The sequence below is a fragment of the Carya illinoinensis genome, chromosome 5, assembly GCF_018687715.1.
Source record: "Carya illinoinensis cultivar Pawnee chromosome 5, C.illinoinensisPawnee_v1, whole genome shotgun sequence".
Taxonomy (NCBI): Eukaryota; Viridiplantae; Streptophyta; class Magnoliopsida; order Fagales; family Juglandaceae; genus Carya; species Carya illinoinensis.
In genome coordinates this window covers 30,403,646-30,475,734 of record NC_056756.1, presented here as the reverse complement: position 1 = coordinate 30,475,734, position 72,089 = coordinate 30,403,646, and the positions used below count along the sequence as shown (strand labels likewise).

At 36.6% G+C, this 72,089-nt stretch overlaps 3 protein-coding genes and 1 pseudogene across 3 annotated transcripts; 2 read left to right on the top strand and 2 right to left on the bottom strand.

Moving 5' to 3' along the window:
• Nucleotides 1–27,967: 27,967 nt before the first annotated feature.
• On the bottom strand, nt 27,968–30,855 carry LOC122310258. The gene is made up of 8 exons (XM_043124140.1): nt 30,651–30,855; nt 30,298–30,536; nt 30,026–30,181; nt 29,805–29,897; nt 29,609–29,707; nt 29,122–29,517; nt 28,626–29,042; nt 27,968–28,244 (listed from the first exon to the last, which is right to left on the bottom strand). The coding sequence occupies exons 1-6, from the start codon at nt 30,853–30,855 to the stop codon at nt 29,173–29,175; spliced, it is 1,137 nt and encodes a 378-aa protein (XP_042980074.1). The 3' UTR covers nt 27,968–28,244; nt 28,626–29,042; nt 29,122–29,172.
• Nucleotides 30,856–34,583: 3,728 nt separating this feature from the next.
• LOC122310257 lies at nt 34,584–38,850 on the bottom strand. The gene is made up of 2 exons (XM_043124139.1): nt 38,745–38,850; nt 34,584–36,589 (listed from the first exon to the last, which is right to left on the bottom strand). Exons 1-2 carry the CDS (start codon nt 38,848–38,850, stop codon nt 34,584–34,586), a joined length of 2,112 nt encoding a protein of 703 aa, XP_042980073.1.
• Nucleotides 38,851–46,833: 7,983 nt separating this feature from the next.
• LOC122311938 lies at nt 46,834–48,100 on the top strand (annotated as a pseudogene).
• A 12,269-nt stretch (nt 48,101–60,369) lies between these two features.
• Nucleotides 60,370–61,665, top strand: LOC122310256 (vinorine synthase-like). The gene has a single exon (XM_043124138.1). The coding sequence runs from the start codon at nt 60,370–60,372 to the stop codon at nt 61,663–61,665; it is 1,296 nt and encodes a 431-aa protein (XP_042980072.1).
• The last annotated feature ends 10,424 nt before the right edge of the window (nt 61,666–72,089 follow it).

Here is a 72,089-nt window from a genome sequence, read left to right as displayed (position 1 = left end):
AGATATGTTGAGTTCCACCTAGTTGGAACATCAAGACAAAGAAGCCCACCACCCAAAATATTTTGTTTCTCTGCACATGACTTGAACTTATTGAGTCTTGCAGGGGAAGACTTCACATATTTAACTATATTTCGAATCTTTACAATTGATCTATCAATTTCTTTTAATCCATCCTAGACAATGAGATTTAAAATATGTACACAACATCTTATAAGCATAAGGTCATTGTCTAATACTATACAGTCCCTAAGTTTAGCAATTTTCCTCAAATAATCGATAGTCATGGTATTAGAAGATGCGTTATCGACTGTAATTATAAATATCTTCTTTATGCCTCATCCAAGTACAGATGACTCAATCTCTTTTCCTATTCTTATCCCTTTGTGATCAGGAACTTTGTTAAAATGTATAATTCTCTTATGCAAGATCTAATCATCATCAATAAAATGGGCTATTTTGCACATATCATTTAGATTTTGAATTGATGTCCACATGTCAGTAGTGATGCAAATCTTATAATCGGATGGTATGAACATGTTCTTCAACTTTTCTTTTTCTAACAGGTACATCTTCATACAATCTCGCATAATAGTAATGCGAGAGGGAATTGGAAATCTAGGCTCAACTACGGCCATAAAGTCTTTAAAACATTGTTTCTCTACAAATCTAAAGGTAGCACATCCACAATTATCATTTTAGCTACCGCTGACCTTATTTTCTGCTCGTTGTACTTGGCAAGTCCAACACTAGGACCGCTAGTTGTACCATCCACCCCCATCTTCCTAGTGTTAATCATTTTTTATTGGGGGTTATCCCTTCCAACCCCACTAGTATTAAAGGCTTTACATCTCTCATGATGGTACTTCAATGATAAAGTACCTTGTCTTTTAGGAAGACATATCAAAACCTTACCACAATAATCGCATCTGGCTCTGGGCTCATCGGGATTCTCGACATCCTCAACCCTTGTAAAGTGTTGCCATACTTCAGATCTACCCCATCTTCTAGAGATAGGAGGACGAACTTGAAGACTAGTTGCAAGGAGAGAGCTATCCAAAGTTGGAGGTAGAGTGCTATCCAAATAAATCACATTGGGCATTGATTCAGACTCAGATGAAGGCATAGGAGCACTAGGTTCCATAGGGCTCAACTGCAATTTGAGATAACACCACAAATTTGTTAACAAAAATCCCAATACATATGATAGAAATATTGATAAAAATAAGAACTGCGCACATATAAAAAGAAAATCCTTATCTTTTTTTTCTTTCTTTTTGGTGGCTAATGTCAATTATAATTTCTAAATCTCAGATTTTGGAGGGTCAAGTTTGAATCTTCTAAATCATTACCTCCCAAAGAGCAAACTGAGTAGTTTAGAAAATTACATGATACAACTTTGTCCCTATTTACTGAAAAACAGATGGTTTCAATGTAGGACAAACAAACACGACAAGTTAGGCACATGGAACTCAATATTATATATTCTTGTTGATCCAGTGGCAGGTTTACTTGTTCTGTAGATGGAACTCAATATTATATATTCTATGCTGATGTGGGATGCTACAATCTTGAAGAAAGCAATAATGGATTGCCCTTTGATTATGTTAAGTGATGGGTACATGTGTGATCATATATATATATAGACACACACACACCGACACACGTATGTGTCAAACTCTTTTCAAAAGATGAAAATATCTTCATCATAATTGAAAGTTAGGATTTATTCAATATTTAGGATAAATAAGAGTACTTTGTTGGAAAGCACATGCATTGAATAGGTTGATGTCCCCCCCAAAAAACAAACCCAGCATTTGTTTACTAAATATACCATTTAGGTTTAATTCAAACCCAAAAAACAAACCCATCCAACTTTAATTCAAACCCAGCTCCAAAAACAAACAAGCCATTCAGGTTTAGATAATCCCATGTGTTTACTAAATATACCAATCATTTGGTGGAATTCTAATGGGGTTGGGTTGAAGCTAAAAAATTCAATTGTGGCATGTATAGATAGGCTGGGTGTAGAATACTTAAATCAGCAAAGTGATAAAGAAGCAAACAATTATATATGCACAGGAAATACTCAAAAGTTAAGTTATAAGAAATAAATGGCAGCAAATCTTTTCAAGCTGAAACCCCAATATTGCTCATGCTCAGCTCATTAAAAAAACACCACTAAAATTTTGCTAAACTACAATTATAAAAGTTGGAAGCAGGTTTATGCAATACAATATATGTACCCAAAATATCCAAATGCGGCCTTATCTACATCTTTGTTTATATTGGCAGATGGGTCTCCACACTACAAACAAGTTAATAAAGTTGTTTAATTAATTAATTCGTTAGCTCAACCAACTCTCACATTTCCGTAGCATTGAATTTAATTCGTGTCCCGGCAGGCACATTTAATCGAACAGCCTGCGAGCAAGCGATAGTTGGGGAGCATAGATATAAGCCATGGTGGAGTCCAACAGCAAGCAGCTCAAGTCTGATGCCTTGATGGACCAGATGAAGCTTCACCTAACCATTGATGCCGACAAAGAGCTCACTAAGAAGATAAACCTAATTTATCAGATCAATATCGCTCCTAAGCTACCCTTCCACACATGCACGGCCTCGTTTATCAGATCAAGCTACTTCCAAACACCAACCTTTGCCAACCCAAAAGCCCAAATCTCCCAAACCTGAGAGAGAGAGAGAGAGAGAGAGAGAGAGAGAGAGAGAGAGAGAGAGAGAGAGAGAGAGAGAGAGAGAGATACCTATAGATAATTTTGAAAATCTGGTGGAGACTTGAGAATGATGAGGGAGGGCTTTGAGCAATAGAGCAACGTCGGCGGGGAGAGAATCACTGCGAGTCTGCAAGCTGCACTACACATTTTTGTGTAGGAAACGGGTTTCGGGTATTACCCGATTAAAATGGAAATGGTTACGGTATAACCCGTTTTCGATTATACATGTAAATAGGTCGGTATTTTGGGTCGGGTCGGAAAACCGGCCGGGTGGGGTACACGGGTTATTTGAACAGCCCTATTGGTTACTTTAATAGATTTTTGTTATTTAGTATTAAATTTTTAAAGTTAGTGGATGGATTTTTACATTAAGCCTAAGTCTTTTTGGTAGAAAACTATTAGATTTATATCAAGGGCTTATTTCTACTTGGTTTCTTTTTATATTTTTTTTAGTATGTTATGTTAAGTTATTTTAAAGTGAAATGTTTTTGGGTTGAGTTCGGGTTCTAAAATTATTTTGGGTCAAGTAATATTTTTATTTCAACGACTTTTCATTTTTAAATGGGTTGGGTTTTAGTTTTTTAAATAAACCTTGTGAATAAGGGAGAATTGGGTTAAGTGAATATTAAGTGGATAATTGAAGGTTTTGAAAAATGTTGGTATTTTAGGAGTTATGAGGATTTTAGGTTTTGAGGATTTAGAATAGGTTAATTTAGCATTTCAAGTTTAAGTATTGAAATATGCGTTTGAACAACAATTTGTGAGAATTACGTGACTATTTTATAGGTGATAATTGATATTTGTTCGATACTATTGTGGAGAAAGTCTAAAAAGCCAAAAAGTTCAAGTAAGCAGGGTTCCTATACTAGACTTTGCATAAATATAAAATGAACTGAGGTTGATTTATGAAAATATGCATTTTATGCCATGAAAAGAATTATGAAAACAACCTCAGTTATTTATTTGACATTATTCATGAATTTTGTTGAGAAAGAAAGCATTTTTGACATGAGCTTATTTTCAACCATGTTGTTTCTAAACTGTGCAAATAAGAGCGAATATGAAATTTTGTGCATAAATTATATTTTTGTGATCTGATTATGTTCTATTCTGAAGATGTTCTGAACTCTGATATGATATAATGTGATTTCTAAAAACTTTTGGCATAACATTCTGAATTTGGGATGTGGTTTGTAGATGATGATCTGTTTGACCTACCACGGGTGCTAATCGTTGCTTCTGTTTGGGTTATTACCAACTATTCTGCTTCTGGTGCACCCACTTTGAAAACAAAGTGGTTTTCTGGTGGTCTTTCCTATGTGCACACTCGGGGCTTCGAGAATAATAAGGGGAAGATTGACATTTTGTTTTTGCTCGGCTAGTTACTGGAATTTGCACAACCCTACCACGAGGGTTAAACATGGTCTCTGATGTTATATGTGTTCGGGTGTGATGTTGGTTAGTATGCTATGCCAAAGAAATTTTGAATTAGAATATTTCTTGAACTTTCGCTCTAATATTTTTGGATAACATGTTCTAACTCTACATTTTGAAAATAAAAAGTATTTTTTTCTACATTCTGAACTCTGTAAATGCTCATGTTTGCACACTAGTACGTAAATGTTCTCTACTTACTAAGTTGTTGATAACTCACCCCTTACTAGTTCACTCATTTTTTTCTAGCTAACCCAATATATCTTGTTCTCTTTTCCTTTTTGCCCCCACCAAAATTTAGCAACCATTTTTTCCAACTACTCACATGAGGTTCCGGGGAGACTAAAACAGCTCATGGTATATGTAGGAATGGATATAGCTACAACCTTCATAAGTATTCCCCTACCCCCTTGAGACAACAATTTCTCCTTCCAAACTCGGAGCTTCTATCACACTTTATGTCTTAGATCAGAGAAAGCTTTATATTTATCAAGACCAATCATAGGAGGAAAACCAATGTACTTGTCATACTAATGGAAGCTATTCGCCCCTCATAGAGACATAAGCTCATCTCAAAACTTAGGTTTAACATTCTTGCTAAAAACCATAGAGATTTTACCTTAGTTTACTTGTTAACCAAATGCTTCCTTGTATTTCTCTAGTATTTTTTGTAGTTGCATATTGACATCCTTATTAGCTCTACAAAAAACAACATTGTCATATGCAAACAATAGATGATTTACTTGAGGAGCTTCCCTACACACTTGAATGCCTTTGAGAACTGTTGCTTCTCCTGAATAATGCAGTAGGGAAGTCAAGCCTTCTATACACAGTGAGAAAAGGTAGGGTAACAAAGGATCAGCCTACCTTAGCCCTCTTGAAGGAAGAATTGGACCATGGGGATCTCCATTAATTAAAACAGAAAAATAATCAGATTTTACACATAGCATAACCAGATCCACTCATTTTGAATGAAAGCCTAATCTCAACATGATATTTTATAGAAATCTCCACTCAACTCTATCGTAAGCTTTACTCATGTCTAATTTGATGGACTTATACCTGACTTTTCCATTTTTTTTCTAACTTAGAATAGTAATCACCTTCTCTTCATTGGAAATCTTTGTAAGCTCTTCATTCATCTCAGATGTAACTTTGCCATCAAGAAAATCCATATTCCTTCTACCTCTGGAAGGAGTAAAGAGTTCTTTAAAATAGTCCAGAATGACTTTGTTCCTTCTTTCTTCAGTCTGCCATATCCCTTCACCATCTTTCACTCCATTTATGGTATTCTTTCTTTTTCTCTAAAAAGCTTTGTTATGAAAAAACATCAAATTCTGGTCCCCTGGCTTTGGATCTTTGTCTCTACACGATCTCTCCCTTTCCAACCAAGTTTGTACTTCAGCTCTAGCTTCATTATGCTCTTTGATCTTAAAGCATCTTCAATCAAGTTATAATTGTTGGAGTTTAGTTTTTGCAAGCTTTAGCTTCCAATGTACCAGCCCAAAAGTCTTCTTGTTCCAACCCTGCAACTGCTCACTATATTTAGCAATTTTTCTCATCACAGAATTCATGCCATTATTACTGACTTCACTCCATCAATAACTTGTTCACAATTAGCAGACTCAAACCTAAAAGGTTTGTCTCCCCGCCCTTGACATCTCTCAACATCAACAAGTAACATAATGAGAGAATGACCTGAATAGACCACAAAGCCATGCAAGACCTTTACTAAATTAAAGATTTACTAAGAACCTGTCTAATCTCTCACAGATGCTGTGATTACTGCCTCTTCAATTGCACCAAGTAAAATTAGACCTTGAATATCCAAAGTCCATTAACTCACACTCATCAAGAATTGAGCTAAAGGCTCTCATCTACTGCTCAGGCCTTGCCTTTCCCCCCATTTTTTCCTGATTACTCAGGATTTCATTAAAATCCTCAAAGACTAACCAAGCTTTCCCATTAGTGCCTTTCAAAGATCCAAGTAAACTCCAAGTTTCATGCCTTCTATTAGTGTTAGGATTGCCATAAATACCAATGAGAAGCCTTTCTTTATTCTCAATAGCACCCTCTTTAAGGTATGCATGAATATGGTATCTGAAAAAGTTAAAAATAGAAAGTAAAATATCATTTTTCCACAATAGTGCAATACCACTACTTCTACCCTCACAATCTACTGCTAAACAACATTCAAAACCCAAACTATATTTTAATCTTTCCATCCTTTTTGCAAGTAGCTTTGTTTCTAATAATAGCATCCCAGTGGGATCTTCTCCCTTGACAAGGTCATGAAGGACACAATTTCCCATTGGGTTCCCAAGCCCATGAGAATTCTGGCTTTAGAGTTTCATTGTGCCCGGCGAGGCTAGACACTAGCCTCTACCGATAGAATTTGTTCAATTGCCTCCTCATAGATTCCCACAGTCTGAATATGAGAAACTAAAGATAGGTTTTCACCCTCCTTTCTGCTCATCTTTTTAACCCAACTATTGCACCCAAACTCATCCTCATTAATAAGAAATCTATTCTTTCCGACATGAGATGAAGGTAAAGATAAGTTAGCAATTGTACTTGATGCATCTGCTCGGTTCTTCCATCTCACCTTGGATCTTGTTTGCATTTGTTTCTGGCTAATACTTGACCCTTGGGGATTCTAAATAGCCTCACTTTGTAAAATCTTGCAACCACATCCTCACACTGTTGACTTGGGTCTATAGCCTAATTAAGCACAAGCCTACTTTTAGGATTAGGCCCAGGTTCCACCCCCAACTCAGAATCTTGGGAAATTTTCTATGACCCATCAATTTGAAAATCCGTTAAGTCCATTATTTTCTTCATTGACTCCCTAACTTCCCCCTGATTTTCCTCCATCTGCCCAGCACTTTCCTTTTCTATCCTTTCATCTTCTCGCCCCTCCATCATCAATGCACCTTCTTTATCAAGAGGAGCAGTTACCCAATATGCGCCACATTCAAGAGTTTCCAAATCTGGCTCATCCATCGGAGGGTGAACGATAGGGCTACCCCCACTCATGCCAGTGGATTTCTGATGGTTCTCTTCCAACAAGGCTCTTCTGTCACCTTATATCCACGAGAACCTCCACCGTTGAACCACTTACTATGATGCTTGCCATTAGTCTCTGCTTGTAACCATACACCAAATTGTGCTAGGGTTATGACTGGTTTGTCCTTCTGTTGACACCCTATAGAGCCATGCAACATACATCCACAATTGAAACCAATGTTTTAAAAATCGTTCCGTTCCGGCTGGAATGGCCGGAATTTTTTGTGCCGGAACAGTGATCGGAATGGGATAGGTATCTATTCCGTTCCAGGTCAAATTTCGGCCGTTCCAGTCAAATTCCGGCCGTTCAGGGCAATTTCGGCCGGAATTCCAGAATTTCGGCCGGAATAGTAATTCCGGTCTTAAAAAAAAAAAAAAAAAAAACTCTCTTGTAAATAAGTTGAAAAATAATGAATAAAATTGTACTTTTAGAATTCAAATACCCCTTTCCGTGCACTAGAAGTATTGTTACTTTTAATAATCTGTCTATTCTTTAATTTTTTTCCTTTATTTTTATGTCTTAACTCAAGTTTGTGATTTTTTTCAATATATATTCATTTTATAAATCTTTAATTCTTCTATATATATACACATATACATATCACACACTTACATATATATATGTATTTATTTTATTAATTGTTAGTTTATATATACATATAAATATTTATATATAATATATAATTAATCCCGAAACGGTACACCGAAACGTACCGGTACCGAAATATTCTGTTCCAGTGTCTCAACCGGAATGGTCTCCGGAACGGATTTCAAAACTTTGATTGAAACAGACCTAAGGAAGGTTTTCATGTTGGATAGGGACCTATATCTTCAAGCCATTGATTGTGATTGTTCTACCATGAGCAATCGGTTTAGTGAGCTTTAAACATACTATAACCCATAAGTAGCTACCCAAACCACATCATTATCCACAAAGACTCCTGATCAAACTCCATGTATCGTGTTTGAGTAAACCCATCAAAATGTTTGATGACAAAGAAACTATTATAAAAAATCCGTAGTCTCCCTTCCTGCACCCTTTGCTTATCAGCATGGTTAGCAAAGGTTAACATAAAATCTTTTGTCCTACCTCCTGAAACTTTGCCGATTTGCTCAATCTCCAAACTTTTGACATCATGGATTCTAGAGCTGGTCTCGCAATTATTCTATCAACGCACACTCTTCCTATCATACACAGTTCTCCTTTCCTCTAATTAATTTCCACCTCCTCACTTTCCATATCAAATGCAGCATCGTCCTCTTCTATAAGATGTAGTGGTCCCTACATCTCTTTCTAATTTTTCCATGATGATCCACCCTTAGTAATACTCATTTCCCCTTCAGACAACACCATAGAAAGTGACTCAACCCCACCACCTTTACCTTTCCTAGAGAGAAACTAGAGAGGAGACTTCATAAAAATTACTCATGAAAAGTTCTAAATATGTCATGCATGCTCTATATAGTGTATAATTAATGCATTAATCTAATTGGTGCCGTCCTTTCTCAAGAGGGTTCACCTATTGCCATTTTCTGTGAAAAATTGAATGAAGCCAGGTGAAAGTGGCCTACATATGAGTTGGAATTTTATGCAATCATAAGATCTCTAAAGCAATGGGATCACTACTTGATTCAACATGAGTTTGTCTTTGGTAGTGACCATCATGCCTTGATGTTCGTAAACACTAAGAATCATTTCAATAAGATGGATGCCCGATAGATTAGATTTATGCAAAAATTCACTATTATATTCAAGCATAAATCAGGACAAAAAAACAAGGTAGTCGACGCCCTTAGTTGGTGTGCATAAATGCTTATGACATTAAAAGCATAAATCACTAGGCTTGAACGACTTAAGGACTTATATGCTGACGAAGGGACTTTCTAGAAATTTGGAACAAGTGTTCAATGGGGGAACCAATTTCCAACTTCCATATCCAAGAGGGATACCTCTTCCACTGGAACCAAGTCTCTATTCCTCAATCCTTCTTGCGAGAACAAGACCTACGTGAGCTACATGGGGACGGGTTGGGAGGCTATGTTGGACGAGATAAAACCATATCTCTAGCTATTGAACTTTATTTTTGCCCTAAATTGAAGCATGATGTTGGTAAGTTTGTTCAAAGGTGCCTTGTGTGCTTGAGAATTTTGGGAAGATTCGAGTATAGATTTTGTGCTTGGGCTATGCAAACTCAATGGGGTGCAGATTCTATTTTCATAGTTGTAGATCGATTTTCTAAAATAGTGCATTTCATTCCTCGTCGGAAGATGTTGGATGCCTAAGGTGTCACTCATCTCCTTTTTAAAGAAGTTGTCCATCTACATGGGGTCCCTAGCTAGGTCCGTTACCTCTGATCTTCATACTAAGTTGCTTAGTCACTTCTAGATCCCCCTATGGAAGAAGTTTGGGACCTCTCTCAACTATAGTAGCACTTGCCACCCATAAACTAATGTCCAAACTGCGGTGATGAACCGAGCGTTAGGCAATATACTTTGGTGCATTTTAGGTGATAAACTAAAGCAATGGGACTTAAGCCTTTTACAGGTGGACTTTGCCTTCAATAGCATGTATATCAGTTCAATAGGGAAGACCACTTGCAAAATAGTCTACACTCAACCTCCTACGCATGCTCACGACTTAGTTCTTGTTCCAAAACCTCCTGGACTGAGCACAACCAGTCAAAATATTCTAAGAAGGTGACTTAGTGATGGTCCATTTATGTAAGAGTTGTTTTCCAACTAGCAGTTACAGTAAACTACAGAAAAAGGAATATGGCCCTTTCTGAATATTGAAGAACATTAATGATAATGCTTATGTGGTTGAACTCTTAGAAGACATGTCCATCTCTTCCACTTTCAACATAGCAGATTTGTTCGAATTTCATCCGCCTGATGAAACATTATATGTTGGCAATAACTCAGAGACAAGTTTCCTTTTAAGGGGGAGGGGGGGAATTGATGCAAGATACAAACACCAACTAATACGGTAGCTACATGTGATTGTTTTCTAGAAGATCTTGTTAAGTGGTGGAAAGTTATGATCTCCAGCCAAGCACCTACAGGATTAGCTCAATCATTCCATTATGAGCTCCATTTTCAAGGGGATGAATTATCGTGTTAACAATAATTTTATAATTATCGTGTCAAAAATTAGTTTTTTCAATTTTTCTAATGAGTTTCCTTTTTTTTTATTGTTTCCTTTTTATGATCAATAATTTTCCTATTACAATTCTTTCCTTTACAACACTTAATTTTGTCTTTTATTCGGCATAAGAGAACAAATTTTGTCATCTTCAAGTAAACTCAAGCATAATAGAATTCCAAAAACAGAAATCCATATCAACATATATATTTAGAAACATAATAAAAATGGATACTCAAGCCATAAAAAAAAAAAAAAAAAAAAAAAAAAAAAAAAAAAAGAACTCATGGTAATCAATACGTTTTTGGTAATTAGGGAGCATTCCTGACAATTTTATAAATCAATTACTTAATATGAAAAGAAAAGGGGTTTATGTGAGCCAAAGATTCTAAACAAACGAAAAAAAAAACCATAAAACCAGAAAAGTTCAATAAAAAGTCGAGTTTTGAAAAAAGAGCAAAATTAGAAACATGCAAAGGTCCTATTTAGTGATTTTTAGTCCCTTCTTCAATCAGGCAACTACCTTGGTTTTCATAACAAACAAAACCCAAACAACAATTTGTATTTTACTTTTTTTTTTTTGTATATTTCCAATTTTTTATCTAAACACATTCATAATGGGTCAAACTATCTAAACAAATAAAAATTGCTATCTAATTAAGAATTTCATTAAAATTTTGTCAGTTTTAAATAAAATCTCACATCCAAACGTATAATAGACCTTTAGGTTCTTATTATAATGGTGTAATGCCTCGGTCCTACATTTGGAGTATGAATAGTCCAAATAGATTTTATAGGTTATAAAGGTATTATTGGTGTGAAGTTCCACATTGCCTACTTGTTTGGTGAATGATCTAAGTCTAATAAGATTTTAAAAAAATCTCAAATTGACTAGTGTTTTGGATTATAGTTCAAATATCACTTGAAGTTTCTTTAAGATAATTTGTATATTGCAATTAATTGATAGAGTTGGCCCCTTACTGAAAAGTTCTAAATATACCATACTGATCTAAAAGATGGAGTGGAATGCATTGAGATGGGTCGAACAACAATTTAGTCTGCAATGTACATAGAATCATACGATTCAATCCATAGCATGTTGTCTATGCTATTATCTTCGTGTGCCCCTCGATTTCTCCCTACTACTTTGTTAGAAAAAACACAGCGGAAAAAACACCTCAAGCTTAGCTTATAAAGTTACTCCACAAGTTTCTCCAAATTGACAAATTCCAAGCATTTCCACTTAGTGGCAAAGTGCACTACATCGTATGAAACTAGAGTGACACTCGACAAATCCACAGTCTAAATACTTATTTCTTGAGAGAACAAAAAAAGAGAGAGCTTTTTTGCATTTCAGATAAATCCAAAAACCAATTGAGGGGGGCTATATATAGCCCACCCCACACAGCTGACCTTGAAGACCTTTAAGCCATGTGTTATAAGCAAGTAACGCATGGTTTAAAGCCATGCGTTATACTCAAGAGAGGAGGGGTCTACCCCACGTGGGTGCCCCTCCATTTAACATCTCCCACTCACACACAGTGGGCATGACCCCAGGTCTACATCTCTCTAATGTTCTCAATCTTGTTCATACAAGTAAATAGGTCGTGCGACCACCAAGCATATCTGTAGAAAGGTGGGAGTACATACACCAAATCTCTCCTAGAGAAGACCAACATAGTAACATCCCTAAAGTGTCTGGTCATGTCTTAGACCCATTCAAGCACATCATATCAAGCATTTTCGAACCCTCTTGAGTTTGGAAAACTCAGAACAATGCTTGACTACCTCCAAACCATTTCAATGTGTTCACAACCTTAGTCGCTACCAATATGTGGCATCATAGTTTGACGTCAGTAAACACTATCAAAGATACGATATCAAAGAATCTTCCCTTTGCACTCATATCATTCAACCTTGGTCGAACCGCTTTTCCAACAATGCCTCTTCAGACTGTATCAATCATGACCATAGACAACATGCCAAAGTAGCAGACATCACAACCTCCATCTCGTTACATAGTCAAAAGTAAATGACACTTTAAAAAAATGAGACTCGCACAGTGAGAAAGAGGGGAACCATTTACTCACTTACTCACTTAGTCTAATAAGCACATGTTGTATGGAACACACGTTAAGGTGGATTTCTCTTTCTCAAAGAGCATATGTCTATATCAACACCGTATAGATCTTAGTCTAGCTGCTTCTTAAATATCTAACCTGAGTTCCTCCATTTACTCGACTCCAAGGCGTCAAAGAGGATCTTGCATCTGGCTAACCATAGGCTACATAGGTTGTAGGGTAACCCATGCATAGTCCTCTCAATGGATCTCATCTTAGCTCCCACTAAGATGAAATATCTTTGTGTCAACCAACTTATCCCTTTGGACAAGTACCCAAGGACACAATGTCTCATCTCTACTTACTTCTCAAGCGCTAGAGGCAATCGCTCGTGTGAGTGAGCCAATCTAAGTCTGATGACATATCTTATGTGTGTATTAGAAATAAAATACGTTAAAGACAAGAACTGAATCATATTGTATTAATATCCCAAAGGAAAAAATGTTACATCTCAATGTCATTTGAAACATAAATTACATTTACCCCTACACAGTCCTAGATTCCTAACATGAGCCTCAAAGACATCTCTTGCTATAGGCTTTATTAAAGGATCAGCAACCATGTGACTCATAGAAAGGTGTTTCAAAACCACTTCCTTTTACGCTACCATGTCTCTGATGTAGTGATATATGATATCTATGTGTTTGGTTCTACCATGATATTTGAGTCCTTAGCATATGCAAGAGCTACCATGCCATCACAAAATATTGTCACCAGATCTGAAGTATCCGTGCCAATGTGTAAATACTTGAGGAACCTCCATAACCAAACAACTTCTTCAATTGCTGCAAAACAAGCTATGTATTCTGCCTCCATGGTGAATAAAGCTATACAGGGTGGTTTCTTGCTGCTCCAAGTAATGGCACCATTGTTGAGCAAAAAGACATACCCAGTGGTTGATTTGCACTCATCTAGGTCACTACTCCAATCAGCATCACTGTAACCTCTTAGCTGCAAATTTGAACCCTGATAGTACAGCACATAGTCTGTAGTTCCCTTGAGAGTTCACATAATCCTCTTGACTGCTTTCCAGTGAGCCAATCTAGGGTTCGATTGGAATCTACTCACTAAGTCAACTATATAGCGTATGTTAGGCCAAGTACACATTATTATGTACATCAGACTACCTACATCATTAGCATAAGGGACATGGGCCATCTTTTCCTTTTCTCTTTAAGTCTTAGGACAACTCTTTGGACAAGTTCTCGCTTCTTACAATAAGGGTGTCAATGGGTTTACAATCACTCATTAGGACGCACTCGAGAACTTTATTTAGGTAAGTTTGTTGGGACAAACACAAAATTCTCTTTGAGCAATCTCTGAAGATCTTAGCTTCCAGAATGTATTCTGCCTCACCCATATCCTTCATCTCAAAATCGAAGGATAACCACTCTTTTGTGGTGACTATCAACCCTTTATCATTTCCAACTAGTAGTATGTCGTCAACATACAATGATAGTAGAATGAAACTCTTCTTGGATCTTTTGACATAGACACAATGGTCCTCCGTGATTATCCTAAACCCATTCAAGAGAATGGCTCGATGGAATCTGAGGTACCATTGTCTAGATGATTGTTTTAGACCATATATAGATTGTTTGAGCTTACACACTTTGCGCTTATGACCTTTGACCACAAAACCCATTGGTTGATCCATATAGATCTCCTCATCTAGTTCTCCATTGAGAAATATTGTCTTAACATCCATCTAATAGATTTCCAAATCCATATTTGCTAGTATAGCTAGAATCACTACAGGTGAAAATGTTTCCTCATAGTCTATACGCTCCTGTTGGGTATATCTTTTCGCCACTAACCTATCTATACTACCTATTGATCCATTCAACTTGCATTTGACCTTAAGAACCCATTTGTTCCCAATAGCCTTACTCTCTATCGGTAGATCAACCAGATCCCAGACTTTGTCAGTCCTCATAGACTCAATCTCTTCATTAAGTGCTTTCATCCACTCATCTTTTGTAGAAGATGAGAGAGCCTCATGAATTTTCCTAGGCTCGTTATCATCATGCAGAGCTACTATAAAAGATTTCTCTTCAATCTCAAAATGACAATGGGGAATACTTGCACTTGTGCTTCTACAAGGCTGAGGTTGTGATTGACTGACGAGTGGTGTGCTCCCACTCAGATTCAAGTTCTTTTTATAATTTGTAGGAGCTTGAAGAATTTCTTCCTCATTCTCAACTAAATTCCTTGGATCACTTTCCTCTTGTTCCACAGTCTCATGAATTCTAAACTCCTATCAACCTTACCTCTACTTGGAAATTTATCTTCCATGAAATCCACATCTCATGATGTAATCTCAATTCATCTTCCACATTTTGTTCACCTATTAACACATACCCTTTAGAGTGTTCTGAGTACCTTATAAGGATACACTTCTTCCCTCTAGGGCCTAACTTCCCATACTTATGAGAAAGATCATGAACAAAACCCGTTGAACCCCATGGCTGCAAGTTACTCAAATTGGATTTCTCGCTGGTCCATAATTCATATGGGGTGGAAGTTACTAATTTTGAGGGCACTTGGTTAAGAATGTAGGCAGCAGTCAAAAGTGCATCCCCTCAAAATGAAATTGGTAGGTTTGCTTGCGCCATCATTGACCTAACTATCTCAAGCAATGTTCAATTTCTCCTTTCCGCCATGCCATTTTGGAGCGACGTACTCGGCATTGTTAACTGTCTATTGATTCCTTTTTCATCACAGAGCCTTTTAAATTGCTCAGAGATATCTCATCCTCAGTCAGTTCTTAGAGTTTTTAAACTCTTGTCTAACTAATTCTCAACTATTCTTAGATATCGCCTAAAGTACTTCAATGCTTCAGACTTATAGGACATTACATAGACATGACTGTAACATGAAACATTATCTATAAATGTGATGAAGTAGACACCGCTGTGTCTTGCCCTCACACTCATTGGAACACAGATGTCTGAGTGGACTAATTGCAGTGGAAAAGATGCCTTAGTGGCTTTTCCCAACGGTTTTCTCTTAGATTTTCCCATTCGACAACGTTCAGATGTGGGCAAGATGACCTTAGTGAGATTGCCTATCATGCCTTCTCTAACTAACCGAGCCATTCTATCTTGCCTATATGGCCAAACGTAGCATGCCATTTATATGAATCCAAATTATCAGATGCAAAAAGAAAAGCAATAGACTCATTCATGTTTGAATAATCTAAATCCATTGTCATAAAACCGTCTTGAAGAAAATTATTGCCATAAAACACATGGCCCAAATAAAAAGAAAACATAATTGTTTTCAAATATAATACGAAAACCAAGTCTTAAAAGAGTAACTACAAAAAGTAAGTTTCATCAAATTTCTGGAGCGTATAACACATTGTGTAGGAAAAAAGTGCTGCCACCCTACAAGTCGAACTTGTAGGTACCAAGTCCTAGCACCTCCACGCTAGCTCCATTCCCCACCTTGATATCATAGCTCCCAGCTGGAATTTGACGATACTCCACAAATCTGACTATGTCTCGTGCTATGTGTTCAGTCGCTCTTGAATTAACAGTCCACATAGGATAGGAGTGAGCAACCATCACATGGCTAGTTACAAAAACAATGCAAGAAAAGTCAGAGTATACCTTCTTTGGCTCAGTGCAATCATGAGCGAAGTGGCCTTTTTTTCCGCAGCTGAAACACTCTAAATTTGACTTGTACTTCTTCCGTTTGCCTCTCTTGCTGCGTTAAGAAGTTCCTGACACCTTCTTGATTTGTCCAGTAGCTACCCCATTCTTTGACTTCTTGTGCTTCGGCCTTGATGCCTTGCGCGAACCAGAATCAGCCACATAGGCTGTATAATTGGGTTTAGCATTCTCTAGGCACTTAGCCTCCAATTCTAAGTGACACGAGACATCATCAAAATGTTTGATATTCTCGCTATGTGTTACATTCTGGCTCATATTTTCCCAAGAATTCGGTAGTGATCTTATCACTGCCTGGACTTGTTGTTAATCTGTTAGGTTATTTCCTGCCTTCTTAAGTTCGCAGATCATGGTTAACATAGCCTTAAGATGCTGCTTCATCGTATGGTCAGAGTGCATCTTATAGGAGTCAAATCTCATGGTCAATCCACGTAACCTAGTGGCTAAAGTTCCCCCAAACTTCATCTTCAAGGCTTGCCACATGCTTTGGGCAGTGTCATAGGTTTTGAACTTACACATTAGATCATTGTGCATGCTGCTCAACATGATTATGTGTGCACACCAGTTTCTCTTAGCCCACTCAATATAGGCTAGTTGATCTATCCTGTGTTGGTCCAAGTCCCTTTTCTCAGGCTTAGTTAAGGAGTGAGATGAGGCCTCCAAGACCTCTTGCTCATCTAGGATATATTGGATCTTATGATGCCATATGTCATAGTTCTCCCCATCTAATTTCTCCCCCTTGTTTAAGTCAGCAACAATACTCTCGGATGCCATTTCACAACAATACATAAAGAAGGGATATTACACACACACCTAATAAATCTTGTGATGCCCCAAGATTCTACTTGGGATCAAACAGTCATTTGAAGTGTCGGGACATGCAACACAAGGTTACCTACCCCGTTCATGATATATAAGATGCAATGTTTTCCTAACATGCATCTAGCATTATGCAATAATTGTAGCAGATAATTTTTTTTTCTTTAGCAATACTATGCACCAAGCTAAAAATATTTCAAATATTTGAAACATACTTTATACATAAAGGCATACTAAACAGCCATGATCACAACACTAGTCCAAAATGGTTGTGATCAAAAGAGTACTGGAGATACAACTCCATAAGTACAAGTAGAAACCCAAGTTAATTACTATGCCATCATCGACGTCACACCGTAGCTTAGTCGATCGTGTTCAATTGGTCGAATTCCGATTCTCCTTTGGGTCCTGTAAAAAGATCTACCATTCGAGGGGAAATGGAAGTTGGGACTACCATAGTGAGATTTGATTATAAATCTTAGTAAGTTAACAAGAAACTTCTACATAGGTTAATGATGTATGCATGGCAGTAAAAGCATGAATGTATAATTAAAGTCATAAGTAAGCATAGCATAACTTAACATATAGCATGGCATAACTGACATAACCTGAACTGAAGTGTGAACTGATCTTGACTTGACATGATATGAACTTGAACTTAAAACAAACATGGACTAGCAACATAACATGAACGTGAACTTGAAACATAACATGGACTTGAATCATAGCATGAACGTGAACATACATAACATAAACATGAACTTGAACTTAACATAAACCTGAGCATAATATGACATAAACATGAACTTGAGACATAATGTAAACATGAACGTGAACTTGAATATAACATGTACGTGAACATAACAGGACATGAACGTGAACTTGAAACATAACGTGAACATGAACATAACATAATATGAACGTGAGCTTGAAAATAACATAAATGTGAACATAACATGATACAATATGAACTTGAAACTTAACGTGAACATGAACATAACATAACATAATATGAACTTGATTTGAAACTTAACTTAACGTGGACTTGATTAGAAACTTATTCTTATCTCATGGGATCACCATGATTGCTTATTCTTATCTCATGGGGTCACCATGATTGTTTATTCTTATTTCATGGTGTTACCATGAAGGTGTATTCTTATCTCATAGGGTTTCCATGATTGCTTGTTCTTAACTTCTTGACACGAACTTAGATTTGAATTTTGACAATCAAAATGATTCTGCCAGTCGTTTTGTTAGGAATAGTGAACAATCAGAATGATTCCGCCCAACATATTCTATTAGAGATACTCAGACAATCAAAATGATTCCATCATGAGTATTTTAAATCACGTACCCTAGTAATCAGAATGATTACACTAGGAGTATATAATAATACTCTAACAATCAGAATGATTACATCACAAATATTTTAAAACACGTACCCTAGCAATCAAAATAATTACACTAGGAGTACCTAGTAATGATTTGACAATCAGAATGATTTCATCATGAGTATTTGAAATAAGATACCCTAACAATCAGAATGATTACACTAGGAGTATCTACATAACTGAACTTGAATGGCATTTTGACAATCAAAATGATTTTGCCAAAGTACCTCGTGTGAATTACAAATGGAGATGTTCGGACAATCATAATGATTACATCACGAGTATCCTACATTTAACTTACTTAAACGTAACTCGAAAGACATGACTTACTTGAAATAAAAATATTTCGTAACATGGCATAACATGTAATAGACAACATATTTAACATGACATTTTGCAACAGTGAATATTGCGTGACTTGACATATATCAAATAGATATCGTACTTAACTTGGAATACTTATAATATATAGCAATACATGATAGAATAGATTGTGTAATAGATAAATATTCATGACAGAATAAATCATACATAATAGATAAATATGTAATGACATGGCATGGCATGACATATATGGTAACATACATATATAAACTGTAGTTCCCTTACCCATCACACATACATAGTAAACTGATAGTAAGTTAAGAGCCAACTTACCTCGTTTGTCGCGTTATATGAAAATAAAGTGCAAAATACGAGAAATTGTAAGAAGATATTTTAAAAGTTAGAAATTTACATACTAATAATTAGAAATGTGTAAAAGAGACAACTTAGAGTAAAATGACCATTTTACCCTCTACATGTGGGAAAATAACCATTTTACCCATAACTCAAGAATTTCACATCCTAACTCGAAAAATTTTCAAAAAATGTAAATTTTATCCTAAACCTAAATATCAACTCAAAAAAATTTAAAACAAAGTACAATTATGGAAAACATACTATGGCTGAAACATCCATAAGCAATTTCTCTTGATTTTTATTGCAATTCATTCCAACTTCAAAACTCATGCTTAAACCAAAATTTTGCAACAAATATCTTCCTATTCTAAGTTTAAAAACATACTTAAAACATCAATTTAGAAAAATCTAACAATCAACACCAAACTTTTTGTAAAAAGAACAAAACATTGAATCACAAGCTTTGACCCTAAATCAAAACATCTCCACGAATTCCAAAAAATCAAATCTTACTTCTAATATATTCATAACATCATACTAAGATCAACCTTGCTCTAAATCATCAAACTAAAGTCACCAAAATCCCAAAATAACACTTCGAGTTTTTGGTTTTACACTTAGTCCAAAAACAAAAACTTTTTCCTCAACTAGCTTTGATAAATCTCTTGATCAATGGCTTAAGAAGGTGAGATCTTCGAAATAAAGCGTCACATGGTTTAAAAATGTGTCCTAAAGAATATGCAACCATAAAAATTAAAATCACATGACTAAAAATCAAAAAAATATGGATCTAATCCAAAAACATCAAACCTTAGGCCTAACCGAAATCCCCTTGCATAGAAAAATCATATCTTCGAAAATAATACTAAATATCTTCAAAATAACATACTAAAATGAAAATAAGAGACTTAGGATCATCATATGAAAATATTAAAGTCTTTAGAGTAAGATCAAATCTCGAAATATTCAAACTTTCTTCAAACAAAAACTATTTTTCCACTTCCAGTTTTCAAGTTTCTAGATCTAAGAAAATCTATCATCAAAAACTTTATTCATGCAACAAAAGCTCAATGAACACTCTTAAAAACATGCTAAAAAAAATCTATAAAATTTTTGGACCAAGATATGTTTATTAGTTTGGTCAGAAATTCTAAAACATAACATACTCTCCAGTTTCAAGCTTAGAATGAACTTTCCATGGTTAAAAATACTTTTGACCATGAAATGATACGAATAATATATATAAGGAAAATATACTCCAACAAGAACAACTTTTATGAAGGAGTCATCATGTGAAAATACTTAGAAAGGGTCTAAAATCGCCACATAAAAAGACCCAAAAATCTGCACTAGAGAGCTCTTTTGGGTTTCCCTCTAAGAACGGGGTGGAGAAGTGATTAAAGGGAAAGAAGTATGTCTTGCACAATTCAATACTTATATAGGAGGAAGATATGGACTTTAATGACCCTTGATTGGAGGTGACTATGTGACATGAAGTGGAGAATAGTGAGGGAAAGGACTGCTACAGATGCTGTGAGGTATAGAGGTTGATGGAGTGCGGTTCTCCATCTCATCAAGGCACTATTGGGTGCAGCCAAGGGCAGTAGATGGTCTGCCATGTGGTGAGGAAACTTCTTCAAGAAGCTTTGCCAATGTGGCCAAATTCGTGGGCCTTGGTGGGTCTCAACCAAGTTGGCTTCAATTTGGGGTTTAAAGGGGGTTTGGTTAGGGTTTGAGATGCTATCAAGCCCAAATCCAATTTGTCTTGGCCCAATCAAATTTTCAAGGTTTAAAAGGTTTGATAATGATGTCATAACAATAATTTGAGAAATTAATAGCACGTGGAAGTAATTTAATGAAGTGATTAAACACAATGCTAGAAATTGGATCAAAAAGGGTTTGAAAGCCAACTTTATAGTTTGGAGAAACCATTTAGGGTTTCGGTTTCAACCAAGCTTTTTGGGTTTTCAATTGAATTTCAACGGTTTTGGATTTCACTAGGGTTGAAACCCTCTTTGATCTGGCTCAATTTGGTTGATCAGATGAAAAAAAGTTTTGGTTAAGTGGCATGATCTCTCACCTTGATTTCCTTTACAAATCCATCTAATGGTTTCTCTTTGTGCCAAGTGTCTAATACTATTCATTATGTGTAATTAAGATCATACCAAGTGTCCAAATAAAACTTTTCTAACCTAATTTAGATATTCCACACTCTGAAAAAATGCATAATAAATTTAGTACTGAAAAATCCTAAATATTCATATTAACCTACAATGAAAAATCATTTACCAAAACTCAACCCCGAAGTGTCCCTAAAATTAATTTCACAGTTTCGAACAGGCATTTTGTCCGAAATTATGAAAATTAATTATTGTGCCATAAAATTCTAAATAATCAATTGAGTCTAGTGACGTAGACCATAATGCATTTTGATACTTTTTACTACCTCAAATAATTAAAATCGCATTTATGGCACCATAGTGAGTGATAACACTGACTATGTTAACAGACTAAAACTTTAGCTAATAGTCGATTTGTGAAAACTTACAGAGTTTTCACAAGGTTCCTAAAGTTTATAGAAATTTTACCATTGAATTTCTAGCGGATTGCTACAAATCTGCCACATCCATCCAAGTTAGAAAAGAAATAATTTAGACATGTCGCAAAATCGAAAAATCGCCAGACTTCATAATCATCTCTTGGGCCACAAATCACTAGAATTCATAATCATCTCTTGCGCAAATTTAAAAAAAATATGGGAGATTTAATCATCATAAATCTCAACCATACTCCCACTATCTTAAGTAGTCACCTACTTCTAGTCACACGTAAAGACAGATCATACTAAAATCGAAGTAACCTTTTGGGCCAATCTACAAGGACAGCTACCCAGATCATAGCAACTTGTTGGGCTAGTCTACAAAGATAGTGAGACTACAGTAACTTGTTGGGCTAGTCTACAAAGATAGTTCATATAAAACCATTACAATCCATTTTTCTTGTTCCATCAATGCATTTACAGTTCTTACTGGGGCCACCGTAATATTTTGGCTATAGAGTCCATTTACAGTTCTTATTGGGGTCACCATGGTCTTTTGGTTATAAAGTGCATTTACAGTTCTTACAGGAGTTATTGCAATTCTTTCAGTCTATCATTCACACTGGCAATTCCAACTAAGACTACTTAGTAGAAATTTTTTATTTTATCACTAAAAGAAATGAAGACTAATGTCTAAACATTCAAGCCTAACATTCATAGATGATAAAATAATCACATATCCACTTGTTCAATCCACAAATACATGTAATCACATTTAATCTAAAATATTAAATAAAAAGATCACATGTAATCACATTTAATCTAAAAGCAAGTAGCATGAATATAAGCAAATATTCACATGTAATCACATTTAATCTAAAAAAATAGCATGAATATAAACAAACATTCACATGTAATCACTTTTAATAATAATAAAAAAAAGATCACATGTAATATAACAATATATCTAACCATATATTAAATCATGCAATTTTTTTTAAGACATTTGCAGCCGAGTGGTGCACCAATCTCCTTAGTTTAGTAGGTGGTCCTCGGTTCAAAACCCAAGTCTGCCACTTTATTTCCTTTAAAACAAATTGGGCTTAAAAACGCTGGGCTGAAAATGGCCTAACTACATACCATCTTTTTATTTTTTATTTTTTTAGCATAAAAAACAAAATGGACGGAAAGGCCCAGCTCAATTTTATTTAGAAGAAAAAACAATTAGGCAGAAAGGCCCAAGTCCTTCCCAAAAAAAAAGAAAAGAGCCCAGATGACTTTGAGTCATCTTCTTCCTTTGGTAGGGTACTGTTCACGTGAACAGTACCTCACACAGTAAAAAAAGAAAAAACAGCCGCCCTTAGGAGTTGCCGCATGGTCTTCCACCGGCAAATACAGCTTCCTCTACAAGTTGGGTGTCGCCACAGCAACACTAACATGCACACTGCACCACCCTAGTGCGCGTAGCATTTCTGTGGTGCTTGCAGTACCACTGAGGTGCAGGCTACACCACTCCCCAACAATGGTTATGGCTAGGCTAACCCCATCAGATATAGCTATTTTTCTTTTTAAAAAATGGCACTTAAAAAAAAGTGCGATGGAGTTTAAAAAAAAAAAAATGTAGCACAACTCATAAGTGAATAGCATTAAAAAAAATAATGGCATACGTTTAGTTTACATGCAGTCTTGCATATGCTAATAAAATATTGTAAACTGGGAACAACAAAAGAAAATGCTCTGATACCAATGTTAGAAAAAACACAGCGGAAAAACTACCTCAAGCTTAGCTTATAAAGTTGTTCCACTAGTTTCTCTAGACTGACAAATTCCAACCGTTTCCTCTTAGTGGCAAAGTACACTACGTAGTATGAAACTAGAGTGGCACTCGACAAATCTACAGTCTACATAAATATTTCAAGAGAGAACAAAAAAAGAGATAGCTTTTTTGTATTTCAGATAAATCCAAAAACCAATTAGGGGGTCTATATATAGCCCACCCCACATAGCTGACCTTAAAGGCCAGCTTAAATTGGCAAATAAATGGTAGTAATGCATGGCCTTTAAGCCATACGTTATAAGCAAGTAAAGCCATGTGTTATACTCAGGAGAGGAGGGGTCTGCCCCACGTGGGCGCCCCTCCATTTAACATATTTATTCAAAGCGAGCCAGCACCAAATCTACGAATGTGATTACCCGGATCGGATTTAGAAACTCTCAGAAATGAGATGTGATGGGAAGGATCATAAACAAAAGGAGAACAAAGTAACTGAACAACCATTTTGCAACACACAAGAAATACATGCAGCAGAAAAGGTGGATGAAAAGCATGGTGCAGCACACATGAACTGAAAAGGTAGCAAGAAAGTAAAAAGGCACTGGCACAGAAAAGCAAGTCTGAATTATGAATTACATGGCTACAACAGAATGAAAATACCAGGAGGCTCGATATAAAAAGCATTACCTCTGTTGCAGTCAAGCTGTTGCAGTTGATTACTTGTAAACAGACCTAAGATCAAAAGTTGATTTTAGGACTCTTTCTCTCTAGTTTTTGTAATGTATATATATCTACTTTTTTTGTATCATTAAAGATCATCAATGTGAAAAGAACTTTAGTGTTCACCATCTCTTTATTTCGAATTTCCCTTCCATTTCTAACATGGTATCAGAGTAGGATATTTCTGCTACTGTGATTTCTTAAACTCACAAACAGATTCACTTCAAAAGTCATGGCATCCTCCTCTTCCTCTTCTCCTTCTCTCATTGAGTATTCAAATAGCCCATTTTTCTTACATCACAGTGACAATGCTAATACTGTCATTGTATCACCTCCATTAATTGGTTCAAAATGTATCTCATGGAGCAGATCCTTTTTGCTTTCCATTTCCATCAAGAACAAGTCAGGTTTCTTGGATGGCTCAACCACCACTCCTGACCTATTAGACCCTTCCTACGTTTCATGGCTAAGACACAATAACATCCTCCTTGCATAGATTCTAAATTCTGTCTCCAAGGACATTGCATCTTATGTGTTTTTCATGACTTCAGCTAAACAGGTTTGGGACAAGCTCAAGGAACGTTTTGCACAACCTGATGAAGCTCGAATCTATCACCTTCAACACAAGCTCAGTAGTATTGTGCAGGTACACCTCTCTGTAAGTGATTATTTCACACAGCTTAATGCTATTTGGGAAGAACTACATAGCTATAGACCTCTTCCATGCTGTTCTTATGGTAAATGTACCTATGATGCTTTGAAAAATGTTGGTGAAGTCTAAAAAGGAGACTATGTGTTTAAGTTTCTAACGGGTTTGAACGATAGCTATGATGTTGTGAGGGGACAAATCATTCTCCGAAGTCCCTTACCTTCATTAGATAAAACCTTTTCACTGATTTTGCAAAAGGAAAGGCAAAGGCAAGCAAGAAACACAGCCTTGCCTACCTCAGAACCCTCTGCCCTACTTGCCTACCAGAATTTTCCAAAGAAAAAGGATAAGTCAGAACTAGTTTGTCACCATTGTGGCAAAGTTGGGCACACAAAAGATAAATGCTATAGATTGGTGGGATTTCCACCAAACTTCAGTTTACCAAAACCAAAGGAACCTCTGTTGTGCCCTATTCTACAAATCAAGTCACTACTCAGATTACTAGTTCTCCTCAAGAAGCATCCACTCCAAGTATTTCTCAGTTGAACCTCTCTCAGGCACAAGCATAACATCTTATAGACCTTGTCAATGCTCAATATCCTCAACTAAACTTGGGACAAAACAAGCCTACATTGCCTACTCCAGCTTCTATCAAGCCATCAACTTCAGAAATAGATTCCTCGATTACTCCTTACTCAAACCTAGCAGGTAATCATCACTGTCTCTCCACTCTCACTAATCCTTCTCAATTTAACTTTTTTCACTCTCACTCTGATGTTCACAACACACCATGGATCATGGACACGGGAGCCACTGATCACATGGTGTGCTCCACCTTTTTCCTTGATAAGTCATCTTTTTGCACACAAACCTTTGTGCAACTTCCAAATGGTACAAAAGCTCAAGTCACACACAAAAGCACTGTCAAATTAATAAACTCCTTACTACTCGCTGATGTCCTATGTGTGCCCCCATTCACCTTCAATCTCATCTTTGTTAGTAAGCCCACTCAAAGACCAAATTTGTGTCTATTGTTCTCAAAAAATTTGTGCTTCATTTAGGTCTTATCTTCATGGATGATGATTGGACTTGCTAAGGTTCATGCAGGCCTCTAATACCTTCTACCTTCCTCTCATGACAGCAACACCACCACCTCTTCAACTCACTCCAATAAAACTCGAGCCAACCTAGCAGCTGTGTAGCAAGACTTTGACCTCTGGCACTTTAGATTAGGACACCTGTCTTCGCAAAGAATGAATTTAATTCATTATTCTGATGTAAAGTCCAAAGATCAATGTCATTGTAAAGTTTGTCATTTGGCCAAGCAAAAACATCTTTCTTTTCCTTCAAGTGTAACCATCAGTTTACTTCCTTTTGATTTAATACACTGTGATATATGGGGCCCATCTTCTCAAGCATCAATTCAAGGCTTTCATTACTTCCTAACTACTGTGGATGATTGTTCAAGAGCCATTTGGGTTTTTTTAATGAAACTAAAATCACATACAAGACCTATCCTGCAATCTTTTTTTCAACTCAAACAGTCAATTCAATAACAAAGTCAAGAAGATTAGAATAGACAATGGCCTTGAATTCGACATGGTTGATTTTTATAAAAACCATGGCATTATTCACCAAAAATCCTGTGTTCATACCCCTCAAAAAAATAGTGTTATTGAAAGGAAACATCAACACCTTTTGAACATTGCCCAGGTCCTTCTTTTTCAAGCTACATTACCTACCTCTTTTTGGGTGGATGCCATTCTAATTGCAGCCTACCTCATCAACAGAATTCCCACACCCCTCCTTTCCAATGAAAATCCCTATGAAAATTTTTTTTTCTCACCACCTTCCTATGCCCACCTTCGTGTCTTTGGTGGCCTAGCTTATGCTAGTACTACAAAGCATCAAAGAACCAAATTTGAACCTCGGGCCAGATCTTGTGTTTTCATAGGATATCCTGCAAATATCAAAGGATACAAACTCTATGATATAGAGACTCATTCTGTCTTCATTTCTAGAAATGTCATCTTCCATGAATCTATCTTCCCATTCAACTCTCATCCTTCCCTTGACATTCACTCCTCTTTTTCCCATGATTTAGTTCTACCTCCTACACCAACAGATGACTCCTTCACACCCTCTCCCATTTCACCACATGACACATCCAATATTCCCCAATCTGAATCACCTGCTCCTAAGTCAACTTTGCCTATCAACCCTCCTGATTCACTCCCTCTCTCAAACCACCCTGATTCCTTCACGCCTTCTCCTGCTGAACTGCCTAATACCCTCCCTCCTTGAAGGTCTATTAGAGATAGACATCAACCTGCCTACCTCCATCAATATCACTGTCAACTAGCAGAATCCTTGCCTCTCAATGCCTCCTCCTCAACCTCAACAGTTCATCCACTCAACCATCATCTCACCTACAAAAACCTCTCCCACTACAAGAATTATATGCTTTTCTGGCGAAATCATATAGCCGGAAAAAGCTAATAAATAGCCGGAAATAAATAATTCCGGCTTAATTTTTATCGCCGAACGGTAGCCGCTATTGACTAGCGCCAGAAAGAAAATTCCGGCTTGTTTTTACTGTTATCGACAATGCCTTTTACCGGCGGCAAAATCTCGCTGCAATAGGTACACAAATTAGCCGGAAATAATATGCACAGATATTCAATTTTATCGCCAGTATAATTGATATTTTATGGCAAAAATATGTTGCCACAGGAAAACTTTATTGGTTACATGATTAATATCTGAAATTGAATTGTTGTGGCTATTTTGTGTCGCCGGTAAATGTCACTCTCAAAAGAAATTAGAAATCTTTCACGGCTACAATACACACCACCGTAATAAAATATTTCACCATTCGAATTAGCTTTTAGGCAGCAATAATCATGGCTACTTTTAACGCCAGAATTAATTTATGGTGGCAGGCATGCAGTGTAAAAGTGAATTTTGCTTTTTGATTAGAAATGGGTAGCCGGAAAAAATTATCTTTTTGCAGTACCCTATATAATATCATAAAATAAACGCATGCTGATTACTTATAATTAGGGACCGATACAATCAGGAAATAAAGCATAATATCATCACATTCATTCAAATTGATAATTTCATCGTGCATTGATAATTCTATAATCAATATCCAATACAATATTCACTCCCCATCAACACAATAACACTCTTGATGATCAACTATCTATATATGATCCAAAATACATCCAGGTTCTTCTAATTAACTTATACACATGCCAACATTATAGGTCTGCTGATCATATATAAATTAATGCCATAACTCATCTTTCTAACCAGTGTTCCTAAGAGCAAGCCTTCAAACATTGGCATGCTGATGTAGTGTCAATCTGGGAAGCTATGTCCATCCACTTTTGAAATTCACAGCTCTTTACAAACCAGTTTTCCTCTTTACAGCTTGGCAAACAATCAAGCTCTTTACAGGTCCACTTTGTCAGAAATTATGGCATCACAAATTCCTACATACAGATGATATATAAACAGTTGATGAGTGATATTAACAATCAGTATATATAACTAACAATCTGTAATTAAAAAGGAAGCTATAGAAGGTGATATCTATTGCAATTACAAGATGTAAACAGTTGTAATTAATCAGCATCTTACGTACATACCAATCACCATAACCAGACAACTAATAGAAATGTAGATATTTTCAAACTAAATACTAATATAGACAATCAATGACTACTTTTATTATTTGGTAAATGGATAGTGGGTACATATAGATGGGCGAACCTAACTAATACTATATACTCATTCATGCATAACCAGATATACATACTTAACACATTTTAAGTCCTAGGTCCAATGCCAAAATTTGCATTCAAATAACTTACCTTTAAACATGCATCCTGGCCTACCAATTCAGTGCTCCTCATTCAGGACATCTGTATATACAAATCTAGCTGATCAATCATGTTGTCTGATCTATTGTCATCAAAGTCCTTTGTACCAACGGTGTCATCATGAAAATTAGCTCAACCAATGATCAGTTTCAACAAGGGAATATGAATATTCCAATATGTATATATATATATATATATATTTATATATATCTATATAAAAGAGGCTAAGGATTGTTCACATGATTGATGCAACTCATATGCAGGGTCTGATCTCATTTCCAGGGCCTCATTTCTTCCTGCTGCCAACATCTCCAAAAAACTCTTACAAAAAATCATTCCAACCTCATTTCTTCTTGTTGCCCACAGCTCCAAAAAACCATTACAAAAGATCATTCCATGTCCCACAATCTGACAAGCATCAACAAAATGTTAGCATATATTCCTATGATTTTTTTATATTATATTACACTGAATGTAAACTTCTTACCCAAAATCACAAAAAACTTATCTTTAATAAAAAAGCTAGCCATGCAGGTTCCTAAGTCTCTCTATGAGACTCACCTTGGTTCTGCCTCTCTGACATATATGTATTCATAAACTTGTCGTATTCTTGTTGCCGCTCCAAAATTACTTCAACATTCCCCCTTAATTCATCAAGCTGCCTCTTGTAGTACTCAGCATCTTTCTCATGCCTCGCGGCAGTTGCTGATAATTCAGCAATTCGTTCATTTGTGCGTTGTCTAGAAGACTCGGGAATGACCATCTCGCTCAGTCCCCTTGCATATCCTGACCTATGGCCTAGGACCTCCCTAAATACTTCTGCAGCTGCCTCCTTAGTCCGCTTCTCAGGCTCAAGTTCAGACATCTTGGCTACCATCTTGTTCTAATCAACACGATTAAATCACACTTTGGGTTAAAGAACTTTGTACAATACAATTTGATACATTTCATAGCAAAATAGGAAACACACTCACATGCATTTCTTCCATCATGGGAGTCACAAATGTTCCCTTCTTCTTTGACCACCTCACCTCTTTGAAAAAATCAACCAAATTATCACCATCATTCTCTGACTACAACCAGAACCAGCTTGCATTAATTAAACTAATCAATAACAAATGCAACGTTAATACCAACTTTTAATTTTACAAACCACTATCTAATTCTTACCCTCATTTCCAGTAGCCGCACAAATGAGGTTCTTCCAGTTGTGTGGTTAGTTTGTTGCTTTTCCCTATTACATTTATTTCGCTCAGATATCATCTGCAACTCATAAAATAATTTTGAATAATAAAGAAGACACACATGATTGAAGCAGGATATAAAACTATAACTAATCCATTAATCATCACATTATGACCAATATTAACTTTATTCTTCAGGGGACTTACCTTAAACCCCTCACTTGACCATCTATTGCATAACTTCACCCAATTTTCTGGGCTCACCAAATGGGGGCCATACCGAATGTGATTGAACCTCTTCCTCAGAGCCTTCATTACTGTGTCGCAATGATTTTTCTTTGTCCAATCTAGGATAAAGTTAGCCTAGAGACAAACAACTTTTATCTATTAATGTTCATTACTAGAAATTAACATTTAAATTAACAACCTGAAATCCATTCAATTAAATTGGAACATGCATGTAGTTGGTGTTGTATTACTCGAACACGACTAATCAACTCTTGCTGTTCATTTTCTGGTACATCATGCCAACTAGGATGACTCAAGTCACCATGGTGCTTCAATATCCAAGTAACCCTCGTTGTAAACACAACATAGTTTTCACAGCAAGGTGAAGTCTTACCATCATTTATCTTCAATGTTATCTTTCCATGCTTGCGAAGCTTCTCAAACTCCGTACTCTTAGCTGGTCCACGCCCACGTTTTCGAGTAGGTGGTCCTAACATATATATAATAAGCCACTATATTAATTGACACCTTTGTCCGATCAAATATCTCACCAACTTATTTGAACCAAATTAACAAATGTGTATAGGCAAAAAATTAAATAAACCATCACCATTCGTGTTTCCAGGTGAATCAACATCTAGTGGGGAATAGGGTTCTATACTCGGGACGTCATCCGGTTGTTGGGTTGAGTTGTCCGAGCTTAAATTTCCATCATCTCTAAGATAGAGGGTAGCAATAGGTGTTGTATTTCTTGCTTCAGTTGTGCCTTCTAATCTACGTCGTGTTCTGCCTCTACCAATTAGTGGCATGTTCTACAAGTTGATATAAATATTTGTTATTAACTACTAAGCTATCAATTTGTAGAAATACTGCAAATTTAGAGCATTTAGGGCACCATCTAAGGTGCAAGGCACAACAATAGGAGGTAAGAATTAAAGTCACTATACTCAAAGCCTAAAACAACATGGAGTCAAGATTTAACCTTTATAGCAAAATTAAAATTTAATGACAAGTAGAAGCATTTAAAAATGTTATATATTTTTGGTATATATGTGCGTATATGGACTTAGTGAGGAGCAACTATATAAGTCTATCGGTGATGATCATTATGTAAACACAAATTATCTACAAGTATTTATAAAACAGGATCTTTAGTGCTGCACAGAATGATATAGAATACAACATCAAATTCATGAAAATGTGAACATGGAGTTACCATATACTAATATTTCTAATATATATAAGAACCACACGCCACATCATAGCACTTTTTTATGACAAATTAACTACAAATATTTATAAAACAGCATCTGAAAAGTTGTATGGCACACAAACTGCTCAATCCTAATGTGAGAATGATGGTGAAGTACTCAGATCCCAACCTAGCACTTTGTTAGAAATAGTAATAAATATCTTAGAAAATCACTACCTCAAATTTCCCCAACAAATCACTATAAACTAACAAATAAGTTGAAAGAGAAAATACAATAACTATTTCAAACAAAAAATGAAGAGACAATAACCCCCTATAGACTAACCTGACGTGAAAGAGACCCAGGAAATTACCCTATCATAAAGCAATATAAATTAACCTCCTCGTCTGGAAAAAACCCTCACTCGACAACAAGGATCAGGACTTCAGCTTCAAATTTGCAGCTTAAGCCTGGGCTTTTGTATTGAACCTACCAGGCTCTAATTGATCAGCTCCTGCATAGCATAGCAAAGTGACCAAAAATTATCGCTCCAAAGATTTAGGTCATCTCATGTTTGGGAACTAAAAGTTTGGAGAGATATGGAGCTGTGAACTAAGTACACGGCCTGCTGAAAGGAAGCAAAATATCCTTCTCCTGCTGTCTCGATCTCCTACATGCATTGGGACTTTAAATCTGAAAAGTGGGAAAATTACCCACTTGTCCCCCAATCTTGTTACTTCCCGCCCAACTAAATAAAGCCCATCCCGCCAGATTTTTGTCCTCAACACTTAAAAGGAATATCTTCTTTTCTTTTATGCCATTTTATTTACTTTTCTACTTGTTATAAATTTATGCCCAAGTTTAATGCATGGGTATTCGAACCATGCATGTGCTATACAGATAACTTCCAAAATCCAAAATTGGCATATGATCACTGCAATAATATCCATTTATATATACTTATCAAAAAATAATAATAATATCCATTTATATATACTTATCAAATAATAATAATAATATCCATTTATATATATAACCTTTAATCATTCATTTTGCACCAGATTTTGTATCCATCATGAAATATAAAAATTATTATTATGTAGGCAGCAAAGGGTTATCTTTTTCAAATATGCTGGGTTATAAAATTGGCCATGATTATGACTATTTCAGACCATTTCAAGAATTTGACCTGTGCATATCATGTTCAAATTATTTTTTATTCCATCAATATCTCCTCTTCATTTAGCTTAGAAGTTAAATACAGACAGCAACCCTGCCTTTTTATGCCATTTGACAAATATCATCTGAATGATTTTTTTTTAGAATTTATGATAGCTAAGCAGTAGCTATAGCTTCTCTCATTTGCTTAACACACCTAAAACTTGTATGGAAGAATTTATCCATCATGATTGATGATCCGCTGGTGACTCCATCAAGCTATGTGGATTTGAGTCTTGAACAGACTCTATCTAGTCATAACCTGAAAAAAAAATTAGAAATCACTAACTACATTTAAGACTCAATAAAATAAGTCAAAAGAGAAGGAAGAACACCCTATAGCAGTAGCTAAAACAGTGTTTGTTGCTTACCTCAATAATTACAACAAACACTATGTCCACATGAAAATCGCCCAGGATGTATTCAGCTCCAACATTCAAGTATACAGGATCAACAGCATGTCCCCTTTATAGTTCATTTGAAAATTTACTCAAAGTAACACCCTATCTTTACCATAGAATGGAATGTTAATAATCCTGCTATTTAGGTAGGTACAAGACTAAACAAACCAGGGTAGAATATATTTACCTTGTCAATTTCCATCATTAGAAACAGTAGATATTTGCTGCTATTTTAAACTTGTTTCAAGAGCTGAACAATGCTTTCTTTGGCATAGCACTGAACCATATCTACCACTGGGCTAGTTTGTATCTTCATCGATTGAGAGATTATCATCATCTGTCGAGGGATTATCTCCTTCCGTGCTTCCCTCGTGGTCGGCACTGTAAGCTGAACTGGTATCGTTGTTATCATCATTAATAAAATTCTGATCATCATTGTTGCGATTAGCATCCCCCATGATTGACGCATCAATCTGAGTAGCCTCAACATCGAGCCTGTGCATTGGAGTAACAATACCACCGTCATCGAATTGGACTAAGACATATGCAGCATATGAATTATCCTCTTGGTATGCATCAACATCACTAGCCTCGGATGCATCATCATCAGAATCAGGTGCTTGTGGAATATCATATACATTTCTATTTGTAACCTTTTGCACGACATACCAATTACCAGTGAGGCTACTATTTTTTAGGTAAAACACTTGTAAAGCTTGACACGCCAAAACAAATGGCTCATCCTTATAAAACGTTCGGGACATATTCACACTCGTTAGATGATCGCCCACACGAATCCCCCATCTGGGATCAGAGATGTCAAACCATTCACATCTAAATACATACAGACGACGCCATCCCATGTAACGAAATTCCAGAATGTCTATTAGTACACCATAGAACTCGACACTTTGGGTGCCTAGTTCACCCATAACTAGGACACCTGAATTTTAGGTTCGTCGATGTTCTTCACGTTGCCTCATGTGAAACCGTATGCCATTTATGATGCAACCAGAATAGGATGCAACCCAAGGATCAGGACCACACGCTAGAGCATATAAATCCTCCGAGACTTCACCAGGATTGGAAACACGCAGATTTTGAATCTACCACATGTTGCAACAAGGAACATCATCAAACAACAACTTTTGACTATTGATAAAACAAAATACATGCATGAAAAATGTTTGGATTGGTATTATAAACTTGCATGACATACACGTGTCTTGAACCAACTTGGAAATTGCGCAGCATGCATACAGTCAACATTATCTGAATAATCTTCACTAATTTGCATATAATGCTCACTGTAGAAAAGTAGAGGTACAGATAATAAGATAGACAAAAATAATGGTACAATTGAAATAATATACATGGGTTGGTAGTTGAAGTAACTTACTTGAGGTATTGCCCAATCTCTTCACAATTGTTAAGCACATACCAATTGGCTTTTACGAAAAGCTGCTTGTCAAGTTGGTGACGTGATGCGCCACCCATGGGTCGTACCTTCTGTCTAAAAATCCGTAAGCCATCTTGTACACCATGTTCTCCGCCATCAAAGTTCCGTTCTTGTGGATTTAACCTAGTTTCAACATCGTGGAGATACATGGAGCAAAAATTTAAGCATTCTACATGGATATACGCCTCTACTATTGACCCTTCTGGGCGAGCCTTATTCTTAACATACTTCTTAAATTTGCCCAAATACCTCTCGAATGGGTACATCTACCTATATTGAACTGGTCCCACAAGCAAGGCCTCACGTGGCAAATGGTAGGCTAAGTGGACCATTACATCAAAGAAGCTAGGTGGAAATATCATCTCAAGCTTGCACAAAATGATAGCGATATCAACCTGAAGCCTTTCTAAGACATCAACTTTACATGTTCTAGCACACAACTCTTTGAAAAAAGTGCTGAATTCAGTTAGTGCCAATCGTATATCTTGTCGTAGGTATCCAGAAATTGCAACAGGAAGTAATCTTTGCATGAAGATATGGCAATCATGACTTTTCATACCGGAGATTTTACAATCAACAACACTAACACATCTCGCAATATTAGAAGCAAAGCCATCAGGAAATTTAACATCATGCAACCAATTACAGAAACCTGTCCGCTCAACTCCATACAAGGTAAAACATGCATGTGGCATAGTGATGCGCTGTCCATCTTGATTTAGTTGTAATTCCTTCCTTATATTAAGATTGGAAAGGTCACAGCGTGCGTTGACATGATCTTTAGTTTTTCCGGTTATGTTCATCAATGTTCCCAAAATGTTGTCACATATGTTCTTTTCAATGTGCATAACATCTAGATTATGTCTAATCTTTAGCCGAGACCAATATGGCAATTGAAAAAATATACTTTTTTTCGTCCAATTCAACTCCTCAGTGGTACGTTTTCTTTTTTTATTTGCTTTTCCAAAATCAGCATTGAAGGGAATATTTTGTATCTCATTGATGATATCTTCAGCTGCCAAGTGTGCAGGTGGTTCACGATGTTCTACACTACCATTAAAAATACTCTTCTTTTTTCTCCAATTGTGACCCGATGGCAGGAATCGACGATGACCCATATAACAATGCTTTCGGCTATATGTCAACCACATCGAATCTGTTTCTTGCCTACATGATGGACATGCCATTTTTCCCTTAGTGCTACAACTAGAAAGGTTACGGTATGCAGGAAAATCGTTAATTGTCCAAAATAAAGCTGCATGTAATCGGAACGTCTGAGCTATCATAGCATCGTACGTATCAACACCATTTTCCCATAAATCAATTAGTTCATCTATTAGAGGTTGCAAGTAAACATCGATCTCATTACCTGGTGACCTCGGTCCAGGAATCAGGAGTGAAGTCATGAAAAATTGATCTTTCTTGCATAACCACGGGGGCAAGTTGTAAGGGACAAGTATAACTGGCCATATACTATATGGTTTACTCAAATTATTAAATGGGTTGAAACCGTCACTAACTAGACCAAGCCTAACATTGCGGCTATCTTGAGCAAACCAAGAATATTGTTGATCAAATGCTTTCCAGACCTCAGAGTCAGCAGGATGTCTTAGAACACCATGCTCATTGATGCGCTGGTCTCTATGCCATCTCATTTCAGCTGCTATTTTTTGGGACATAAACAGTCTTTGTAATCTTGGCTTCAGTGGGAAATGTCGCAGGACCTTCTGAGGAATACTTTTTTGCTTACTTTTGTTGAATATCCACCTTGACACCTTACATTTTGGGCACTCTTCTTTCCAATAAAGAATGCAATCATTCGGACAAGCATGGATTTTGGTGTAAGTAAAGCCCAACCCTCGCAACAAGCTACGTGACTCTTGATATGAGTTAGGCAAAAGGGCATTGGGAAAAGTTGATTTCAATAATTGTAGAAGCATGTCGAACGACTTCACATTCCAACCACCCAATGTCTTAATGTGCAACAACTTGACAAGAAATGAAAGTTTTGAATACTTTGTACAACCTTCATAAAGAGGACGACGTGCGTCAACCAACAACTGATCGAAAGATTTGGTTGACTCAGGTTCGACTGAGGTTGTACCCCCACCATTGAATGACTCGTTTGAAGGCACACCACTAAATCTGCCAGCCTGAATGTCTTCTAACATAATATCAACGTCATCAATGTATTGATCATCATGTGGGGAATCGTGAAGATTATCATCATCACTTAAAGATAAATATTCTTCATCGCCGTGAAATATCCACACTGTGTAATTTTTATCAATACCCCTAATGAACAAATGTCTTTCGACCTCACTAAAAGGTAAGAAATAATTATTCGAGCATAGGGTACATGGACAATGAATTTCATCACTACCGTTAGCATGAGATTGGGCCAAAGTAATGAATTATTTAACGCCATTGGCATATTCGCTAGACCTAAGTCTATCAGTGATTAGCATCCAACTTTTGTCCATCTACAAAAGCCGTACATATATGTCAAAGAAAAGAATAGGCAAAAAATGCAACTCAATGCCAAGTACTCGGAATATATATTTTATCAAAATCTTAGCATTTTAAATTTATTTATACCATCATGCCACAATTTCAAAATTTTATTTGTTTATTCATTTAATATAATTTAGTTTAATTTAATGTTTCTATTGTGCAAAGAGCATGGACACTTGCAAAAATATAACCCATCTAAAGACCTCTTGGACATGGCTAGAACTTTACAGTTGTATAAATCAATGCTATGCATGTTTGACAAGATTGGTTTTTCACCAACTAAGCTGCTAAAGAACCAAAAAGAGCAACTTTAGCTAATTTGGTTGGAAGAAGAACCCACCCAATCAAGAACAAGCAACATTTACCTTGCATCCCTAAACCAAATCACAAGACAAAGTCAAAACATATATGATAATAGCGAGTGCATCAACATATTTAAGTGGTGATTTGGCCAATAAATCTACAACCTTGATTTACTCACATTATCTTAATCTGAACAATACTTAGTACCATATAGCTTGACACAAAATTGTGCTACATGTGCCATATATTATATTGTTTACTGTAATTTTAGATTTGAATTTTAGTATAGATTTCAGGTTATATTTTTTTATAACTCTCAGCTAATCTTATGCAAGGAGGCAAGTGTTAATCCATTAAATAAACTCTTCCTGCTCAGTAGCCTTATGATATGTGATTAACATCTCATGATTTATACAGGGGATTGAATCCTCATACTCCTAAGTCGCTTATCAAATGAATAATACAACCCAACAAGTCCACTTATTTGCCTTTTATTTATGTATGTTAAAGAGATGTCAGGTTATATTCTTTTTATAACTCTCAGCTAATCTTATGCAAGGAGACAAGTGTTAATCCATTAAATAAACTCTTCCTGCTCAGTAGCCTTATGATATGTGATTAACACCTCATGATTTATACAGGGGATTGAGTCCTCATACTCCTAAGTCGATTATCAAATAAATAATACAACCCAACAAGTCCACTTATTTGCCTTTTATTTATGTATGTTAAAGAGATGTCATTTATAACCACACTTCACTTCATAGTCCAGGGCAAATATGCAACCAAGTTAAATCATAAAGTGTGGTGTGATAACAAATGGTACCTTATGCTGTATATAATTTTTTTACAACAAAGTTGATATAATAAATCACATTAAGTCATTATAAGTAGCACAAAATTTATTTTTGTGAGATTATTTTATAGACAAATTAAGCATTTGTCATTATCGCTTTTTTAAATAGTACTCTTCCATTGCTTTGCATATACTATATGACTATAATCGATCCATTCATCTTCCCAAACAATCTAGCATCAAAATATTATAAGGACAAATACCAAAAAAAAAAAAAAAAAAAAAAAAAACAAAACAAAAAAAAAATGAAAAAGAAAAAATGAAAACCCAAAAGCAATTGCAAAATTCAAGGCTTGCTGTGATTAAATTGTCCAGGTGCGGCTCTGGTTAGATTAAACAAATTGACCCTTGTCGTGATTAACTTGCTAGATTAAAGACATATTAATATTTTTTGCAAGAATTTTCTTCTTTAAGAAAAACGTTTGAAGTAATCACCCAATCACATGTCATACCAGGTGCGGCTCTTTTGAGAAAATTCACAAACACCTTCTAGACATAAACACTTTTCATTAAGGGTTTGTTGTAATCGAAATACCCAGTGACCTACTTAGTACAGATCCAAATACACTACTTATCCTAACAATCTTTTATATATTCACAATAATTTAGCAAGAAATATGGCATATGAAAAGCAGAAATAGATACCAGAAGACAAAAGCCTCTCATACATTTTGCTCAATAGAGAGAGAGAGAGAGAGAGAGAGAGAGAGAGAGAGAGAGAGAGAGAGTAAGATCATGGTAGAGAGAGACTCACCAGTGTTGTGAGGAGGAGAGAAGGCTGCAGCAGGCGGTGGAACGTTGTGGGAGCGACAATCGCAAGAAATACTCACGGGACGAGGGACAGAGTAGAGGGGTGGCATCGAGGGTCTTGTGTTCTGGGGTTCTTTTCCCTCATAATATTACACAGGTTTTTACCTTTTACAGTGCCTAGATATTGCCATAACAGGTCAAAACACTAAATCTAATTACTTACCGGTTACAATAATATGCACCGATTAATATTGCCGCAGTTTAAAATCGCCGTAACAATTTCCATATACGTAAAACCCGTTTTTTGCGGCTCTTTTTTTACGGCGATAAAATGTAGCCGTACGTAACATGTACTTTAAAATGCTTTTTGTGGCTCGTTTATTTACGGCGGCATTTTCTCGCTGCAACAAGTGGTTTTTCCGGCTCTTTCAAAAACTCGACAGATGTTTTTTCCCCAAACAGTAAATTGGTGTTTTTGCGGCTACTTTTCGGTCGCCGGAAATAAATTTAGCCGCAAAAACAGCTTTTTCTTGTATTGTCCCCTTCTCACGAATCATTCTTTGTTTCCCTCTCCTTACTGTCTGAACCTACCTCTTATAGTGAAGTTGTGAATTTTAAGCATTCGCAAGATGTCATGAAGGTTGAACTTGATGCCTTAGAGGACAATCACACCTGGACTATTACTTCTCTACCTCCCAATAAAACTGCTATTCGATGTAAATATGTCTACAAGGTGAAACTCAATTTTGATGGTTCTCTTGAAAGACACAAAACTCGCCTTGTGGCTAAGGGATATACCCAAAGAGAAGGTTTTGACTTCCAAGAAACATTCAGCCCAGTTGCCAAACTCACTACAGTTCGTGTCTTTCTTGCCTTAGCTTCTATCCACAACTGGTTTTTGTCCTAAATGGATGTTCATAATGCATTCTTACATAGGGACCTTGATGACAAAATCTATATGGAACTGCCACCAGGCTACCAACTCCACAGAGAGTAGATTGAGGGGGAGAAATTAGTATGCAAACTGAACAAGTCTCTCTATGAACTTAAACAAGCATCAAGGTAGTGGTTCTCAAAGTTCTCTAATTCACTCACTTCCATTGGTTTTCATCAATCAAAATCTGATTATTCTCTATTCACTAAAGTTACTCAAAAAGGATTTATAGCTCTCTTAGTATATGTGGATGACATCATAGTGGGAAATGATTCTTAAGAAGAAGTCGATTCACTCAAGGCTCATCTTCATAGCAAATTCAAAATCAAAGATCTAGGATCACTCAAATATTTCCTAGGATTAGAGGTTGCAAGATCATCATCTGGAATCAACATTTGCCAAAGGAAATATACTCTTGAGATCTTGGAAGATGCAGGCTTGCTTGGTACCAAAACTGTCTCTACACCCATTGAATTGAACCACAAGTTCAGCCACAACACACATGAAATTCTACAAGATCCTATATCTTGTAGAAGACTTGTTGGCAGGCTCATCTACTTAACAATCACTAGGCCAGATATCACTTATGTTGTTAATGTTCTAAGTCAATTCATGGAAAAACCTTCACAAACTCACCTACATTCAGCTTATAGAGTTTTCAGATATCTCAAGGGTTCCATAGGCCAAGGAATTTTCCTATCACCAAGATCATGTCTACACTTAAAAGCATATAGTGATTCTGATTGGGCTGCCTGCCCTGAGACTAGGAGGTCTATTACAAGTTTTCGCATATTCATTGAGGATTCATTGGTAAGCTAGAAATCAAAGAAAAAAGTGATTGTTTCTAGGTCCTCAGCTGAGGCAGAGTATAGAGCATTGGCTTCAACAAGTTGTGAAATCATGTGGCTTCTTGGTTTGCTAAAAGAATTCAACATCAACCATACACGATCTGCTCTCCTGTTCTGTGACAACTAGGCAACCATCTACATCACAAAGAATCCCATTTTCCATGAAAGAACTAAGCACATAGAATTGGACTGCCATTTTGTTCGAGAAAAGGTCCTAGCTGGAGTCATTAGCCTTGTCCATATAGCCTCAAAATTTTAGTTGGCAGACATCTTTACCAAGTCTCTATCATCCTCTCATTTTCAGTTTCTATTGTCCAAGATGGGAATCCAAAATATCTATGCCCATCTTGAGGGGGAGTCTCACGAAATGAGATGTGATGCGAAGGATTACAAACAAAAGGAGAACAAAGTAACTGAGCAACCATATTGCAACACACAAGAAATACATGAAGCAGAAAAGGTGGATGAAAAACATGGTACATGAACTAAAAAGGTAGCAAGAAAGTAAAAAGGCACTGGCACAGAAAAGCAAGTCTGAATCATGAATTACATGGCTACAACAGAATGGAAATACCAGGAGGCTCAATGTAAAAAGCATTACCTCTACTGCTGTCCATGTTGTTGCAGTTGATTACTTGTAAACAGAAATAAGATCAAAAGTTGATTTTAGGACTCTTTCTCTCTAGTTTTGTAATGTATATATATCTACTGTTTTTGTATCATTAAAGATCATCAATGTGAAAAGAATTTTAGTGTTCACCATCTCGTATTAATAGTAGTGCAGGAAACGTAAAATAGAAGAACAGAGCATGAAGAATATGAAGGCAGCAGAAAGTTGAAATTGGAATAACTGAATTGTATTCAAAAAATATTCTTGTTTCTATACAAGCTGTGTGCCGCTATTTATAGATTACAAAGTTTGAATGAGATAACAGAAAAACGAATAAAGAATAATTGGCAGCTCATAATGCATAACAGAATTGCCTCATGTGATTGCTGTATCAGGTAGAACCGTAGGCATTGTATCCTTTAATTTCAACAGCCCCCCGCAAGATGGAGAGTAGATGTTGAAGACTCCCATCTTGGACAAACATCTAGTAAGTGCTGGAGAATGCACGGGCTTGGTAAGAAGATCAGCTAACTGATCAGAGGAGGGCATGTGTGCAGTAGCTACTTGGCCAACTGAAATTTTGTCACGAACTAGATGACAATCTAGTTCGATGTGCTTGGTTCGCTCATGGAACACGGGGTTGGCAGCTATATGTAAGGCGGCCAAATTGTCACAATACAAGGTTGCTGGATCGTCAATCGTAATGCAAAGATCATTGAGAAAATATCGGAGCCAAGTTAGTTCACAAACCACGGCAGCCATGGCCCTGTATTCGGATTCAGCCGAGGATCGCGAGATAGTATTCTGCTTTTTTGATTTCCAGGCGACGAGAGATTGACCAATAAACACGCAAAAGCCAGTTGTTGATCGTCGTGTGTCGAGACAATTGGCCCAATTAGCATCTGAGTAAGCTGTGATTTTTAATGGTGAATTGGCTAGAAAGAAGAGTCCTTGGCCTGGGGCATTTTTGAGATACCGAATGACCTTAATGAGAGCATCATAGTGAGGTATACGTGGGACTTCCATAAACTGGCTTAGAAGATTCACGCTGTAACTGATATCAGGCCGTGTATTTGTGAGATAAAGTAATTTACCAACCAATTTCCTGTACAGAGTAGGGTCATGAAATACGGCTCCTTCCTCCTTTTGAAGTTTAATATTTGGTTCCATTGGTATGGGTGAGGGCTTTGCAGCAAGCATGCCAGTCTCGGATAGGATATCCAAGGTGTATTTACGTTGGCAAATTTGAATTCCAGCTTTTGATCGAGCAATTTCCATACCGAGGAAATATTTGAGCGAACCCAGATTTTTTATCTTGAATTTGGTTGAGAGGAAGTGCTTGACTTCATCGGCTGATTTGTGGTCTGAACTCATCAAAATAATATCGTCAACGTAGACCAATAGTGCTGTAAATGATGATGCCGTGTGTTTGATGAATAAACTGTAGTCCGACTTGGACTGCTCGAAGCCAAATTCAGCAAGGGAGGATGAGAGCTTTGCGTTCCATTGGCGAGATGCTTGTCGGAGACCATAAATACTTTTGTGCAGTTTGCACACTTTGTTTGCTTGTGTGGGAGTAAGGCCAGGAGGAAGCCGCATATACAACTCCTCGTCAAGTTCTCCATATAAGAATGCGTTATTGACGTCCAATTGCTGTAAATCCCACCCTTTTATGGCAGCCACAGCAAGGAGAACACGGATAGAAACCATCTTAGCAACCGGTGAGAATGTATCATGAAAATCAATTCCTTCACGTTGAGTGAAGCCCTTCGCAACTAATCTCGCTTTAGCACGTTCAATAGAGCCGTCAGCATTGAATTTGTACCGGTATACCCATTTGCAATCAATCGGCTTCTTGCCAGGAGGTAAATCAATGATGGACCATGTCTCATTGAGCTCTAGAGCAGTGAGTTCCTGCTCCATTGCCTTACACCAGATGGGATTTGTGAGGGCTTGAGTGTGTGATGTTGGTTCGGTGTGGACAGAGATAGAAGCTGTAAATGCTTTGAATGATGGTGATAAAAAATTGTAAGACAACACAGAAGAGAGAGGAAAAGGAATTTTCGAACCTATGTTGCTGGCAGATCCAATAGCTTCCAACTCGGAATAAGACGTAGATGGTGACAATGCATTACAATGGAATTCTTTGAGGTAGGCAAGGGCGGTTCGAGTTCTGGTGGATCTTCGTAAGGGGAATGATGGGGAGGTATTTGTAAGGGAGGGTATGTCAGTTGGTGTAATTTTGGAATTGTCAATGGGAGGTATAGAATCAAGGTGTGAAGGAGGTGTTTGATGGGAAGTGTCAGGTGTTGGTATTTGTGAGTTGGGCGGAAGTGAAATATGGGAGTGTTGGCTTTCGATGAAAGGTGTGGTATTAAGATATACAGGAGGTGTCTGAGGGAAGGTGTCAATAATTGGTGTAGGTGAATGAAGTAGAGGGGAATTGTGCAAGTTTTCGGGCTGGACGTTGGTTTGTTTGAGTGGGAAAATTTCTTCATGAAATATAACATCACGGGACATGAATATTTGGTTTGTGGTGATGTCAAGGAGTTTGTATCCTTTAACGTCATAAGGATATCCGATAAACAAGCATTTCCTGGCTCGGGCATCAAACTTGGAACGACCATGGGTTAATGTGGAAGCAAAACATAGACATCCGAATACTTTGAGGTGGGAATATGATGGTTTTTTGTTATAGAGCATTTCAAATGGGGACTTGCCTTGAAGGTTTGGAGAAGGGGTTCGGTTGATCAAGTAAACAGCAGTGATGATGAATTCTGTCCAATATTTTAGAGGCAGGCCTGATTGAAATTTCAATGCTCTAGCGACGTTTAATATGTGCTGATATTTACGCTCAGCGAGGGCGTTTTGTTGGGGAGTGGCGACACAAGTAAGTTGATGTAATGTTCCTTTGGAAGCATAGAATGAGGGCATATTAAACTCGGCACCATTATCAGATCTGATTGTTTTGATTTGTGTATTGAACTGAGTAGCTACTAGAGAAAAGAAATTTTGAATGGATGTGTGAGCTTCAGATTTATTTCGAAGTAAATATGTCCAGGTGCATCTGGTGAATTGATCAACAATTGTAAGGAAGTATTTGACATCATTGTGAGCTTGGATCGAATTGGGACCCCAAATGTCAACAGAAATTAAGTCAAATGGTTTTGAAGCCTTGGTGTTTGATTGAGGAAATGAGAGTTTGTGTTGCTTTGCAAGTGGGCAAATTTCACAAGGGATGTTGGATGAACCCGTGGGTCTTGAATTTGATTTGTGAATATCGTTCAATACATGCTGTGTCATGGAACTATGTCCAAGTCTGTAATGCCATAGTGTGAATTCATCAAATCTTGAAACATGTGTAGTGTTAACATAGCTAGAACAGAATTTTGAAAAACAAAGCTGTAAGGCCGTGGGATCTGGTCTGGTATTTTGGAGGTGATAGAGTCCATCATGCATTGTCCCCATGCCAGTCGTCTTCCAGGATGAAAGGTCCTGAATATAGCAAGAGTTAGAAGAAAAGATGAGACAACAAAAAGAATGAGTGGATAAAGATTTGGCAGAGAGTAAATTGAAGGAGAAAGCAGGTACACAAAGCACATGTTTGAGAATGATTTGATCAGAAAGATGAATATCTCCTACGTGTGTGGCAGGTGTTGTTGTGCCATTTGGAAGCTTGATCGTGTGTGAGATAAGAGTCACATTATGAGTGAAAAGAGTGGGGCTACAGATCATGTGATCTGTAGCTCCAGTGTCAATTATCCATGAGTGAATGGATTTTGTGATATTGTGTGAAGTGTTAGCAGCATTGCAACAAAAAGTACCAGAAACAGGGGAAATTGTAGAGGCTGATGAATTTGAACAAGCATGATTTGCAGCAGATGTAGTTGCTGGAAGTTGAGTAGATTGGAGTAAGGCAAGGAGATGAGCGTACTGTTCTTGAGTAATAGGTGAGCCATTGCCGATTTGGTCCTGTCCAAATGAAGATTGATTAGCATATGATTTAAGCTTGGAATTATTTTTGTGACCTGGAGGAAATCCATTTAGCTTGTAACATTTGTCTCTGGTATGTCCTGGTATGCGACAATGGGAACACACAGGGAGATTAGGATTTGCTTTGAAGCATCTTTCCAATGAATGTCCTTGAATGTTGCAGTGAGTGCAAAACAGTCGATCTTTACGCAAGGAAGATTGGTTACGTTGGTCAGGTCCTCTTGCTGCCATTGCAATCGGTGCTGAAGGAGAATTAAGTTGACGCCGCCGTTCCTCTTGTTGTATAAGAGATAAGACACGATTCAATGTTGGGAGAGGGTTATAAAGTAAAATTTGTGCTCGAACGGCGTCAAATGATTCATGCAGTCCCATGAGGAACTGCATAACCTTGCTTCGGTGAGTGTAATCCATCAGAATTTTTACTGAACCACACGTACAAGATGGCATGGGTTCATATATTTCCAATTCATCCCAGAAACTTTTGAGTTTATTATAATATTGACTAACCGATTCATCATCTTGAGTAAGTGTTGAGATCGATTTAGTGAGTTGAAAAATTCGTGGAGCGTTTTGAATGGAGAATCGCTCACGGAGATCATTCCAAACAGCAGCTGCAGTGTTTGCATGAGCTATGCTTGCTCTGTGTTCAAAGCCAACGGAGTGTTGAATCCAAGCAATCACCATATCATTGCAACGTTCCCAAGCAGCATAGAGAGGATCTGAAGCATTGGATGGTTTAAGAATTGTGCCATCAATGAATCCCACTTTGTTTTTAATGTTCAAGGCTCGACGCATGGTCCTTGCCCAAGTCACATAGTTCTCTGTGGTTAGAAGGTCTGGAACCAGTGGGGAAGAAGCTCCTTCCCCGGGCTGAATGTAATAGGGATTAGCAGGATGGTGGGGGTTGGTCTCGGGATTGGAGGGCATATTGTTATCGTTGGTTGGAGGGGTGTCTGTCATTGGCTCATGATACCATATTAATAGTAGTGCAGGAAACGTAAAATAGAAGAACAGGGCATGAAGAATATGAAGGCAGCAGAAAGTTGAAATTGGAATAACTGAATTGTATTCAAAAAATATTCTTGTTTTTGTACAAGCTGTGTGCCGCTATTTATAGATTACAAAGTTTGAATGAGATAACAGAAAAACGAATAAAGAATAATTGGCAGCTCATAATGCATAACAGAATTGCCTCATGTGATTGCTGGTACAGGTAGAACCGTAGGCATTGTATCCTTTAATTTCAACATCTCGATCTTTATTTCAAATTTGCCTTCTATTTCTAACAGAAACATCCTAAGATTACATTTCAACATTGGAAAGATCGGGTGCGGTTGAATTATGCTCAAATATATATATTATTATAAATTAAACACGAACACATGAGATTTATGGGGACAGATATAATAAGCATAAAAAAGTTTTTGGGACTTTATAAAGCTACTTAAAAAACATTACCAATCATTGTGATTGTCAAACGACGCTAGCCAATCGGAGGGCGGCTCAACCACTCACCTACTTATACTCTGATGAAATAGCAGCAAAGTCTCTCTATGAATATACTGCCCAAGCTGTGCTTAATTTCCATTAAAATTGGTAGCTTTGGCGCTATTACGGCCACGAACTTATCTCTCACGACACTATCTAGCCATCTTCATTGACCCCACACCACCTCCGCGATTATACTCTCTCCTTCATAGATCAAATATCACCTCAAATTTTCATGCGTTATGTTCTGTTTTATCCGAGAGATGCCGATAGTGATCTCAACAGTTTCGCAGACCGCCAAGATAGGATTAAGAAATCTTTGTCCGAGGCTTTGGCACTGTTTTACCCGCTAGCAGGGCGAGTTAAGGATAATTCTTTCATTGAATGCAACGATGAGGGTGTCCACTACGTGGAAGCCAAGGTCAACTGTACTCTTCCAAAGTTTCTTGAGGATCCAAACCCATCTGAGCAAATCAAATTCTTGCCTCACGACCTGGATGATGATAATGAACTACCCTTAGCCGTCCAAGTCAGTGTTCTCAACTGTGGTGGGATTGTTATCGGACTGGCTTTCGCCCACGAGGTTATGGATGGTTCTTCATTCTTCTTGTTCCTAAGTAGTTGGGCTGCCATTGCTCGTAGCGGTAGCAACATACCTACTCCAGTGTTCGAATCTGCAATAATCTTCCCGCCGGAAAATGGTCCCACATATAATCCAGGTAGGGGGACGGGAAAGGACAAGATCTCCATACAGAGATTTGTCTTCGACTCGTCCGCTATAGCGCGTCTTAAGGCCGAATACAGCAGTGACAGCTCAAGCATCAAATACCCAAGCCCCACTCGCGTGGAGGCTTTATCAGCTTTCATATTCAGTCGCCTCGTGGCTGCCACTCACCCAGAAGCGAACCCCAATAAGTCCTACATCGTGTTTCAAGCTGCAAATCTACGCACGAGGATGAACCCACCACTGGGAACATGAGCGTGGGCACTGGTACTGAAGTATCTCGAGACAATGTTAATTGCTTTCACGGAATGGTTATTCCAGTGAGAGATGCCATAAGGAAAGTTGACATAAATTATGTTAAAAGTCATCGAGAGGGTGGTGCCAACTTCACCTTTCAATTGGACATGGAACGATTGATGAAACGAGAGATGGTTACGTTGTGTTTCACCAGCTTGTGTAGGTTTCCTACATATGAAGCAGATTTTGGATGGGGGAAGCCTGTCTGTACAGGATCAGCTAGATTGTTGTTCAAGAATCTAGTTACTTTCTTCGACACAAAAGCTGGGAATGGAATAGAAGTATGGATTAACTTGGAGGAGGAGGACATGGCTAAATTTGAAGTTGACAAGGAGCTTCTGGCTTATGTTTCTTCGGCCAAGATTTCCATTGATTAGGCTGTGACGACCTCCTAATAGTACGTGTACGTACTTGAATGCATGCAGGATGGGCATGATTTAATGCCTTTAAAATTTATAGATATGGCTTGGGCACATATATAATATATGATCAGTTCGATTTATGTATTTTCTTTTCTTTTCCAAGTGTGTGTGTGAAATAAGTTTGATTAGTAATGGGTATACATAAAATCTTGATATTTTGTAACCTCTCGAAATCCAACTGGGCTTGCATGCTTTCCCAAGCATTATGTGTGAAAATAAGTATGTTATATATAAATATTGTTTATGTTTAGAATACTTATGGTGTTATTTAATTAAAAGGTGGAAATACAATAACACAACCTATGTCAAATAACATGTTTTACATCTGAAAAACCTATTTGATGAGACATAAGAAGTTGTCTATAGGTCATCCCAAAAAGTTTGTGAAAACATTGTTGAGAGAATTTTTATTTCATCAAGAAAACATTTTTACCCTAATTTATGTCCAAATGATGATCTTGACCATCAATTAATGTTAATTTGAACAACTGCTTGAAGAGTGCAATTAAAGTTGTTTGAATGGTTAATTTTATACGTTGTTTGAACATATAAGCAACTTTCAAACGAGGCAAAAGAAGCTGAAAACCGTCCAAGGGAGGAGGGGCTCCGGCTCCTCCCTCCCTCCTCCTCCAACCCTTTCCTTTCTGTTTTTTCATTTTTTCTTTTCTTCTAAAATAAGATCTGTGTCCTGTGGCCTCCACCAGAGGCTGTGTTCCGTTCCGAGGCCTCTTCTTCGTTTTTACACCCAGCTGGGTGGAGATTTGATTCTTTTTGGGGGTGGAGGTTCTCGGTTCCGTTTTGGGTGATACTCTTGACTGTTGTGGTATAGTCTTCTGTGAGGTTTGCTCAGAGGGTTACGATGTGAGTTGATTCGGGTGTTTTGCTCCTGGAGATGATTTTTTGCATGTTGGTTTGGGGTGTTTCCCGCGGGGTGAAAGATCTCTATTTTAACCATGTTAACCATGGAAAACAGAGGGTGTTTTTTCGGGTTGTATGCCGAGCTGCATGGAGGTTTTAAAGGGGTTTTGGGGTGGAGTCCGGGTGTAACTCATGGCGCTTCACTCCTTAGGATGGTGGCCGGAAATCGGGTGTCGTAGTGTTTTCCTTGTTTTGTTTTCGTTTTGGTTGTTTTTCGTTTCATTTTTGTTTTTGTTTTGGTTGTTTAGATCTGCTAGATATGGTCTTTGGTTTGGGTGTCTGGAATAAGCCTGTCACCGACTCGATTGGTTTCGTCTCTGGTTTCTATTTAGTCTAGCCGAAGTGGTGTAAGGATGGTTTTGGTGGTTATGGGCTGGCAACGGTGACGGGGATGAACCTGGCGTCGGTTTGAGAAACCCTGTTTTTGGTCGGGACGACGGAGCTTCCTGCTCTGTTTTTTGGTGTGTGGTTTTTATGGGCTGCCTACCCACGGTTGCCGTGCTTTCATCTGGGTCAGTGGTGCTCTCCATGCATCGTGGTGGAGCAGCCGGCTCATGTGCAGGATGGTTAACGGGGGTAGTGGGTGGCGGCGGGAGAAGCAGGCGATGCAACCCTAATGGGTTGGCTTGGGCTGGGCCCCCACTTGCACATAAGCTGGATTTGGCTTGGGTTGGGCCCCCACGTGCATACAAGCCCATTATCAGTTTTTTAGTTTTTGTTTTTTTAATCTGTTTTAGGTTTTATTAATAAATAGGTTGGTGTCCCACTCCTTTTTGGAGGAATGTGGGTTTTTTTTGTCCTACTCCTCTTTTGGAGGAAGGTAGGTGTTGGTAGTCTTCCTCTTTGGAAGGAGAGAGTGTGGATGTACTCCTCCTCCTTGGGAGGATGGAGTGTGGGTGTATCTTTCTTCTTTGGAAGAAAGGTTGTTTTAGCTCTGTTTTGACAAAGCGCTTTCTCTTTTGACTGTTGTCAGGAGAGAAGGTGTAGAAGTTTAGACAATGTCCGTCACAAATAAATTTGTTGACGAGGAAGCTCCTGAGCAGTTGCGTTAGTTGACTTATAGTCTGGTTATTCTGTATTGATAAGTCACAGTTGTAATTTCGTTTATAAATGAATGCAATGAAGCATCTTTCCATCATAAAAAAAAAAAAAAAAAAAAAAAAAAAAAAAAAAAAACTTTCAAATGGATTTAATTACATCATACACATCATACGATTCGCTTAGTATAAATTTTAATGCTTACTTATCCATTGCATGGATTGGTATTACTTGATTACTATTATCAAACCCCTAATTTACATTTGAATGCTAAGAACATATATAATATTTAGTTCGGACTTGCTGGTGGCAATTGGAATGTTTTTTTGAAGTAATAAAATCCTACGATCAAACATTATTATTAGTATTGCTCATTCAAATGTTTCTTATGGTAACTTGTTTGAACAATATTAAATTTTGCTTTCGAATGAGTTTGCAAATGTCTGAATTGATACATGTTATTGTACGTTCCAACTTGAACATGGGAATGAATATGCATGGAAGAATATAATTTTTTTTAATAAAATATATCATGTCCACAAATAAAATTGAATATTCAAGACAAATATTATTGTTCAAGTGTTAGGAAAACATATATATAGAGACATGTACTCTTTTTGAAAGAAGGAACCAAGGGATTTGATCTATGAAAGAGAGAGAAGGGTTCAGGCTTCTTCTTAATTATTATTAACTTTTTTTAGGATTTGAGTTTGTTTATTTTTCATAATATATATATATATTTTTTTTTTGGATTTGTGTTTGTTTATTTTTAGCTAGGTTTATTTTTTGTATTTGTTTTACATAAAAAAAAAAAAAAAAATGCTTTCAAGAGTTACCCTGTTAGCCACAAGAAAATTTGTGGGTTGAAGAGCAAGAAAAGGTTAGAAGTTGGCTTATATTTTTTAAGTCAGAAGTTGTAATTGTCTGTTGTTTAAAGAAAAAAAAAATATTTACATTGTCGATATCGAATTCGATACCTTCTATCGGTGAATCTGGCTAGCACCACCCTAAAATATTTAATGTGGCTGCCATAGTCCCAAAGATGGATTGAAATTGGTTTTTCCACTTGTACTTGCACACATAAATAGAGATTAGATCAGTGACTACTACTAGTATTTTATTTTATTCATAACAAACAAATTAACCGAAACAACTTTATTTTATTCTCAATGACTCCACATCAATATTTTTAAACCGCCAATAATTAAAATGTCTAAAAATACTTCATCATCTAAACATATTTTTAATGTGCATGCCAAACTATTTTCACAAAACCCCATGATAAAAACCAATATCTAACAATTTCATTCAAAAAAAATTTCATTTCTAAAGACATCCCAACATGATCAAGCATTATATATATAAATATATATATTTAATTAGGTTGGTATCATGGTTCCCACATTAATTTGGAAACAGATCGATGTATAAGTTAAGTTATATTAATGACTTTATTTTAATGGTGGAAGTCCCACACATTGGCTATATATGTAGTACTTGTTTGGTACTGAAACTAAGCTTTAAAAATGACTTTATATATATTTAAAATATCAAATTATTGATGAGTAGTACTACTTCAGATATCACCTCATGACCTTTAATTTTTTATGGTGTTGATGTCATGTATGTATAAGTTACTTGCTTGAGCTTGCCCCTTTCTCATCATGAGAAGTTCTAAATACGCTATGCGTGCATATGCATGCTCTAATAGATCATATATATATAGTGTGGAATTCATTCATTAATTTGATGCGGTGGACAATAGCGAACGGTTGATTTCCTTCAAGCAATAGCTAACGGTTGATTAGAAAAGTCCAAAACTAGCATGCTTAATTTGATCATATATAGAGATCATAATTACCAAAGTGCCGATTGGGAGTTGTAGTCCAATTCAAACCTGCAACGATATAGATATATATAAATATATATATATATATATATATGACATTCAAATGTGGACCGATCACTCATTGCTCATTGCAATAAGCTATCGGCCGTGAAGATTGATCATACCTATCCACTTCAGAGAAGATTGTCTTGTTATAACATATTCCAGTATTGATCTCGATTTCTTGAAGTTGGTATTTGATAGGGCTTCTCATTCTCAAGAAACAAAGCATAAAGAAAAGCATTGCAAGAAAGAAAGACATGGAAACACTGAACATCACAGCTGCAACACACAAAGAAATACATGCGGCAGGAACAAAGGCATAAATGAAATACTCTGCAATGACTAAGAAGTACATGCGACAGAGAAAACACACTACAACAAAAGAGAAGCAGAAAGCACCTGCAAAAATAAGAAAGCACTGACAAATAAAAGCTAGTGATCACTCGTGAAGTGCATGGTTACATGTCAAGGACTAGATATGTAAACCCATGCTGTCCATAATGCTGCAGTCCATTACTTGTAATTAGAAAGCAGATTAAAAGTTGGTTTTTAGATCTTTTGCTTTTCAGCTTTTTGTAATGTATATATAGCAATAACTTTGTATCACAAAACACATCAATGAGAACAAGACTTCTCTCCATTATTACTTGTTTATTTTCAAGTTTTGTTCTTATTTTAATATGGTATCAAAGCGGGTCTTCTCTTAGTTTGTGAGTAGACCCCATCTCGAAAATCATGACATCTTCATCTTCTTCTTCTCTTTCTTCTCTTGAAGATCCAAATAGTCCTTTCTTCCTACATCATAGTGACAATGCCAACACTGTGATTGTCTCACCACCATTAACTGGTTCAAATTATATTTCTTGGAGCAGATCTTTTCTGCTTTCCATTTCCATAAAAAACAAATATGGTTTCTTAGATGGGACCATCACCACTCTTGATTTGTCAGATCCTTCCTACGTTTCATGGCTAAGATGCAACAACATCCTCCTTGCATGGATCCTAAATTCTATTTCAAAGGACATTGTTTCTAATGTTTTTTTCATGACCTCAGCTAAGCAAGTTTGAGACAAACTTAAAGAAAGATTTGCTCAACCTAATGAAACTCGAATTTATCATCTTCAACATAAGTTGAGTGGCATTGTTCAAGGACATCTATCGGTAAGTGATTACTTCACATAACTTAATGTTATTTGGGAAGAGTTGCATAGTGATATACCCCTTCCTTGTTCTTGTGGAAAGTGTACTTGTGATGCCTTGAAAAATGTTGGTGAAGTTCAACAAGGAGAGTATGTCTTTAAGTTTTTAATGGGGTTAAATGATAGTTATGATTTTGTGAGAGGACAGATCATTTTGCTAAGTCCTTTGGCCTCATTGGATAAAACCTTCTCATTGATTTGGCAAGAGGAGAGACAAAGACAAGCAAGGAACATAGCCTTACACATCTTAGAACCCTCTGCCCTTGCCTACCAAAGCTTTCCAAAGAAAAAGGAAAAATCAGACCTTGTTTGCCATCATTATGGCAAGGTAGGACATACAAAGGATAAGTGCTATAGGTAAGTAGGCTTCCCACCGAATTTTAAGTTTACCAAAACCAAGTTTGGGAATGCCTCTACTGCTCCATATTCTGCAAACCAAGTTGCTAGACAGATTACCACTTCACCTAAGGAAATGCCTGCCCAAAGTGCCTCTCAACTAAACATCTCTCAACCACAAGCACAACACCTCTTAGCTCTTGTCAATGCTCAATTTCCTCAGATGAACTTAGAACAAACCAGGACAATTTTGCCTACGCTTGCTCTTGCCAAGCCATACACTCCTAAAACTAGCTCCTCGACCACACCTTACTCAAACTTTGTAGGTAATCATCACTGCCTTTCCTCTCTTTTTATACATGCTGATCACTCTCATCTTAATGATGTGAAACACTTTGATATTTATAACACACCATGGATCATGGACACAGGAGCCACTGATCACATGGTATGCTCTACATCCTTCTTTGATAGGCCCCATTCTTGCATACAAGCCTTTGTGGAACTCCTAAATGGCACAAAGGCTCGAGTAACACACATAGGCACTATTAAGCTATCAGAATCACTATCACTAACTGATATCTTATGGGTGCCTTCATTCACTTTCAACATCATCTCAGTTAGCAAGCTTACTCAAAAGCCAAATACTGTATATTTTTCTTAAGAGATCTTTGCTTCATTCAGGTCCTCTCTTCATGGATACGATTGGACTTGCTAAAGTCCATGTTGGCCTATATTATCTGTTGCCTCCTTCTCATGACAGCAGCATCAACACTCCTTTAAATCTTTCCAATCAAGCTCGAGTCAACCAAGCAGCCATTCAACAAGATTTTAACTTATGGCATTTTAGACTAGGACATATATCTTTACAAAGAATGAATTGAATTCATTCTCTTGTTCCCAATGTAAACTCCAAGGACCTGCCTCATTGTAAAATTTGTCGCTTGGCTAAACAGAAACATGTTCCTTTTTCTTCAAGTGTATCCACTAGTTCATTTCCTTTTGATCTAATTCATTATGATATGTGGGGCCCATATTCTAATGCATCAATTCAAGGGTTTCATTACTTCTTAACCATTGTGGATGACTATTCGAGAATTACATGGGTTTTTCTTTTAATGAAACTGAAATCAGACACAAGGCCCATCCTACAATCATTCCTTTAGCTCATACACACTCAATTCAATAGAAAAGTTAAGAAAATCAGAACTGACAATGGCCTTGAATTTGACGTGGCTGATTTTTATAAAGATCATGGCATCATTCACCAAAAATCTTGTGTGTATACTCTTCAAGAGAATGGTGTTGTTGAAAGAAAACACCAACACCTCTTGAATGTTGCTAGATCACTCATTTTTCAAGCTAGATTACCTACTTCCTTTTAGGGAGATGCCATCTTAAGTGCAGCATACATCATAAACAGGATCCCTACACCCCTCCTTTCTAACAAATGAGCACAATAAAATAAATAAAAACACTACAACTCAATATTAATAAAATAAAACGGTTAAAGCCCAACAATAAAACAATTCAAGCTAGAGAATAATTTAAATGCGAAATAATTATTAATATCAAGAAAATATATTATTTAAATCTCACAACTTAAAAAAAATCATAAAACAATACAACGAAAAACACGTTTAATTTAAAATAAAAGAACCACTAATTACAATAATTTAAATAATCATTCAATAAAAATACACGTAAATACGGGGTATCACATACGCGAACTCAATGGGGTGCAGATTCTGTTTCTGCAGTTGTGGATCGATTTTCTAAAATGGTGCATTTCATTCCTTATCGGAAGACGTTGGATGCCTCAAGTGTCATTCATCTCCTTTTTCAAGAAGTTGTCCATCTACATGGGGTAGCTAGGTCCGTTACCTCTGATTGTGATACCAAGTTGCTTAGTCACTTCTTGATCTCCCTGTTGAAGAAGTTTGGAACCTCTCTCAACTATAGTAGCACTTGCCACCCACAAATTGATGTCCAAACTGAGGTGATGAACCGAATGTTAGGCAATATACTTTGGTGCATTTTAGGTGATAAACTAAAGCAATGGGACATAAGCATTCTACAGGTGGACTTTGACTTCAATAGCATGTATAACTGTTCAATATGTAAGACCTGTTTCAAAATAGTTTATACTCAACCTCCTACGCATGCTCTCGACTTAGTTCTTGTTTTGAAACTTCCTGTACTGAGCACAACGAGTCAAAATATTCCAAGAAAGTGACATAGTGATAGTCCATTTATGTAAGAATCATTTTCCAACTAGCAATAACAGTAAACTGCAGAAAAAGAAATATGGCCCTTTCTAAATGTTGAAGAACATTAATGATAATGCTTATGTGGTTGAACTCCCAGAAGACATGTCCATCTCTTCCACTTTCAATACAGTAGATTTGTTCAAATTTCGTCCACCAGATGAACCAATATATCTGGGCAATAACTCGAGACAAGTTTCCTTTTAAGGGGGGAGAATTGTTGCAGGACACAAATAGCAACTAATATGGCTAGTATATATGATTGTTTTCAAGAAGATCTTGTTAAGTGGTGGAAAGTTGTGATCTCCAGCCAAGCACCGATAGGATTAACTCAATCAGTCCATTATGAGCTCCATTTCCAAGGGATGAATTATCGTGTCAACAAACCATTTTATTTTTTCCATTTTTCTGATGAGTTTCCTCTTTTTTTGATTGTTTCCTTTTTATGATCAATAATTTTCCTATTACATATTGATCCCCATTGTAATAACACTTCAACAAAATTGGTCTTTTCCCACTAGTTCTTTTCCCACTATATATGCTCATGGAGAATACTTACTTGTTACAAATTGTATTCATGGAAAAAAAATATGTTCTTTTGTCACGATTTTATATCCCATGGTTTTAAAATCGTGGGTAAAACTATTTTTTGCCACGACTTTATGTAGTGCAAATAAATTAACCTTTTGACACCAAAGAGGACAGACAGCAAAAAAAAAAAAAAATACATATTTTCCGGCGACTTCTTGTCACCACAAATAGGTATTCTAGTTCAATTTGGTATTTAGTCTTCATCATTGGATTAAATTTAGAGATCAAACCGTAGACATTAAAATTGAAACCCTAATATTTCCTTCCAACCCGTGCACCCTTTCTTTACTCTCTCTCTCTCTCCTCCCATCAGCTCCCTCATGCTACAGCACCCCCTCCCCATTCACTCTCTCTCTCCTCGACTCCATCCCAGGCCACCGTCGTCTCCACCGAGCACGACCACCTCACCGAACCCAACCACCCCACCCCACCCCACCCCACGCCTCCCTCTCCCTCTCTTCCGTTTCTCTCTCCCCGAGGCAAGCCCAAACCGAGTCCCCTTTCCCTCACTCAGTTCCCTGCCGTCGCGAGCCAATTCTGATGCCAGCGGTTGAGCCGCACCAACACCAACAGGCCCCCCACCTCACCGGTGACCCCCTTCATCCCTTTCCCACAGCCGAAGCCCCCAGCTTTCCCTCTCCCTCGTACACTCCATCTCCCTCTCAGCATTCTCCTCATCACGGCCCAGATCTGCTGCTAGGCCCACCATGAGCCACCTCGACAGTCTCAATTCCTTCTTTCTCCCTCGTGTTCTCTCTCTCACGGATCCCCTATGCACAGCCACCAGATCTGTCGCCGTGAACCACAATCGCTGCCTCTAGCCACGACACCGCACCACCACGAGCAACTCACCAACACAGCAGCACCTCCCGCACGCTTTCATTCACTGTCAAAGCCCTTAAGCATGGTAGAATCCTACCTTCATATATTTAGTGCTTTATTTTAGAGTAAATGGACATAGCATGGTGTTGACTGCTTAGACAGATTTATATTCATGGATATGTAGTATTTTGATTATGTTGTTGTGGAAGTCAGAGGAGAAACAGATTTGGTTGTGATATTGTTGTTGGATTGTGAAATGTTGGGTCTTGTGTTGTAGTTGTAAAGTTGTGCTAAGTGTTGGAAGCACGTGTATGTCGTGTTGAGGGTGTTGGTGATGTGATTTGTGAAGTGTTGGGCCTTTTTGTTTTTCAAAATGGGTGTTAACTTGACTATGATGCTAGGCCCAGGAGTCCACTTTTTTCAAGCCTTGTTTGTTGGTTTGAAAACCTCCATTGATCCTATTATGTGTTGAAATTTTCAAGCTAAAGGACCTTCTGGTGGTCAGATTCATGATTTTGGTATTTGTCGTGCCTTTTGAATTATGAATTCTGACTTGCTTGCTTTGCAATACTATAGAGCATTTTAACCCTTTATTTGAACATATATCGAAGTTAGAGGAAGCTCTTTACAACATTCAGTTTGAACAGCATTGGCTAAAGGCTCAGACTGAACGCCAGGCAATAGGTATATGTTGGAATCATGAATACCTATATAGAAATGATGAGTAGAAAGGAAAAAGAAAAAAAAAAAAAAAAAAGCTAGAAGGGCTGCTTTAACTGATCCTTTTTAAAGTAGTTGCAACCATGAATACCTATATATGCATTTGTTGGAACCATGAATACCTATATATATAGAAATTAATGTGCTTGTTTAATTTGCATGCCAACAAAAATTACTAGAAAATTTGCAGAAAAAGAGATTAGTGACTGCGTGTGAAGATTGTCAACATTAAAGTTGCTCTTTTGGTTGTTGACTGCAGCTGTTACTGTTAGGATTTACTATTAGATTGGTTTGAGTTGCTTTTGGATTTGTTTATATATATATATATATTCTACGTGCACTTGTAAGAGTTTATTGTTGGACTTGTCATCATTTATAATGTCTACGACCTTGTTTTTTAATTGCTGGACTTGTAGGGGTTAACACGTTTATATACATCCTGCATCTTTTCTTGATTTCACTGACTTTATTAACATTAATTTTTGGATTAATGATGTAGCTGCAAGTGTAACAAACAGGAGTAATGAGCAGTTTTTTACTGAACTTAGCAAATGGGTTTTTCATGAAAGAGGGCATCTCCAGGTTAGCATCTTATTGTAGTACTTATGTTTATGGGATCAATGATGACTGGCTTGGTAATTTTACTTTTAGATTTCAATGTAGTTTTAGGATACATAAACTAAAGATTTCAATGTAGTTTTAGGATACATAAACTAAGATTATTAAAAAAAGGATTTTGTGTCTGCTTACAATTTGTATACGTTGGACACAAATATTCACTTAATTCTTCTGCTTCCTCATTTATATGTGATATTTAGTAATTTAGTTGAATGTTGATTAGTAGGTATGAAACAATATTGTTATTATTTTTTTATTTTTATTTTTTGCTTTTACAATTTTTTTTCTGAATTCTTTTACTATTTGCCGCTAAAATATTTCACGGCAAATATTTTTTTTTTCTTGCCAAAAAACAATTTTTCACACCAAATGCTCTAGTGGGTAATATTAATACCCACCAGCACATTTCATTAATACAATATAATATTTCTCACTAACCAACCTAATTTGAGTAACCTTTTTCCACAAAATTCGTTGGTTATCTCCACTATCTATTCGGTGGAAAAATGTCACAATTTCCCACTAGTTCATGAATTAGTGGAAAAAAATATTTAGTATGACCAACTCTAAGTCACTAATCTCTCACGGATAAACTCAATGGGAAAAGAGCGTTTCTCAGTACGACTATAGTTTTTCCGACCACATACCATTGTGGAAAATACCAACAAATGTAGTGTTAAGGGATTTGGCTTGGTTTTCCATAACAAGAGAAATGTGTAATAATCAAGTTTGCTTCCAGTGGTGGAAAGACACAGTTCTTTCCTATATAACACTCAATTTTTTTTCTTTTCTTCTGCTGCATCAACTACCAACGCCGAAAACGAAAAGAGGTGGACGTACAAGACATAAAGTTATTTCATCTTCAAGTAAAGTCAAGCATAATAGAATTCTTAAAAAAAAAAAAAAAAAACAAAAAACAAAAAAGGACATCCATATCAACATATATATTTAGAAACATAATAAAAAAGGATACTCAAGCAAAAAAAAAAAAAGAAGTAGAAGAAGAAGAAGAAAAAGAAATGTTTTAGGGAGCTCGTGACAATTTTATAAATCAATTACTTAAAATGAAAAGGAAAGGGCTTTATGTGAGCTAAAGATTCTAAAAAACAAAAAAAAAAAATTAAAAACGGAAGAATTGAAGAAGAAGAGAACAAGAAAATTTTTAGGCCCTTCTTCAATTAGGCAACTACCTTGGTTTTCATAACAAACAAATTAAACCCAAACAACTTTTTTTTTTTTTTGGGTATATTTCCAATTTTTTCATCTAAATAAATTCGTAATCGGTCAAACTATCTAAGCAAATAAAAATCACATCTAATCAAGAATTTCATTTAAAATTTTGTCATTTTTTAAAAATCCCTAACATCCAAACGTATAATATACCTTTAGGTACTTCTAATCATAATGGTGTAATATTGCCTCGGTCCTAATGGGTTTGGAGTATGAATGGTCCAAATAGATTGTATAGGTTATAAAGTTATTATTGGTGTGAAGTTCCACATGATTGGCTGCTTGTTTGGTGAATGATCTAAGCCTTATAAGATTTTATAAAAATCGCAAATTGACTAGTGTACGGTTTGGATTATAGTTCAAATACTACTTGAACTTTCTTTAAGATAATATGTATATTGTAGTTAATTGATAGAGTTGGCCCGGCCCTTACTGAAAAGTTCTAAATACACTATATATGCTCTAGATAAAAGTACTTCTTTAAACTGCTACGTAAAAAACGATGCCAATCATTTTGATTGCCAAAGGATGTTAGCCAATCGGAGGGCCCCTCAACCAGTCACCAACGTATACTCTGATGAAATAGCAGCAAAGTCTCTCTATACATATACCGGCCAAGCTGTGCTTAATTTCCATTAAAATTGGTACGTAGCTTTGACGCCATTACGGCCACAAGGAAAACAATGAAGGTTGATGTCGAAGTTATCTCTCACGACACTATCAAGCCATCTTCAATGACCCCACTCCACCTCCGCCGTTACACTCTTTCCTTCATAGATCAAATATCACCTCAAATTTTCATGCCTTATGTTCTGTTTTATCCGAGAGATGCCGATAGTGATCTCAACAGTTTTGCAGATCGCCAAGATCGGATTAAGAAATCTTTGTCCGAGGCTTTGGCAGTGTTTTACCCGCTAGCAGGGCGAGTTAAGGGCAATTCTTACATTGAATGCAGCGATGAGGGTGTCCACTACGTGGAAGCGAAGGTAAACTGTACTCTTTCAAAGTTCCTTGAGGATCCAAACCCATCTGAGCAAATCAAATTCTTGCCTCACGACTTGGACGATGATAATGAACTACCCTTAGCCGTCCAAGTTAGCGTTTTCAACTGTGGTGGGATTGTTATGGGACTGGCTTTCGCCCACAAGGTTATGGATGCTTCTTCGTTCTTCTTGTTCCTAAGTAGTTGGGCTGCTATTGCTCGTGGCGGTAGCAACATAGCTACACCAGTGTTCGAATCTGCAATGATCTTCCCGCCGGAATCTGGTCCCACCTATAATCCAGGTAGGGGGACGGGAAAGGACAAGATCTCCATAAAGAGATTTGTCTTCGACTCGTCCGCTATAGCGAGTCTTAAGGCCAAATACAGCAGTGACAGCTCGAGCGTCAAGTTCCCAAGCCCCACTCGCGTGGAGGCTTTATCAGCTTTCATATTCAGTCGCCTCTTGGCTGCCAGCCACCCGGAAGCGAACCCCAATAAGTCCTACATCGTGTTGCAAATTGCAAATCTACGCACAAGGATGAACCCACCACTTTCGGAAAATTATTTTGGGAACATGAGCGTGGGCACTGGTACTGAAGTATCTCGAGACAATGTTAATGGCTTTCACGGAATGGTTATTCCAGTGAGAGATGCCATAAGGAAAGTTGACATGAATTATGTTAACAGTCATCGAGAGGGTGGTGCCAACTTCACGTTTCAATTGGACATGGAACGATTAAGGAAAGGAGAGGTGGTTAAGTTGTGTTTCACCAGCTTGTGTAGGTTTCCTACATATGAAGCTGATTTTGGATGGGGGAAGCCTGTCTGGACAGGATCAGCTAGATTGTTGTTCAAGAATCTAGTTACTTTCTTCGACACAAAAGCTGGGAATGGCATAGAAGTATGGATTAACTTGGAGGAGGAGGACATGGCTAAATTTGAAGTTGATAAGGAGCTTCTGGCTTATGTTTCTTCGGCCAAGATTTCCGTTGATTAGGCTGCATGTGACGAGCTCCTAATAGCACGTACTTGGATGCATGCAGGATGGGAATGATTCAATGCCTTTAAAATTTATAGATATGATCTATATATATGGCTTGGGCACATATATAATATATGATCAGTTCGATTTATGTATTTTCTTTTCTTTTCCAAGTGTGTGTTTGAAATAAGTTTGATTCGTAATTGGTTTTTATAAAATGATATTTTGTTATAACCTCTCGATCGAATTCCAAATAGGCTTGCTTTCCCAAGCATTATGTGTGAAAATAAGTTTGTTATATATAAATATTGTTTATGTTAAGAATATTTATGGTGTTATTTAAAATTAAAAGGTGGAAATATAATAACACAGCTTATGTCAAATAACATGTTTTACATCCGGAAAACCTATTTGATTAGACATAAGAAGTTGTCTTTTGGGCATCCCAAAAAGTTTGCGAAAACATTTTTGAGAGAACTTTTCTTTCATCACGAAAACGTTTTTACCTCAATTTATGTCCGAATGATGATCTTGACCATCAATTAATGTTGATTGAACAACTGCTAGAAGGGCGCAAAGTTGTTTGAATGGTTAATTTTATAAGTTTTTTGAACATATAAGCAACTTTCAAATGGATTTAATTACATCATACTTATCCATTGGATGGATTGGTACTACTTAATTAGTCTTATCGAACCCTCGATTTATGTTCAAGTGCTAAGAACATATATATTTAGTTCGGACTTTTTTTTTCTTATTTTATTTTAGAAGAGCCTGTAGCCACATATATAATGGTTCCGTTCCAAATTTATCAATATATCCTCACTTATTGTGGAGATATTTAGGTTGGACTTGTTGGTGGCAATTCAAATATTCTTTTGAAGTATTAAAATCCGATGATCGAACAGTATTATTAATATTGGTCGTTCAAATGTTTCTTATGGTATATTGTTTGAACAAGTGTTAGGAAAACATATATATAAAGACAACTCTTTTTAAAAGAAGGAACCAAGGGATTTGATCGATGAAAGAGAGACAAGCTGGGTTCATGGGCAGGCCGTGTACAAGCAAGATCGACCTTTCTTTCGCCAGAATGATCAACTCTAGTTTCCGATATAAGCTCTCCTACATGAGATTGATTGATTAAAAGAATGATTTAATTTATGGGTGTGTCTATTTTGCTGGTTTACCAATTGTTGATTTGGGAATTGCTAGAGTACTTAGTTTCAATATAGAAATGGTTTCAATATCTTATCTCATTTCATCATTATAATTTTTTCAAATTTTCAATAAAATATAATAAACAATTCAACTTTTTCAAACCTCAAAAGAATAATAATATTAAAAAATAATATTTTATTCAACTTTCAACGTTCGTCTAAAACCATCTCATATTATCTCACTATCCTTGATTTTCTTGGTAAATAGATAACACTTATTCCGTATGTAACCCTAGTGAAATCTAGAACCTTTCATTCAACTTAAGATCAGTTTCTCAAAAAACTCATAATGTTGATAATTTTCTCCTTCAATTAATATAATATTTTTTTGTACTACTATATAGTAAAGTTATTGTTATACAAAAATTAATGTTAAAATAATGGAAAATGATTGGTACAATTGTACAGATCAGGCTTTTTCCACTTGTACTTGCACACACAAATATAGATTAGATCAGATCTAGGTCAGTGACTTTCATGACAAACAAATTAACCTAAACAACTTTATTTTATTCTCAATGAATCCACATCAATATTTTTAAACCGCCAATAATTAACATGTCTAAAAAATCTTCTTCTTCTAAACATATTTTAATGTTCATGTCAAACCATTTTCCCAAAACCCCTTGATAAAAACCAATATCTAACAATTTCATTCAAAAAAATTTTCATTTTTAAAAACATCCCAACATCAAGCATAAGTTAAGTTTATTAATGGCTTAATTTTAATGGTGGAAGTGCCACACATTGGCCATATATATAGTACTTGTTTGGTACTGAAACTAAGCTTTAAAAATGATTTTATATATATTTAAAATATCAAATTATTTATGAGTACTAGTACTACTTCAGATATCACCTCATGACCTTTAATTTTTTTTCGTGTTGATGTCATGTATGTATAAGTTAATTGCTCGAGCTTTCCCCTTACTGGTCATGAAAAGTTCTAAATACGCCATGCGTGCATATGCATGCTCTAGAAGATCATATATAAAATATATATATATATATATATATAGTGTGTGTGTGTGTGATGCATGCATTAATCTGATGGTTCGGACAATAGCGTACGGTTGATTTCCTTCAAACAATAGCTAACGGTTGATTAGAAAAGTCCAAAACTAGCATATATACTTAATTTGATCATGATATATATATGGAGTCATCCTTATGCCCGTGAGAATTATGTAAGTATTATAAATTGTTCTAAATAAATATATTAGAATATTTATGATGATATTAACTATTTATCTTATGTGTAGGATAAAATGGTTGCCATACGTACTGAATCTGCGTCAGATCAAAACTCCTCAAGAAATGAAGTTGAGATTTTCACACAAGTTCTGGGTCAACGTTCTGGATATTTAACTGGTTTGGGTCACTGTGTCAAACCTTCCCCCTCTTCCTCTTCTTCCGGGTCTGCTTCTGCGACCTCTATAGTGCAAGAGAATTCGAATTGCAGAATCGAAGAATTGGTTGCAAGGCAACATGAGTTAGAAGCTCAATTGGCGAAACAAGGAGAGATGGAGGTGCGCCTCAAACAACAAGAAGAACAACAAGAACAGTTCAGGAGAGAATGCAGCAGCTTATGCAATAGTACAGGCCTCCAAGCAACTAATTGTTTTTTACGTATAGATTATGACATTATCTAATTATGTATGAACAATGTCAGTCTCGTGATTATTTATTAGTTTGCACTTATTATAAAACTTTCGTGAGTATTAAATTGTTTCTAATGTATGTTTTTCAAATCTTATGAATATCAAATTGGTTTTTTATTATTACTAAATTTTAATAAAATAGTTTCCATTTGAATGAACATGTAACGTTCGAACATTATTGATATAGACGTTTGAACGAAACCAGATTGGTCAAAAAACGTTTGAACGCAATTCATTAGCGTACTGTTCAAACATAACTCAACACCGTTTGATCCATTTACCGTTCGATCTCTTCTTTTAACGTTCGAACGTAAATTTATTTTGTACCGTTTGAACGTTAAAAATATTTGGGATCGTTTGAACATGTTTTCATAACCGTTCAACTAATGTAATTTCGTTCGAACGCACAACTATTGCCATTCGAACATCATTCAGGAACGAAATTGAACCGTGACAAATAACTATCCCGTTCGAACGGTATCGAACGGTCAATTTCAAAATCGTCCCTAAACATATTTTCTGAGACGAAATGGTGATTTTCGTCCAAAAATACCTTTTGGGACAGTGAAGTTGGGACGACCTTGGGACGATTTTTTTTCATCCCAAAATATTTTTTGGGACAAAAAAGCTACAATTTGGGACGAAAAATTATTTTTTGGGACAAAAAGCTACAATTTGGGACGAAATTTTTCGTCCCAAAATAATGTTTCTGTTGTAGTGTGGGTTCATGGGTAGGCCGTGTACAAGCAAGATCGACCTTTCTTTTGCCAAAATGATCAACTCTAGTTTCTGATATAAGCTCTCCTACATGAGATTGATTGATTAAAAGAATGATTTAATTTATGGGTGTGTCTATTTTGCTGGTTTACCAATTGTTGATTTGGGAATTGCTAGACTTAGTTTGATTACAGAAATGGTTTCATGAATATCTTATCTCATTTCATCATTATAATTTTTTCAAATTTTTAATAAAATATAATAAACAATTCAAATTTTTCAAATCTCAAAAGAATAATAATATTAAAAAATAATATTTTATTCAACTTTCAACGTTCATCTAAAACCATCTCATATTATCTCACTATCCTTGATTTTCTTGGTAAATAGATAACACTTATTCCGTATGTAACCCTAGTGAAATCTAGAACCTTTCATTCAACTTAAGATCAGTTTCTCAAAAAACTCATAATGTTGATAATTTTCTCCTTCAATTAATATAATATTTTTTTGTACTACTATATAGTAAAGTACTTATTGTTATGCAAAAATCAATGTTAAAATAATGGAAAATGATAGCTACAATTGTACGTACAGATCAGGCTTTTTCCACTTGTACTTGCACACACAAATATAGATTAGATCAGATCTAGGTCAGTGACTTTCGTGACAAACAAATTAACTTAAACAACTTTATTTTATTCTCAATGACTCCACATCAATATTTTTAAACCGCCAATAATTAAAATGTCTAAAAAATCTTCTTCATCTAAACATATTTTAATGTTCATTTCAAACCATTTTCCCAAAACCCCTTGATAAAAACCAATATCTAACAATTTCATTCAAAAAAATTTTCATTTTTAAAAACATCCCAACATCAAGCGCGCATAAGTTAAGTGTATTAATGGCTTAATTTGAATGGTGGAAGTGCCACACATTGGCTATATATATAGTACTTGTTTGGTACTGAAACTAAGCTTTAAAAATGACTTTATATATATTTAAAATATCAAATTATTTATGAGTAGTACTACTTCAGATATCACCTCATGACCTTTAATTTTTTATCGTGTTGATGTCATGTATGTATAAGTTAATTGCTCGAGCTTTCCCTTACTCGTCATGAAAAGTTCTAAATACGCCATGCGTGCATATGCATGCTCTAGAAGATCATATATAAATATATATATATATATATATATAGTGTGTGTGTGTGTGTGTGTGTGTGATGCATGCATTAATCTGATGGTTCGGACAATAGCGTACGGTTGATTTCCTTCAAACAATAGCTAACGGTTGATTAGAAAAGTCCAAAACTAGCATATATACTTAATTTGATCATGATATATATATAGAGATCATAATTATAACCGAAGTGCCAATTGGGAGTTGGTAGTCCAATTCAAACTCTATATAGAAGATACATTTTCTCTCCACACCAATGACGTACCAAAATTTGATTCGCAAAAAAAGTTTAAAATTAACTTAATTACTGCAAATTAAATCGGGTTATGCTAGTAACATAAAGAATGTGTTCTTCGTACTAGCTTGCGGTCATGTAATTTCTCATATATAATTTTATGCTTCCAAGACATGACTAAAATTGAGGGTAAAACAGTTTAAATTCCGTATGTTAATATGTGTGCGCTGCTTAATTTATTTACATGATTTACGCGATATTCACATTTAGAGTCCATTTTGAATTGAGAAATACTCTCATCTCATCTCATCTCATCATTATAGCTTTCTCAAATTTTCACACAAAATATAATAAATAATTTAATTTTTTAAAATTTTAAAATAATAATAATATTAAAAAATAATATTCTAACAATATTTAATTCAACTTCCAACTTTCATTTAAAACCATCAAATCTCATCTCATTTCACTATTCTAACAACCTCTTAAAGTTCTATCATTTTTAAAGAATTTTTTTATTCTTTTTTTGCGGACAAAGTACTGTTTATAAAATTCAGTCTTTCTATAAGAAATATTTTTTTTTTTTTTTTGTTGAGAAAATAGCAAATATTATATCCTAAGAAATTATTAAAGAAGTGAAATGAAGCATCAAATCAACAAATAGATGGACAAATAGGAAAAAACAGAAACATCTCTATAAGAGATGAAAAGAAAAATAGCAAATATTAAATGAAAAAAAACAACATGCATACTTAGGTACAAATAAAAATAAAATAAAAAATAAAAACCCGCCAATAGTACTAAGGGATCACATGTATAAAACAAAAAGCAAAGTTGATGTTTAATGCTTATTCTAATGGTAATAATGCAGTAGTCTTACCAACATTTGTTGCTTACTCTCAGCAGCTTTCATCCATTTATATTTTACTATAAATATTGCACATCATGTTATGGTTGCACTTGTCGGTCAGTCATCTGTAGAAGGGAATTGATGTAAATAGCCCAATCATAATATTTGTTTGCAAGATTTATTTATAACAAAGTATATCCATTGAGTTTGTAATCTAAAAATTATACTTATTTCTTTGCCTTGTATCGGGACCATTTGTTGTGAATTTAAATTCATATCAAACGGTTTATATTTTTTTTGTAGGTTTTTTTTTTTTTCTACGGTGAATTTAGATTCATCGTGAGTAGTTTTTTTTTTTTTTTTTTATTGAATGGTATAAACCTATTTATGAAGAAAAAATTTCTTTGCAAATACATATTAGTAGCAAAAAAGTTTTGCCCCAAATAAGTACTGTTTTCAAACAAATAATAGCCACTACTAATAGTAAACAGTCTTTGTGGTGACTCTTCACCACACGTTGGGCTGAGCGCCGACCAAGTCAGAGTCGGTATGCCCTACCTCCGACTCCGACATCAACTTTGTTAGAGGTTGAATCCGACCTCTAACTCCGAGATGTGTATCTTCCGCTTCAACTCCAATTTATTTGAGCGGAGTCGGATTTTGGGGCTTTTTTTTTTTTCAGTTTCTATTTTGGGCTTTTTTTAACTTAACATTTGGCCCACTTTTAAAAAGAATTTTTGTGTGGGCTTTCAAATTTTAAATTTTTCAAAAATTATGATCTAGGCTAAATAATTTACTTTTGCTTCAATTTTACTAAAAAATCACAAAAAATACAACTAAATAAAAAACAAGTAACATACTAACATGGTTCAAAAAAATAGAAAAACATAAAAAAGAGAGTCCCATTGTTATAGGATCTGCTGACCCGGCCACTCCAAGTACCATTCCAACTTCCAAGTTGTGCCTGAAAAAAATATGACAAGATTAATAAAGAAAATATTTTTAGACCTGCATGATATATCAGAACAATTTGGGTGGTCAAGAAATCAAAACCTCCATAAAAGAAAATATATATATATATATATATATATATATATAAGCTGCTAGCTTATTACCATGAATAATGCATGCATTAATCTTGCAGGATAAGTAAATTAACTTGTATATATCGATCCTACCTTTTGCTTATAATCTTATAAGTTTATGCGACCCTTTTTCCCTTTTTGTTCTGTTTTCAAACACCAAACATACTAGATTTCATATTCGGGATGGCTGATCAGATGATACTGTACATCATTTGTGACGCCCCCAAATCCCCACGCACGGACACGGGGAAATCGAGACGTCCGGATGATGACATCACGGGTCACCACCCTATCGACGTGCTAAGTGTGTGTAAAATCGACGAATGTGCACGAGAAATACGCAGCGAAAAGCAAAGTCAATAACTAAGTACCAGAATTTTTCTCAATATAATACAAGCTGTTTAAAACATACATAAATAAAATATTACATAACACAAATATAGTTTTAAAAACAGCTATAAAGCATAACTTCAACTCAAAACTCCGGCGGAGCCGCATCCTCGGGCTCAGCCTCCTCCTCCTCCTTGAATCCTGCACCAAAATCTACGGAACCAAAAATGGTGCTGCAGGTAAGTAAAATCCAAACACCACCAGATAAAACATATAGAACTCAAAGAATATGCATGAAGTGATGCCAATGCGCAAAACCCATAAAATCATATTTTTCCACACACGCCAAAAATCTCATTTGTCCCAAAAACATATCCTTTCCAAATATCACGCCAAAAGTCACATTTGGCCCATATCCATCTCAAACTATTGTCCATTTTATCCGTATGCACCATGACCTCCCCTAGGGGTCATCCGCACACCCTGGCTCCAGTGCCACACCGTAGAGTACCACCACGCATGTGACACCTAACGAGCGATGCCCAGTTCCACACCCCACGTGTTCGTAGCCAAGCATCCTTTAGCCCTAGCCAGCGAAGGGCCACGGAGTCAGTGCGTAGAGCGATGCCCAGTTCCGCATCCGGCGCGTTCGTAGCCAAGCATCCCCTAGCCCCCGCTCCCGTCGTCGCCCAGCAACAACCCAGGGGACGTCACTCAGTTTATTCTGCTCCCGAGTGACCAAAGGAGCTCCACCGAGATAATACCCCATCCCGGCTTGGGGTCGTGATACACACGCACCCGAAAATCCACTTACGCCAATAAAACAGGCTTTACTCGATTAAATAAAAACGCACGTGCATGCACTATGTAAATGCAATATCAATGCACAAAATAAACAACCAACCATAAATTAATAAAACCAAGCATTCCGTCCTCAAACCATCCGACCCCCGAACTCCTCGGACTCAGTCAGGAATCAACCAACCAGCATCAATAAATTATTGAATGAGCAATATATATTTAAATCTGAAAATAGGGTTTGGAAAATACTTACAGTGCTATACGGTATTTTTAGAAAGCTCGCGGCGTTGCAAACGGCGGAAGAAAAGCAATGTAACAGTGTAATTTACACTGTTGCCGTGGGTAATAAATTACCCATTTTCGAACGGGGACAAATCAAGGCACGAAATTGATAGGGAATGGTCTTGAGATATTTATGAAGCTAAAGGAAACGAGTTTTGGCCGTGGGTGGTGGTGGAAATGGCGGTCGAAGGCCAAAAAGGGGCTGAATGGAGTTGAGCTCGTGGGAGCTGCTCCGGAAACGGATCGAGGCCGAAAATGGGTGGTTTAGGTCGGCAAAAGGTAGGGGAAGAAGCTGTGAAGAGATGGTGGCCGGAGGTGGTGCGACGGCGCCGGAATCGGTGAAAAACCGTATGGCTTGGAGGAGCTCGTGGCGGCTAACGGTGGCTCGGATGGAGGTGAAACTTGTTGGGGATGTTCATCGGTGAGAGGGGAAGAAAACTGGGTGGGTGGTGTAGGCCACGCCACAGGCGAGCGGCGGTTCTGGGCTGCGAAAGCAACCGGCGACAGGGGCAAAAATAGTGCTGGTGCAGCGACTTCCGGCGGCTCTCAAAAGCTAACAGCTGGTCCGATGGCTCTGAAAATTGGTGTGGATGATCTCTGGTGGAAGGGGAAGAGAATGGTGGTGGAGGTGCACTAAATGGTGGCCGGACGGCGGAGAACTGGGCGGTCAAAGGGGCGGCGACGGGAAGGAGAAAAGAGAGAAGTGCTGCGCGGGGAGAGAGAAACCGGGAAGGAAAAGAGGAAGAAAAAAGGAAGAAAATAAGAAAAGAAGAAAAAGAAAAAGGAAAAGGGGAAAAAGAAAAAGGAAAAGGGAAAAAGAAAAGAAATAAGGTCCAATCCTCACTCCGGAAACCAAAAACAGATCCGCCAAAAACGATATGAAAAACTGTAAAACGACTAAAATAAATTAAACACCACCTCAAATAAATTAAAAACCAATTAAAACACATTAATTTAAAATAAATAAACTAATATATTAATTAAAATAAAAACAACACTTCAGTAAAAATACACGTAAAAATGGGTCATCACATCATTTACATGGGCAGACTGAAAGATCTAATCTTTCCAGAAATGAACATCCAATTAGGTGTACCAAGTGGCCCTACTAATACAGCAAATGAACATGAGTTCCAATTGAGCACAACACAGACAGCAGAGATTATTATCCATATTTAAACGGAAGACTCAACACAGAATGGTAATATTGAAGGCTCAAGGGATCATGAATCCGATAATAATGTGTGATATATGATCCATATTCAACACAGAATGTTGAATGTATTGAAGTAAAACCTTATAAGTGTAATTTTTACATGATTTTTATTACTCTTTTACTTATTGAAATTGTTACTTTTACTTTTTAAAATTATTAATTTTCCTTTATTTGTTTTCATTTTATTTTATTTTTATTTATTTTTCTTTATTTGCTTGTGTTTGAAGCAATGATCGAAAAGGTTTAGTGCAAAATGAGAGCATTTGGGTACATTCAAGGAAGGAAACAATGTCACACTTGGAAATTTCAAGATTGAATCAAGATACGATCTTGTCTCAACCGATCCACAAAGTTATGCAGCTGATTCAAATCTTGAACTTGAACCAGCGTCTGAGGCAAATCTTAAGCCATATCAATGGTAGTTTGACATTCTATCCCTCTAGTTTAGCTTCCATGGCCATGAAACTACTACATTTCTTTCTTCTTCTTTTTTCTTTCTTTTTTTTTTTTTTATCTAAAAAAGGAGGATCTCAGCAAGGGTATTAAAATGAACCCTCACTTAACCGAGGAGGAAAACCAAAATACCAGCCATACAACCACAAACTAAAAACTTACTAAAACTAGACCAAACCCAACAAAACCCAAAGTAAAACATTATTCCCTAAAACTAGGCAAACCAAGATAATCCAATCTCAGCAAACCTCTCACCTAGTGGAGTAAATCATCGGTACCAAATTATGTACAAATATTTCTTCCTCCCTCCCCCAGCCTTGCCAGAAAATCCGCCACTTTATTCCCTTCCTTAAGCTGATGAGTAATCGTGTAATCAAAATACCGAATAACCACAATAAGCT

Excerpts from the sequence above, each read along its gene's own strand:
- LOC122310258 (XM_043124140.1), bottom strand. The coding sequence starts at position 30,855 with ATGCCACTAATTGGTAGAGGCAGAACACGACGTAGATTAGAAGGCACA. Across the intron at positions 29,898-30,025 it reads GGTCAAGTGAGGGGTTTAAG|ATGATATCTGAGCGAAATAA; the intron begins GTAAGTCCCCTG and ends TATGAGTTGCAG. Across the intron at positions 29,708-29,804 it reads TGCGGCTACTGGAAATGAGG|TCAGAGAATGATGGTGATAA; the intron begins GTAAGAATTAGA and ends TTCTGGTTGTAG.
- LOC122310257 (XM_043124139.1), bottom strand. The coding sequence starts at position 38,850 with ATGCCACCCCTCTACTCTGTCCCTCGTCCCGTGAGTATTTCTTGCGAT. Across the intron at positions 36,590-38,744 it reads CTCTCCTCCTCACAACACTG|TGTGGATATTTCACGGCGAT; the intron begins GTGAGTCTCTCT and ends AAAATTACACAG.
- LOC122310256 (XM_043124138.1), top strand. The coding sequence starts at position 60,370 with ATGAAGGTTGATGTCGAAGTTATCTCTCACGACACTATCAAGCCATCT.